Source organism: Henckelia pumila, chromosome 2, assembly GCF_033568475.1.
Source record: "Henckelia pumila isolate YLH828 chromosome 2, ASM3356847v2, whole genome shotgun sequence".
NCBI lineage: Eukaryota > Viridiplantae > Streptophyta > Magnoliopsida > Lamiales > Gesneriaceae > Henckelia > Henckelia pumila.
Genome location: NC_133121.1, coordinates 8,531,449 through 8,585,121, shown reverse-complemented (window position 1 = coordinate 8,585,121; position 53,673 = coordinate 8,531,449). Strand labels below are relative to the sequence as shown.

Here is a 53,673-nt window from a genome sequence, read left to right as displayed (position 1 = left end):
ATGTCATCAAGAAGTCCTGAAGTGAGTATCATCTTATTAATGTATCTGTGATCCTGATTTGAGCTCACATCCACCAATGCAGTTTGCTTTGCAGTAGCTTCGTCGGGTTTGGTTTTCAACAATCTAAGCTCGTGGATCAAGTGCTTTATGTTCTCTAGCTTCTTTTGATTGTGCTCGTGACAAGGATCGGGTGGCAAATGATGAAGTTTCTCTAGATTCCATAGAGCTTCATCAGGATATGAACTTTCATCTTCTGTACAGATGGGAGGGCAAAACAAACCATACATCACATATACATATGAGAGTGTATTATTAAAGTGAAACTTGTTAAATCATATGTTTATAGCATATGAAGATTACTGTCCACTTCAGTTTCTGTTTATGCTAATCTGAAGAGAGAACAATACCTTGAAAAGCTGTTGATATCTTCTTAATTGGAGATGGTGAATCTTCTTCATACATTGTGGTATCAAGAACTGAAACTGGACTTGGTTGTTCCATCATGGTTGCTGCAACTTTGACTGTTGGCATGTGTTCAATCAACGTTGCCACTGAATTCTGGGATGCCTGAAATGAAAGCTAGTAAACTAGGGGGAAAAATAACAAATCAGTAATTATATTAAGTTTCTGTGTCTCTATCTTTAATTACCTCATGTGTTTTGGTATTTGTGTTAATAGCACGAACGATGCCTGTGACCTCTGTTGCCATCTGTGAGGATAAGCTAATGTTGTCTTCTGACTTTGTAGAAGCTGTATCACCCTGGTTACTTGAATACCTCGTCTCGGTGCTTCGCTCACTAAATTGATCATCACTTAATTGCAGATTTGTTGATTTTATGTTGAGTTCCCTTGCGCTTGAACCTTTTCCTATGACTTTCTTAATTGAGTGCCTTGTGACCCTGCCTGAATCTGGTGATGGGGTTGTGGGACGGGAGTGCCTTTCTATCCTGCCTCGATTCTCTGTTAATCTTGGGCTCACACTTTCAGAACTCCTTTCAAAAGTATTGCAACTTTTTACCTTCATCCGTGGAGATGCTTTCAAGGTTTGCTCTACTTTTGAGGTTCTCCTAGTGATCTTTTCGATGGAAGGATTGCGTGGACTGGAGACACTGCAATCAATTCCCCTTGCTTTCAGATCTTCTGCTGCTTGTTTGTGAACTGGGTTATCCCTGTACCATTTAGAGTCTTGACTTTGAAATCTCTGCAAATGCTGTATTGGTATTCTGGAAACCTGAGCTGATCTTGAAAATTTCTCTCTGCCCATTGCTGTTGCTGGTTTCATGATCACGATTGAAGAATCTGTTTTCTTTGTGAGGCTATCCTCATGAACGGTACAAGCTTCTTGATGATTCTTTTTATCACGCCACATTGACAAGCAATAATTCCGATCAGAGCAGCTTTCATCTAAACTATATGTCCTTGTATGTGATGTGAATTGAACAGACTCTCCTCTTTGATTTTCCAATCTGTCCCTTGTTTGTTGCATTGCTTCAAGTATCCGTTTAAGAGCTCTTAGATCCTTACCAGACTTTTTGAATTCAAGTTCTGTTATTCTCTTCTCAATTTCACCATAAACTGAAGAAGATCGATGCTGGATATTTGTTGAAGCTGTCCTACTGTGGGAAGCCACCTTGGGAGAATCTTGACTGGAATCTTGGTTCCTCCATGGAGCAGGTTCCATTGGAAACCTTGCACGGGTGCTTGGTTTCCAATCGGAATTGCAAGTAGGCAACCGTGGTGAGGATGGATCATTCCGTGTAATTCGTGGGGAGTTAGAAACATGATTTTGGTTGCTGTTCTCTGATCTTGAAACAAAATCTTCTTTGGGACATCTATTGATGTTTGTGATCCCTCTATCACTGGAGGCAACATTATCTGGGAAAGATTCCAAACCCATTAACTTTGCTACTAAACTGGATGATCGATTGTGGCTTCCCGGTTCTTGGTTTGCTTGGGGTTCTTTGCTCCATTTCTCATTTTTCACGTGCAAGTCACAGCCCAAAAAGTCCAATCTTGCCTCGAGTGCTGAACACTTCATGGTACTTGCTCTACTGTCTAATGATAACCTTGGGAGTTCTTTGAGCTTCATCGTTGACTTCGATATTTCTCGTGATTCTCTTCCATCGTAAGAGAGTCGAGGAAGTGCCAGCCGCTCATCCTTGGAGCTGTTTGTGCGATCCCGGAGCTTGGCAAGAACTCGAGTTGATCCCTCAGCACTCATGGCTTTCGGTTTCCCATATTTGGGCGGCTCCAAAGGCCTGGGAGAGTCGACGTGTTTCAAAACACGGCTTCTTATTCCATCCTTGGCTTGGCATTTTACCGACAATCCATTTGCTTGCTTGTACAATGAGTCCTTCACTACATCATGAAGATCATGGGATTTCTGCTCTTTCATGGCCGTTATCTGTGGTCGGGCCTCAGGCATACCGGTTTGTCTCAGAGAAATTGATTCCGGTTTAACTGTTCGGTTACACTCGAGTGATGAGAACATAGATGAACACGAAGAAGATGATGAACAAGAGTGTCGGGACGATTCCATGGAGCTCCTCGGTTTTTCCTTCTGCACCTCCAAATCTTCTGCCTGCCGATGCAAGTTATTTAATTAGGCTTCTCCTAAGTAAACAATGGCGGTGACAACTAATTTTAACGAATTTTGACCAATTTATTCTTTTCTCTTTCCAAGAATACAAAAGAGTACCCTGCAGAATCTTACCATGACAGCTTTTGGTGCATATTTAGAATCCACATGGTGTTGAGCACCTGAAAAACACAAAATTAACATCTATGTTTTAGTTTTATGAGAAATTTAATGAGTAGAACCGATTTCTAAACCGGTTCTCTATCTCTGTAAACATATCTATATATTACACCTTCTGTAATTTCCCAGATGGCTCACCATAACATTTGATTCAAGATGGCCGAAGAATCGAAATTTATCCAAAAAAATAACACCATGAATCCCAAGAAAGTTGAGCTTGTAACTTTCTGTAACTGTAAACAAATCAGAGTATGGCTGTGAGATTACTACCTTGGAGTAGTCTTTTATGGTTGCGGCCATTTACACGCCTGCCTGCAAGAAAATGATTCGGGTCCAAGAGCTGAAATATGCCATTCATACACCCGACCTGCTTCCGCAGATCTCGATCAAGCATCCTTTCAGACATGTCTGTTTTCTTACAACAGTAAAAAAGCTTGGATTTTTCTTACTATGTTGCTTCTTCAGTGGCTTCTGTTGCCTACAAACATGAATGTAACCTGATTCAGGTAATATTTTCGATCACTTGACTTTTGATTTCAGCATGTTTTGTTTCTTGTTTTCTGCCACAGGGAGGAATATACCGAGTTTTTCCCAGTAGTTTTAAGGTTTTGATTCAACCAGACTTTGAGGAAAAAACATATAAACTTTCATGGAAAGCGTAAAATTTATAACTTTGAGCATGATAAAGAGAAGAGCATAAAACAGAGCACTTACAGAGATGGGATTCTGTCTAATATGATAAATTTTCTGGATTCCAATGATCAAGAATTGCCACCATTAATGCAGAATCTCAAAGATCCGTCCTTTCAAGAAAACAAAAATGCTGTTGTATTATTTGGGTTTTCGCACAGAATCAAGAAAAAAAAAAAAGGTCATATAGATTAGAGTTTTTAGAGGGAATGTAGAGTGTGCAGATGGATATATATACAATATTTTATTTATTCATAATTTATAATATAATGGTAAGTGTTTTTATTATATTATAAAATTTATTTAAATATTTATAGGAGAGAATCTGAGTCAGATGTGGTGTGAATGTGTGGGACACAGTTTCACTGGTCATATTCTTTGATTTCCATGTGGATCATGTAATGTGGGTGGGGTCAAGATTCTGGAGCCTGGACCTCTCTACTTTGGCATGTGGAGTCTGTCAGATTGTGCAAGAAAGTGGATTCATTCATTTAGCCCAAAAATACACTTCTATCACATATTCACGTCACTTTAATCACTCCCTTGTTTTTTATTTTATTATTATTTTGCATTTTGGTCCATTTTAAGATATTTATATTCGAATTACATCAATTATATATCTTCTACATCACCATCACATTAGCCGAAAAAATTAAAAAAACGACAAATATAAATAGATAACATATCAAAATTGAAATTTGACAATATAGATTATGTAAATCCTAAAACAATTTTTTCCCTTTTTTTAATTTCTCAGTTTGAAGAATAAATAGAAAATGTTGATTGGTCATGAGGGGATGTTTCAAGGTTATAACTCAGAAGATGCAAAATGCTGGAAAATCGAATCAAAATATAGATTTTTCGGGATATCGTATCAAAAATTTTTTGATATATGTACATTTTTTTGGTATATCGAATTTTTTTTCGGTATCTATACGATATTAGTATGGATTTTTTTCATACAAAAATTTCGGTATTTCGATATCGATATCGTTAAGAATTTTTTTCATACCAATATTTTTTATACGGTATACCGAAAACTCATCCCTAAATACGAGTTATAATCCAAAAAAACTTGTCTATGTAAACTCATGCATAGAAATTTTTTAATTATATCGGAAATTTCTATATCGATTTCGAACAACACCTAAAAATTTTTGTAGACGGTCTCGAATGTCTTTTCGATTGTTAATTATATTGTATCTTAGTAATTTTTTTGTGCACTGCCAATGTTTGGTTGATGTTCTTCTCTTTAATTAGTAGCCTATTGGTCTTGTTTTGAAGTTAAGTTGCATAATTAATCACAGAACTTAGGGAGTGTTTACAAAAGATTATGATTTTGTAGAATTGATTAATCTATAGATTAGAAAAAAAAAGTTAAGAAAAATCAAAAGTTGGCAGTGTTTGGAAACAAATGTGAAAATATAAAAATCAAATTTGGCCAGTTGGATAGTGTTTGATGAATAAGTGATTATAATGATTTTAATATTAGTTTTTTTTATTAGAATCATTTTTGGAAAATCATAATCACCATACGACTAGCTTTTGGATTTCAATTAAAGTAAGCATAAGCTAACATATAATTTGAGTTTAAAAACGATTAGAATCCCCTACTGTGAGGGATCCCATAGTAGGGGGTGTTGTAGAGAAAACGACACTGTTTTCTCACAGCACACGTTGTCTTTTCCTCTTTTTTTTCGTTTGTTTTCTCTTTCTTTTTTTTTTTCCAAGTTTTGTAATTTTTTTTAATTCTTTAACTCAACAAGTTTGTTTTTTTTCTTAATTTTTTTTTAAAAAAAACGAAAAACAAAATTGGATTTATTTTTTATATTCTAATTTATTCGATTTTTCTTTTCAATTTTTTTAATCCAATTTTTTTTTTAAAAAAAACAATTTTTTGCCTCCAATTTCTACATGTTCAACTCATCTATTTTTGTATTTTCAATTCAAGTTTTTTTAAATTTACAATAAATAAGAGAAAATTCCGAAATTTTGGGACCTGAATATTCGGGAATGCGAACATGACATATTTCGAGACTTGAATATTATATTCCGGACCACAAATATTCGGAATCTCTCGGGTATGGAGAATAAATTCTAATTTTTTTTAGTTTTCAAGATTTCGTTCAAAAAACACAAAAAAAATGATTATTTATTTAAAAAATGCTATTTAAAAATTTATATTTCTAAATATAAAATAAATATTCGAATTAAAGCATATAATATTAAAATAAATATCATTTTGTGATTCTACTATATGATCGTTCCAACATTAAAAAATTACGTGAATTAAGTCGATAATTAATTGTTATATGTGTTGAAACACAATAATATTTAGCTCATATTATTAAAATTATTAATAAAATATATTATAATATTATTTCAGGAGGGGCCAAAAATCACCTCGGGATAAAGTTTTATTCCCAATCCATCTTCCGATATTAATCTAGACGAACAAAATTGCAAAAACTCGGTTCGAGAAAATGTTGGGTTATGGTTTTTTCGGAACGAGAATGAGATGCAATTCAGGAAGAATCGAGATTTCGAGAATTTTTGAAACCTCTATATATATTTTTTAAAAAAAATATAAAATAATAAAAACCAATTTTGTTTTGAAAAAAAAAAAAAAGAAACCTGTCGAGTAACTTGAGTTAAACATACAAAAAATTGAAAGGAAAAGGAAAAAGAAAACAAAAAGAAAGAAAAAAAAAAATTAAGTGTGCTGTGGATCCTCCATAGCACCCCTTATTTTGGGATTCCCCACAGTAGGGGATTCTGATCCGTTTAAGAAACATACAAAGTGATTTTTTTAAGCCAAAATCTAACAATAATTTTTTTTAGTGATTGCAAATACTCCCTTAATGTCAGGTACTTACCATTTTAATTGATTATTTCAACTGCCACAAAGCAGCTTAGCAGTTGATTTATGTGTACAACGTAAGTTCATACAGTAGATATAGTCTGGAAATATATATATATATATATATATATATATTAAAAAAATGTGGTCCGGTATTAGGTGCTGGAATTGAATGTAAAAATAAGGTAGGAGACACAAAAGTTAATGCCTTTTTTAATGAATTATAATTGAGCTAAGAAATATGGATAGAGGGTGCAACTGTAATCCATCATAATATACTCAATATAATTTTTAGAGAGTAAGGATGCTTCACCGAGTAACTTATATATTTTTTACATTTTCTTAAGTTTGACGTCTACGTGTTTTTAATACGGAGAATATTGGTATTTTTCTCAAATAAATTCCTCTAAGGAACACATATTTTGTAATTGTTGTAATTTCTCCTGTCCATTTATTCATCACTGGTGTTTTATATATATGTAATTGGCTCCCTTATGTCCATTCAGATCGTTAATTTACTCGTGAGATGAGACGATGAGTGATTAGAAAATACATTGAAATATAAGCATAACATAGCTATTTTTTTTATGTTAGTTATTGTAAAATTTGAACCAAATGCAAGATGATGAAAAAATATGCGGAATTTCATCGTATAATATCGATCGTACTGATCAAATTAATTTCCACATTTGTTTAAATCTTGCTCAATTAATCTCACATATTTTCCCAATTAAATGTGTGTACATTGATTGAAGCACTTTGATGTGCTGACATCCCAACCAATTATAATGTTTCTGTGTAATAATGCAAATATCATTTAATAACGCATTTAAGGGACACTTTTATCTAGCTAATAATGTTTGTTTATCCTCTCACATGTTCCATTCAACCACATCGATAAGGGATAGATCCAATAAATTCAGTGACCTAACTATTTAACGTGAATTAAATTGGATTCTATACTTCATTTTGATCCTTTGCTTTAAGCATCCAATTTTTGGGAAGAATTTGATAGATGATTGATTCCACAAAAATTTGATTGAAAATGACAACCTTAATTGGTTTTGCTAACATTTAGATAATTGCGTGCGCGTCAAAATATAGCTACCCAATTTGAAATCATAAAAAAGTGTTATTATAAATCTGTTTCATTAGATAATTTTATGAGATAAATCTATAATTCATTATTTTTTATTGCAGACATGAATCAACCGACACGTCTCACAGATTTATATATCTTCGATGGTCTCACATAAAACTATTTATTCGATATGGAATAAAAATAGCCTAGTATTATTATGTGAATGTGAGACAAATTTTTTAACGTATTAATAAATTTATAATTTTTTTTTTTAAAAAAAAACAATAATCAAGGAACTCTCTCTCTCTCTTATCCCAATAGGCAACATCGAATTTTCCGAAGCTCTATCCATATGTTTTTTTTTTTTCTAAGAGAAGTGAATGTCCTTCCAAAATGTTACAAGAACATGGGGTGTTGTACCCAAGACTATCATTTGCTTGCTTGAAAAATTGTATATATTTTAATAATACTTGATGAGTACAAATGTAGACCTATCATATGCTCTGAATTTTCAAGTTATTTGACTTTAATATCCAAATAATAAGAGAGGAAAAGATTGGATGATTTGATAGTTGAAACTTGAAATTGAGGGCTACAAAGAAGGATACACATCACGTGTATAAAGTAAAGATATCCCATGAGGTATGCTTCAATTTCATATGGCAAAAACCAACTAATTACCCATTCTAATCAATCCCAGCTAGCTCATACTATGTTGCAAGAAATTGACCAGCACCATCAATTCGAGAGCGATCCAACAGACACGAATATGATCATTCGTCGACATTTTCTTAAAAAAACTCGAACTCATTATCGCTATAATTAATTCTTGATACAATGTTATTAATTTTTCGAATTACGTTACTTTTAAAATTATAAAACACGCTTCTAAAATGTGATTAAGTTGTGATTTCATCGATTTTTTTTTTTGGATTAACCTTTGATATCGTTGACACGTCGCCTCCGCCGCAACAAATCAACCATGTGCAATGACAGATAAATTATTGTGTAAATTAGGCTGTCAAATGGGATAATTTCCTAATTCTTGATCTGATATAAGGTGTTATCAATTCGAGCTTTGTGATCATTTAATAGAGGAGGGTGTGTGTCAAATCTGATTACAAGTGACCAATAAAATAATGTGACACTTCTAATTTGAGTAACGGTACATGTTGCTTCCTAATAAATATTCTCCCTAGCTAGCCATATCATGTGACACAATGTTTGAAAATATATATTTGGAATTGAAAAAAATATATACTCCTTGTATCATGTGACATGAGATGTCAATATGTATATAAATTAATATCGGGTGAGGGTACGTATGAGGGATTTATCAAGAAAAGACTATGCCTTACTCTATAAACCGATAAAAATTAATGAGCTAAATATTAGTAAAAATTCAAGGCTCGATTCAATAATATTTGAGTCCGACTCGTTTCGAAGAATGAAACTTTTTTGTTCGAATTCGATCGAAAATAAAAGTTCGGAAGATCGAAATGTCCGAAAGACTCAAAATATATGCATATTTTAATTTAATATATAACTATTAACAAAATATCAAAACTCGCAAGCAACTCCTGCACTATCAAATAAAATAATTTTGATTCAAGTTCGAATCGAAAAAAAATTCCGAACGTGTTTGAATTTAATTCATTCGATAACTTCAGATACAAATCAAATACTTATCAAATCAACTCGAAAAACTCGTGAACGTACTGACGATCGATTCTTTTACAAACCCTAGTCTACTCCTTCCACATCCGGTTGATGATAACAGTCGGATGACTTGACTCCATAAGAAATCATGTGGAGCTCGTACAAACTTCCTATGTAACATTGATTATGGTGTTTTAAGCAAAATATAGTAATTGAATATGAATTGTTAGGCGGAAAAAAAAAAAAAAAGAATTTGTTAAAAGTCAATATATAACAATTCGTAGAAATTAAGGTGCATTGTCAGGACAGATCATTGGAATTAAATTGTGTAAAATCTGAAGTCATATGTATGCACATGCCCACTTGCCTTCCTGCAACTGCGACGCATGGAATCCATAGGGATCTGGAAATTTCATTATTATGTTATAAAAAATAATATTAAAAAATCTGCCAAGATTTAATTTCTTCAAAGTAATGGACCATAATATTGGACCATTAATTCATTGTAAAGAAGTAAAGATTTTGATGCTCCGATCCAGAAATTAAATAAAATCCCTTCTTGCATACATTAATTAATGAAATGATATTCTGGGGTTGAACATATGAACAAATTAAAATACGATGATTACAAATCATGTTCAATGATTTTAGGCAGTGTTTGGGAGAGTTTTTGAGAAACATTTCTCAACTTTTTGTTAACAAAATTTTAACACTACCTTAGTGATAGATTTGCGTTGTAGATGTAAACGGATTAAACTCGAATTATTTCGATAGATTGCAAGCTGCTTGTATGATATGATTATAATAGTTTCGAGATTAAATTAGCTATAAAATTCGAGATTTTGTTTGACAAAGCTTGATGATTAATTTCTATTCAAAAGTGTGAAAACACAGATAGTGTATCAAAAAACAAAAATTTATTAACTGAATAGGAAATAATTTGCAGAATAACACTATAACTATATCCTACAATTATAAATTGATTTGGGCAACCACTCTAATATTATAAAAGGTTTGAATTGAAATACAAGCTAGCTAGTGACAACTGTTTTCTATTAATAAATAAATATATATATATATATATATATATTTTGTAGAACCGAACATATGTAGGTTTATAAAAAATTATAGCTGGTATTGGTAACGATACAAATTAAATCTTTTAAATCCCACAGTAGTTCAAACGACATGGTTTGATCGCTCTATCAGCAAAAACAATTATTGCACCCAACAAATATAATCACATAATTAATATATATATGACGTTTTGTGATTAAAGTCATCCATGTTAAGTTTCAGCACTAATCAAGTGTCACGCTACAATCTTAATGAAAAATAACTAAAATTGTAAAAGTGAAAAGATATGATTAATACTTAATTTTGATAATATAGAAGCCTAATGCATCGAGACAGATTAGACACAAGAAATTTTGTACTTTTCCTAAATTAGATTGCGTAAAAAACTATAGAATGGATAGATTTATTTGTACGTAGAATCAGGGGCGAACCCAAAATTTTTTTTCAAGGGGCGCAATTATGAGCTGAGCCACGTGTTGCTCCGTCAAGTGGTAGTTTAGGTGACTATGCACTTTGTTTTTTCTATTTTGTATACATTTAGTTCATTTTGTCAATATATGTGTTTGTTATAAATCATAAAAGAATAAGAGAGATGAATAGAGAGAATTCATGAGAGAAGAGAGAATCATATGGGTCAATACTCAATACTCAGGTGCAATTTTCATTGAATTCAACCACCCCTATTTATAGGGAAAGATTACAAGATACAAATCTTTACAAATATTATCTTTACATATTTATCTTGATCACATATCTTTAATAAGATAATCATCTATAATAATAATATATTTATAATACTCCCCCTTAGATGATTATTTGCACAAGCAACCAATTCTTCAAAATCTTCATTTGGAAAGATGGATGCTCGGGAACTTCATCGGAACTCAAGTGTTGTCTCGTTAAAACCTTGACAGTAAAACCCCGTGGAAAAAATCTGAACGAAGAAAAAAGAGTACAACAACATATATTTTCTTTGGATGTCTTCCCGACTATAGATGCGCCTCTTTAAAACCTTATCAGAAAAAATCCAGCGGGACAAAATCCTAATGAAGGAAAAAGAGTACGACATCTTGCGATACTTGTTAATTGCCTCATTAAAAATCTTGTTATGAAAAACCACGCGGGAAAAATCATAGGCAAGGAAAAAGAGTACAACTTTAATTGCTCCCCCTCTTGCAAACATCACTTGAAATTATTAACTCTTAATATTTCAATCTTATGCACTTATTTGTCAAAAATTGATTTAGATGTTGATTTTGCCATAGCTATAGTACTTCAAGACCAAATATCTTTTCTTCTTCAATTTTGGCAAAAATAATATTTTGAACATCAAATCATTAGAGGATGTTTCTAAATATATCACCGTCAAATCAGTGCATTCATGACAAGTGCAAATATTTTCTCATAATCTGATTGAAATATTTTGAGAAACTTTGCTAATATTTGCTCATATTCAACATGTCACTTGTCAATCATTTGTTATTGAAAATCTCTACAAATTGTTGTTCAAAATAATCATCATTTTGCATAATAGCAAAACACACGAATGATTATATCATTTCGATCCCAAATAATTTATGAATTCTCGTCTTTTATATACTTGTTATTCTATCCAAATTTGATTCATTGAAATAATTGACTGTTCACGCTTCTAGCGTTCTTTTTCATTTACTTGCAAGTAATATAAGATATGGTCCTACAGGACATTAATTTATTTCATAACGACAAACCTCCATTATTCCTTTCACATTGATATATTAACACATTTTCTTTAAAGGGGTTCTTCGTCACTGAAGACGATTTAAATTGTTCAACTCGAACATAAATGAAGCTAAGCGATCTTATACACAAGATCAAATAATGTATTTGAGATTTAAACTTCGAACATCATGTTCACTTTATATTTCATTGGGATCGATCTCAAATATTCTTGTAGCTTCTATTTCCTCCCCCTTAATGTTGGAAACATTGTTTTACAAGAATAATAAATGAGACTTTCGCGTCATAAAATCTCATTTCTCAAAATAATTGATCATAATATTCAATTTATTTCCAACATATTGACAATCTCTTCAAGAGATTTATTGTAATGCATTTCTTGCACAAATATTAACTTTCAATACATGAGCATTTGGCATAATGTTTATAATATATCTTTCAGATATCCCCAAATATGACGTATTTATTCTCATGGTTTAATAGTTGATTGGAGGCAAAATAAATCAACTAAACCAATGTATTTATAATCATGAAATTGATATGCATATCCTCTTTTGATCAAGCTTGTCTTGATTACATATTCTGGAAATTTTTTCAATACGTATTTTCGCAAACATCATATTACGTTTTATGGGCCCACATTATTTTTTTATTCCAGATAATATGGGGATTCTCTACCAATTTGATCTAATGATAGTGATATCGAATTTGATAAGCCAATAAAAATTCATAAAATCTTCTGGATCTTTGATTCAAAAGCATTCATATTTATCGATCCAGAAACTTTTGGCTTATTCATTAACAACTTTGTGCACTATCAATAGTTTTTCAACTATTTATATAATTTGAATGTTCAATTCAATCCATTATGCCAAACTCTGAAAGTATTTGTATTAATGATACTTTTGGAGCTCTTTAGCTCTTCTAGAAATATTGATTTGTAATATACTATTTAAACCAAATCAATATCTACTATATTAAAAAATACATATACGTCATTATTGTGTATCACTATTTTATAATATCAAGCACATCATATTTTTTCATCGTCAATCAAGCGATATTATAAATCTTTCAAACATTCAATCAACATACGATGAAACATATGATTTGGATAGACATCAATAGTCTCCACAAACTTTTATATTTTGATTTATAGATATCAATAAATATTTTTACGTACTTCAGGTACGATAGTGATACGAGATGTCGATGTACGTTTAGTACAATACTTGATTATGACGTATATCTCAATAGTTTGTGCCAAATTCATATCTCGCTTCATACGAGATGACATATTTTTCCTTGAAGAATTAAACTACAGTGTATCAACTGTGTTCATTGGCACTGTCACATTCACTTAAAAGAATGGATCACATTAATCAGATAATTTTCATAATTTTCTTTCCTTGAACAAAATACTATAAATAATATATTATAATTAAAGAATAAAAAATCGAACGTACCTTTTCAAATACATGTATGCATCAAGTAGATCGTTTACCTTCAACAGTAACATTCGATCTATCACGAATATCGTTTTACACTAAATGTATGTTCCTACATGTAAGATAATAACATGTGATAAAAATACTATATCATTAATTTAAAAATGATAGCTTAATCAAATGATTGAAAAAATTCAAAATTTATATCCACAATCAAAATTGAGGAATTTAAAATTCATAATCAAAATTTTACGGAATAAAGATGTAACAACCCAATATATCCTTAAAATATAAAATTTCTCAAATCAGAAAATTTATCATCAAATTGCATAATCAATATCTCATGCAATATATTGACTAATAGATTCACAAAATTTGTAGTTCTTATTTTATATCATCAAAATAATTTATGTGAATCAAAACACATGCTAGAGTTTTTCAAAATTTAGTTTAAACATAAATAAAAACTCAATTTGTCAAAAATAAATTAGTATAAATAAATAAAATGGCTTGAAGTTAGTCATATATTAACCCATTTATATCATCATGCATAGGCTACCATCAATCCATCATCGTCATTGCCCAATATAGATGATGGTCCAATTCATTGGGTTTAACATTTATTTTTATTTTTTTCGGTTGATAATGTTGCGATTTTACTACCGCACATTCGTAATTGTCATTCAATAACCTATGCAGTTCATCATTGAACATCAAGTCGTTATTCATAAAAATAGTGACAAATAATAAATCATGTTTCTTCTAGAGCATTAAGAACAAATATATGATTTGAATCGATATCAAGTCAATATCTTTTGATATATATCACATATATCTTTAATAATCTTTTCTTATGGATATTGACAATTTTAGATAATATATCGATATTCTTTGAGAAATTGTACTAAATTTCTCAATTAATAAGATCTCAACAACCAAAAGGGAATTACATTATATTTTTCGAGAATATTTCCAAATTTTGGATCTTATATTAATATTCTTCAATAATATTATCAAATCTTGTATCTTTTTATCAATATTTCAATATTGATATATTTTGACATGAGATCCATTTCTTCAATGATATTTGTAGATATTTGATATCATATCAGATATCAATCATGATTTCTTCACTTTCTCAATATATGAAATCATATATCACATCTTTATCACAAATCTATTCAAATTCTATATATATTATATTAACTAGGAATCTCTTTAGATTCTCAATATATTTGATCTTATTTAAGATCTTAATCTTGAATATCTCAATATTCAATATATTTTATCATGAATTAATAAATATTTTTCGATATATCAAAATTGTAATCATGAATCTCTCAAAATTCTCATTATATTATATCATGATCATGAATTTTTTCAAATTCTCAATATAAAATCATGTTGAACTACTTTATAGTTATCAACATATTCATGATATTTCATGGGCACCAATATCAATTATTTTCATTGTGCTACTTCTAGAGCACCAATGAATATCTCTTTGTGCTACTTTTAGAGCATCAATGAATATCTCTCATAAATTTGAGTATTGACAACACGTTGTGCTATTCCAATAGCATCAATAAAACGAGAATTATTTTCATTCTCAGTTGGTTACAGCATCGTGCTGATAACGTGTTATAAATCATAAAAGAATAAGAGATATGAATGTAGAGAATTCATGAGAGAAGAGAGAATCATATGACTCAATACGCAGGTGCAATTTTCATTGAATTCAACCACCCCTATTTATAGGAAAATATTACAAGATACAAATCTTTACAAATATTATCTTGACATATTTATCCTGATCACATATCTTTAATAAGATAATCATCTATAATAATAATATATTTATAACAGTGTTAACAATTTTAAAAATAAAAAGATACAAGCTAAACACATTAAAAAAATTGAGATATCTAAAAAATGCAATTCAGACAAAAATAAAAATCTAACTATGTTAAATGATACAATTCATAAAAAAAAAATCGCGAATGCATAATTTATATTATTAAATGACAAACAAAAAATTTAAAATAGTGTCATCAATACGTAATAATTTATTATATTATTTGATAAGTTCCTATATAATTTTATTTTTCAATATATAACAAAAATATGAATTAAAATTGATATGTATTATATTATATTTTATTAAATAAATAATACAAATATATAATAAAAAATTTTATGAAAATTTGAGGGGGGCCTGTGCCCCCTGGACGTTACATGGGTCCCCCTGCGTAGAATAATTAGTGATGAAATGAACTGTTCATTAAATTTATTAAAATAGTGTCATCAATATGTAATAATTTATTATATTATTTGATAAGTTATTTTTCAATGTATAACAAAAATATGAATTAAAATTGATATGTATTATATTATATTTTATTAAATAAATAATCCAAATATATAATAAAAAATTTTATGAAAAATTGAGGGGGCCTATGCCTCTAGACCCTACATGGGTCCCCCTGCATAGAATAATTAGTGATGAAATGAACGGTTCGTTAAATTCATTAAATTATAGTGTTACAGATTCATGAATTATACGGGATATGTTGTAATCAATCGTGGGGCACAATAAATTTTAAAAACATAAAAGGTACTTTGCATTCAAATATTAAATTATAGTATCCTACAGCAAAGCACATAGAAAAAAATGTGTTTCCCATTAAATAAATAATTTTATACTTTCAATTTTCAAACAATGAACTGTATTACAAGAAAATTTCACGCACATCATTTCTAAAAATCTCGAAATATGGTTGTCTGTAAAAATTTCAAAATTTAATTAAACACAATTTCGTATCCACGTTTGTTACCTATAAATATAAAGTAAACAAATTACTTTGTACGTCTCGTGTGTTTATCTAATTATCTCTATGTGATTTTGGTACAATATGTTTGAGTCTCAGCATTTCTTTTCTATTTCTTGGCAATTTTTGTTTGCAAGTTTCTTTACAATGATAGTTCTCACATGACACTAGATTGTGAGGAAAAACGAAGTTAGCAGAAAAGACAATCAAAAGAGCAAATAAAAATAACAAAAATTTGTAATCTTTTCCAGAAATAATTTAAGAAATCCAAATAAAACGTTCAGATTTTTCTATTCTAGTTAACATATCCTAGCTAGTTCCTAGCTAGATCAGAAAATCTTAATCAGCTTCTCATGTGGAACCATTCTTCTAGTATATAGCACCATATCCATGTATAAAAGCCGATTGCATGGACCTAGAAAGACTTTTTTTTCTATTATTTTTTTTTCTTTCTCCGAATTATATTGCATTTGTCTAAAAGGTGGACTGACCTACCCACAACCCATCTCAACCTATCATTGGATTGGACGGGATGGGCTAGCCCACCTTTTAAGCCGGTTGGGAAAACATCAACCCAACCCAACTCATTTATTTTAGGTGGTAGGACGGACCAACCCGACGAGCTTACGTGCAGTGGCGGAGCCACGTTCAATAGCACCCGGGTTTTAGTCCGGATGGCCCGAATTTTTTTTTGAATTTTGTATATAAAAAAATTTTGAATATTTTTTGTTTAATTTGGTGTTAGTTCGGGTAGTTCAATTCAAATATTAAAAGATATGAGAGCTTATAATTTTAGCCCGAGTAAACTAAAATTTCTGACTCCGCCATTGCTTACGTGTTTTAGGCAAATTGAGAAATTGTCAAACTCAGTCCATCTATTTTGTATTGCGAGACGAACCAAATCCAATTTGACATCTCTATATTTGAGTGATTTAATATTGCATATTGGTTGTATTCTACACGGACATGTATAATGTATTTGTACTTTCATGTGTTTTGAGTGACACGATTTTGATGTATAGATAAACGTGTAATAATAACAAAACAACAAGGAGTAGAATGAATCTTTGTAAAATATACGAGACTCACATGATTCAATGATTTTCAAATACGTTCGATGATTTTAAAAAATCCAAATATAATATACTATGGTTCGTGTATTATGATGGTACTTGGGAGATGCCAATAATAGAACGTTGAAGAATTCTTGTACATTACAAACATGATAGTACTCTAATAATTCAAATAATAAGTGAAGGTTGTGGGCGAGAGGGGGTACATTACTTTACCACAATTATTTTTTAGGCATGCTTTTAGCATTATCCTTGTTTCCAGTTTCCACTACGTTCAATGCACTCAATTTTCCCATTTATCACAAAAAAAAAAAAAAAAAAAAAAGCAACAATGCAATAAAACAAACGTCAAATACAAGCATACAAAGTTTTCATATTTATATTTTTTAAAAAAAAATCCCAAAGTATCTTATTTTATTAAAATTTTTTATTTTTCAAAAAATGCTCGCCCCATAAAAAATATTTTTACGATATCTTCGAAACACATGTTGTTCTCAGAGCAGAATGGAATTAGAAATAATTGTTAGCAAAATAAATTTTACCATTGTACATGGGGAAAATTCAACTTGGGCATTTACCTTTGCCAATTATATCTTATGCTTTTGGACAATTTAAATTTTAACATTTGGGCAGCCCAATGTTCTTAAATTAGTTGGGCTCATATATGTGTTCTCTTATCGGCCCATTTCCAAATTTTACTTGGAGATATAAAATCACATGAGCATTATGTTAAAATCGAACTAACATATTTCAAAAAAAAAAAAATCGAACTAATAGAATTATTTTCCACCAATTGAACCGATAGATTTTACTACTAAAACCGAACAAACCGGCCCATAAAGTTCAGTTCCCTATACTAATTGATTTGATGAATTCTTATTTCAAATTATAATTATACCCAAATTATATAACTTTGTTGATTAAAACCTTCTCTAATTTCTTGAAATAAATTTTTTTAAAATATTTAATTATATCTTTATTTATCTTTTAAATTTTAATCATATATTTTTTAATCTATATTTATATTTTAAAATTCACAGATACTGCGTCACTCCTAATAAAAAAAATATTAAAATCATTAATTTGAAATAACAAAAAATATCACATTTAAGTTAATATTTCAACTGTATATTAAGTAAGCCATGCTACAAAAAGAGTTCAACCCCTAAACAATCGAAAACCAATTTCGAATTAACTCAATTTGATTGAGTTTTTTTGGTAGAACCGAAATTTACATATACCCTTGAACATACAAATAATCTGCCCCGAAAAGATTTTATCACGATGAAAAGCATAAGTTAAATCTAGGACCGTAAACGAATCGAGTCAGTTCGCGAGCCTTTCGAACCGGCTCGATAAATATTTGATTCATATTCGAATTTATCGAACTCGAGCCGAATCCGAACATGTTCGAATTTTTTTTCGAGCCGAGCTCGAGCCAAAATTATTTTGTTCGATAGTTCGCAAATAGTTCACAAGCCTTAATATTTTATTAATACAATAAATTATATAATAAAAATATATACACTTCGAACTTTTTCAAACATTTGGAGCTTTTCGGACCATAATATCCAAGCAATAGTTCGAATAGTTCACGAATATGTTCGAATATTTCGAGCCAAACTCGAACTTCATTTCGAACCGACCTCGAATCAAAATATTTGAATTTTTGAGCTTGGAATCGAGCTCGAATATACTTAATTCGAGCCAAATTCAAGCTTTAAATTTTTATCATTATTCGACTCGATTCATTTGCAGTCCTAGTTAAATCATTAATTTGATCCCATAACTTAAAATATCGAATCTTTTACCAGGTTGCGAGGAATTCATCACGAGACTACAGTTGATGTCTTATGGTTTTATTGTTTTATTTTGGGAGACCAAGATAAATTATTTTACAGAAGAAAATAACATTAAAATGTATTTGCTTTGATGTTTGCACAAAATAAAAGATTATTAAATGTAAGAAACTTTAAATATCTTGAAATAACATATTGAAGCTGAACATAATACAATGACGATCCAATTTTATTTGTAAAATGACAAATTAAAAAGAAACATTTATACTGATAGACAACGAGGCCCTGAATATACTTTCAGACATGAAAAATTAAAATGATACAACAACGATTGATTAACTCCAAAAAATGAAAAAAAAAAAAAAAAAAAAAAAAAAAAAAAAAGGTACCATATCAACAAAAAAAAATAGAGTGCAAATTTCCTGTCCCATCTATACGTGTTCTACTCGAAATTTTTATGGAACACCTACGATATATGCTATACAGGGTTTATTTGATGCTTGATGATGGACAGTGCCAGTGTGCGAGCATCGACAGCCCAAAAGCCCAAATTAATAGCACATGAGATGCAAATGAACATGGACCATTCGTTCTACCGTTTGGGTAGCATCGAATTTTCGACTATGCATAAGGTACTTGACCAGATATAATTTACATTTAGATAGGCTTATAGACGCAAGTTCTCATAGCTGAAGCCTAGTATAAACACTAAACAAGAAAACACAAACTCATTCCTACGAGAAGTATTCACAAGGCAACTGCAAGCTCAATACCACCAAAACCCTTGTGCAGATTCACCAAGTTCAAAAAAACTATTGTTTAAGGAATCAAACCTCAATCTGTTGTGCCAAGTCTCTAGATTCAATCTCACACACACACACTAAAACACGTGCTCTGACCATGTTGCACAATTTCCTAGCATGAAAGGCAAAAGTTAAGAAGCCACCATGCTCATGCTTCTTTGGAGAGTTAAACCGAACACTTAGTCATTATAGTCTAGTAACCTTAATCCCACCCAGTTATTTCAATTAAACAAGCTAAATCCATACAAGCGAATAAAAGAGTACAAAAATGGGGAATACCGCGGCCATTTCTACAGGAGACAAATAGAAAAGCTTATACATTCTAAAAGCCCAAGTTATCACCCTAAAATTACACTACATTCACTCAGAAACCTTCAACCAACCACGAACAGATACCCAAAAAAACATTTTAAAATATACAGGAAGATAAATTGAAGCTAGATTCAAAGAATCACAAACACAGTTTCAGAATGCAATTGTTAATAATCCATAACATTAATCAAAACCGGCCAAGAAGTCTTGCTATTTCATTTAAATTATAACATGAAACCCAGGGAAGACAAAAAACATAATCTTAAGCAGGGGAAGGTGGGATAGAAACGTCGACGCTCAGAATCCGAGCTTGGTACGGCGCCAATGGCGGCGCTTGGCGTTGTAGCGGATGGTGTTGTCGGTTCGCATACGGATCCAGTACGGGATGGGCCTGTTCTGCCTCTGCTTCTTCGCCAATTTCTTCTTTATCATGAACGTTTTGTGCGACGGCTGAGCATACAAGCACGGGCACAATATATTCATTCATGAAAATAACAAAGAAATTCATTTTTTGATAATCGAGAAAGGGAGAAAGATATCCATACCATCTTGATCTACGGCGGAGAGAACTGCTCTAGGGTTTCGGCCGGCTGCGCGAAATTTTAATTCTGGAGTGGGGTTGAGTGTGTGCGGCTATATAAACCCTAACCCTAAATATTTCACAGGCCCAATTTCACGTTTACGAAAGTTATGAAATTGCAGTTTAACCCGATTGATATTAAGAAGACTACAATGTTACCCTCCACCTTCGGAATAAGATTGAATGTGATAAAAAAAAATTTAAAAATTGTGTGATCGTTTGAATATTCGAGTTGGATTTGAAATAGTAATTGAATCGATTTTTATTGTAAATATGAGTAGAGTTGACTCATATGAAACCTACTCACTAACAAATTGAGGTCATAGTATAATTTTTGTTTCACAATAGCCCTCGTTATCTTATCAATCTAAAAATAGTAATTCAATCAATAATAATCTATGCCTCCGTTTGGTTTAAGTGATAGATAAATAATACATAGATAAGTAATATAATATAATAAAAAATTATAGTTAATATAATATTTTATTTGATTGATAGATTATAGTTTATTTGATTTGATTGATTAAATTTTATATAAAAATGATAAATTACTGTTTTGTCATTTTAATAATAAATAAAATATGAATAATGTTATTTATAAGGGTAATATAGTAATTTAAATTCAATAATTTGATTGATGTAAGATAAATAATTAATGATTTGATTGATGTAAAATAGATAATTAATAGATGGATAAATAATATGACGAGAAGAACGCGAGATTGGATAAGATAATTTATATATACATAGATTAATAATATACGCTACCAAACGGAGCTTATCGGGTTTGCACGTGATTAGGGAAGACAATGAGTTAGGTCTAGACTCGGTCCCGTATTAAACCTGCATAGGCTAAGCGGGTCCGGGACGTGTCTCAGGTTTAGCCAAACTCGCCCCGTCAAAAAAATATATATAAATATAAAATATATATGTAATATTAATTATATATAATTATATTTTTATACTAAAAAATAATACTTTACCTGTAATTTGAATTTATAATATTTTTGGATTGAATAAATTTATTTTATTATGATATGTTTGATATGAAAATATTTTGTTTTAATTTTTTAATTTGTTAATAATTATTAATTAAATATAAGTTGATAAGTTTTAAATTGTGAGAATATTTTGTTGTTTTGAATATTATTAATAAATTTTAAAATTAAATTTAATAATTTTTGTTGTTTTTTATACTTTTAAACAATTTATTTAATAAATTTAAATTTATATAAATTATAGCGAGTCCAACGAGTCTAACTCGGATTGAACTTGCCGAGTTTGCGATACGGGACGGTTCAAAAGGAGGTGGATGAGTCTTGGGTTTGGCCAAACCCACCCGAAACCCGCTTTGTTTCCATCCCTACATGTGATGTGTGTGCATCTATATATGTGTGTATTTTAAATTAATTATCCTGTTGATTTCAGCGTTATGTGATGAATCTAAAGATTCGGGTTAATATATAAAAAAAAATTGTAGTTAATTCCGTATTAATTTTAGGATAATATGATAAATGTATAATAATTAAAAGTTTAGATAAATATAAAATAATATTTATTAATTTAAAAATTTTAAAAGGTAAATAAGATACTGTAAATAAAAATAATTTAATTACTTCTTTAACGGTAAATGAACGAAAATTCCCAACTCTTGTCTGAAATTTAAGATCAGTCTCTAGCTCAGAATATATTTGTTTTCAATTCCTGACAACATGATTTTATATGTTTTAACTCCCTGGTTCATACCTAAATACTCAATTGCCCTTATATTTAATTTAAATCCATTAATACCCTCGTGTATATTAAATTTTAATATAATATAACTTTATTCCTTCTCCCCCATTCCCTGGGTAATATCACTACTGAAGGTATGAAGTTCCAAGCCGAAAATGAGAAGAATGAAATTGAAGGACAAATCGGCAATGAAGGAAGAATCGATAGAAGCTACAACGGAGAAAAAAATGTCCTAGAACTACAAATATGAATAAATCTAAGAAAGGTACGAATGAGAATCATATTTTTCCTAATTTGTAGGGTTCGTTTTTTCTAATTTTTTTTGGTGTTTTGAAAGTGTTATTGTTTGTTTTAGGTTATAATTGGCAACTCATTTCCCCCAATTTTTAGGATTCATTCTTGATATTTCTATGCAGAAGTTTTTAGTTGTTTTGAGATGAATTTTTGAAATATTGTTGGAATTCAAAAATTAGGTTTAGTGGTTTTTTTTAGGCAATTATTCGACATTTCTCATATTGTTGGAATTCAGAAATTCAGAAAGAAGCATTTTTTCTTGGTTTAAATAGTGTGAAAGGAGATCGTTGTGTTTGACGATGAATAGTGTGAAATGTGGTGGAAGAAAAATTTGATATGACAATTGACAAAAGAGAAACAATCTTCATATTAGAGAGATTTGACTGTTTTTTTTGCTTTTTCTCAATCTACGCCCAGTGTCATGAACTAATGGATGAAAAAATAGTCGGTTACATTTGATGATTTCAAACCTATGAAATTTTTGGGACAAAGATCCACTAAGTGTTGTGGTTTATTTTTAGGCAATTATTCGATATTTTTCGTGCACTATAAATTGTTGTTCCACTAAACCTATATTTTTAATTATATTTGAAATTTCACTGGAATGATATTTGGGAAGTTACTAAATCCATTTTTTAAAATTTGGATGCGATAAGCTTTGTGAATGTCGTGTCTAATTTCTCTCCACTACCAAATAATGTTAATTTGTCATTTTTGTTGCATATATATACTGTTATGTTAATTTTCGTGGTTGTGTTTATACTAATTGTTTGTATGATTTTATTTTTTGGTTTTTAATATAGAAATGGCTGGAGAAGACAAACCAGTTAATGATTATCATAAGAAGAATAGTGGGAAGGAATATTTTTCACGATTTTCTCCTCCTTATTTTAAAACTATGATGGGAGAATTGAAGCAAGTCCTGGGCGAGGAGCAGAGGAATAGGATAAATTATACTTCTTTCGCTAAATGGATTGATATGCCCGTCCTTGCGATTAGTAGTGATCGGATTGATTATTTTCTAAACAGATTTCAGGCTGATTCATGTTCTTTTTTGGTTGGTAATGACATTACCATCCCTTTCAAATCAATAGATTTCTTTATTGTTCTCGGTTTGCATCATAGTGGCCAACCCGTTGACTTTGACGTGAAACTAGACTTCATATTTTTAGGCGTCATTTTAACGGAAAATTCACCAATGCCCACCAAAAATCTATTTATAAAAAACTACTTTTAGTTGCAAGAAGTGATGATGAGAGTGGCATTGATGATTTTGTTATAATTTTTATTTTGTTCCTTTTTAACTGCATAATATTCCCCGCCAGTAATTTTATCACTCCTTGCTTTATATTTCCTTATCTGGATGATCTTACAATTTTTTTATATAGGCTTGGGGAGATGTTGCCTTTCGATTTTTATACCGAGAAATATGCCAAATCAGAAGAAAGCTTTATGCCGATGGATGCACGGTTGGATTGATGGTTAGTATGCAACTTTAATAATTATGATCTTATCATATTTTTAATAAAGTTTATTTTATTATTTGTTTTAGGCTTGGTTATATGATACTGTCCCAATTTTAGGGGTACAACGTGCTTTAAATGTTTACCCTCGGTTGTTTGGGTGGGAAAGAAGCAATATACCATTTAATGCTATTGAAACTGAATCATTGTTGAAATGCATAGATTCAGCTCATATGATATTAATTTTATTTATTTTTTTTAATTGTGAGTAGGTTCTGTCGATATATCCATTTTGTGAGAAAGAAAATTTATTGTTGGATATCAAGCATGTTTTAAAGCAAGACGAAGATAGATCAGAAGAAAAACGATTTAAGAAAATTGTCATGAAACAAATGGATGAGATAAAGATATTGAAAAAGAGGTGTGTTGAATTAGAGGATGGAAATGTGATATGTAGAATGAATCACAAAGATTTTGTGGTTGATAAATGTGACAAAATTGACGAATCTGAGGAGAAAGTTGATAAATCCAAGGAAGAAGTTGCTTTTGAGTTATCACGAGATGGAGTCGCTCACTTTGATGATTAAGTTGATGTAATGGTGCAAGAAGTTGTTGCAAATTTGGCGAAAGAAAACAAAGCATTAGAGGGATCTCATTCTTTGAATGTATCGATTGATGAGATGGAAATTGATGTCGAACGTAATGCATTGGTGTGTAATAGTGTTGATGGTTTGAAAGAAAAAGAGAATTACGTGTTAAGAGGTGACTCCAGAAATAGATCCGCTGATGAAAGCAGTGGTGGTAGTGCAGTTGCTACTTCCAAAGAAGAGAAGAAATCTGTTTTTCAATCTTCAGTTGTGGATAATGTGAGGAACAGGGCTGATCGTGTGAAGAAAAAAAAAGGTTCCATGCTTGTGACTCCACCTAGCTCAGCGCCAAGACGTAAGAAGAAGGTGACAAATCTGGTAAATAGAGCATACTTTAATCCCATTTTGATTATTTTAAGTTTAAGTTTTATTTTTTGATTTTTTTAGTTATATTGTCGTTATAGATATTTGGATTTCTGCTATGTTACTAAATATATCGCCACTTTGGGACAGGAATTGAAAGACGTTGAGAAGGAAGGCAATACTCTTTGAAAGGTTTCCATGGATAAATTCAAAGGTAGATCCGGGTTTTGTGGATATGAAGAAGCAGATGATGAAGAGAGGAAATTGGTGACATGTTTTCTTGGTAGAAATGAATTGGAGTATGTTGATCTTCCATACATTTATTTTCTTATTTTAGTAATAGATTTTCCTAATTTTTTTATGGAATTGAATTTTCTTTTGTTGTAGTGTTGTCATTTGGCAAGATGAGGTTATGAGGTTAAGTGGACCGATATTATGTCCTTTTATATTTGGTGAACCCGTTGAGTCTGAGGTAATTCATGTTTACATGAAAATTATGCAAAAGCAAATTTAGAGCATGGATTTGAAATCTATTGCATGGACACAATGGTGCAGGTTCATAGCAATTTGAAAATTTTTGTAATTGTTATTCTTTTTCGTTTTACTAGATTATGTAAGATTCATTTGTATATGTTGTCTTGAATGTGTAGAAAGAAATTGAAACGACCCTAACTCTATAATTATTAAATAAATAAATATGCGGAAATTTTTTTTTTTATATATATATATACTTACTAAATAAAAATATGCACATATATGCCCATACATACATGCACAGAAATAAAAGATTTAAAATAAATAAATAAATAAATAACCTAAATAAAAATTGCATTCTTTAAATAAAATAAATATCTGAGTCAGACATTTAATTAAAAATACTGCATAAGAAAAATGATGTAAAATTTGCATGCCCAGAAAATATTCAAAACCACAACCACTGAAAAATAATTAAAAAGTGTAACATCCTGACATAATTAAAACATGCAGTGTGACTCAGACATCTATCACGGTCACGGGGTCACTGCATGTCCGCTCATATGTCCTCGCCGCCGGTGGGAGCTACATCCTCCTCTACGAACTCACCTGCACCATACCAGTGTAGTGAGCCTAGAGGCCCAATATGCTAACATAACAAGGGTTTAAAATAATTTAAATCACTTGGATACTAATACATAACATATACATGAATGAGCATGCTTAAAAATATCATGGCATAAACATAACTTAAATTAACTTAAATAACATAATACATAAACATTGTTGAGCAGTTAAATTTCTAACATCGCATGGTTGTATCCGTAGTGTAACCTTAAATCATACATTAAATACTGATCAGCGTGGAAACCAACGTACGTGGCGGTGACGAATCACCTCTTAAATTGGCAGTAAACTGCCCTTCAATAGTTCACATATGGGGACGAATCCCCCTTAAATTGTCACACTACTTCAACTTCCAACATAAAATATTTTATTATGGCTCAACCTTAAACATTTAATTATGCATAAAATTATTTCATGAATGCATGTACTTAAATAAAATGTGTGTCCTTCATATATATTTAATTTAATTTCTTACTAACATATAAATATTAAAATAACTTCAATGCATAAAAATAATTAAATATATAATCAGGACACATGCAAATTTTTCATGGATTGTACTGGACTGCTGGCCCTAACACTCAAGCCCAATTACTTAAATCTGGCCCAATAACATACTTAAACCCAATAAAATTGTTCTAAGCCCAATTAAAATAATTTAAAGCCCATAAAACATTCTAGGCCCAAAAACAATTTAAACTGGCCCAATGGGCCCAAAAGCCCAAAGACTGGCCCAATAACTTTCATGGGCTCAAAAGGCCATAAAATTAATGAACTAACTTAATTAAAATTTTAAAAGCCCAAATAAAATTATTTGGGAGTCCAAATAATTTTATTTCAAATTAATTGGCCCAAAAACCAATTAATTCATAAAATACTTTAAAAATAAAAAGACTCGAGCCCGGCCCACCAACCCGAACCCGGACCACCTTAACCCGACCCACTACCCTACTGACCCGACCCGGACCCAACAGAAAACCCTAGAACCCGATGCCCTATCCTCTTCTCGGCTGCGGCCGTGAGCAGCAGCCACTCCTTGGCTGCTGCCGGCCTGCTCCGGCCGCCCCTGGCCGGAGCGCCGCCGCCCAGACGTAGCCCACGTCTGGGCGGACCTGACCTGACCCAGCCCCAGCCCCCATGCAGCCTGGACCAACTCGCCGAGCCCCCCCTTCTCAAAACCCTAACCTGCGCACCAAGGGAGCCCAATCCGCACCAGCCGACTTCCTGGGGCCGTTTGGCTCGAGCCCCTCGAGCCATTCGGTCCAGACCCTCCTCACACTACCTAGGACCCTGACCAGCAGCCATCCCAGCCATGGTGGACCTAAAAACGTGAACATGAACAAGAAAAACAAGAAACCTTGGGCATAAACCGAACAACCGAACCATTTTCTAAAAAAAACTTGAAAGTTTGATGCATACACAATCCACAAAATATAATATCTGATAGGTACAAAAAAATGGAAGAAAATCATGCCTTTCACCGAAATTGAAGAGAAAAACGTGCGTGGGACGATTCCGGGACGACGGGACGAACACACCTTCGAAGCTTTAAGAAAATCGAGCTATGGAACCTCCTAGGGCTTGCTGATCGAGGAAGAAGATGAATAATGGGGGAGAGGGAGGCGGCTGAATGGGTAATCGGTTAAGGGTTTGGGTAGATTAGGTTTTGGGGTTTTATTTTAATTAATATAGGTTTTAGGATAATTAAAAGTTTTAAATATAAAACATAAAATTTTAAAAATCTAAATAAAAGTTAAAATCTGATAATTTAAGTTAAAAATATAAAAATCCCGAAATTACAAATTTAGGAAATTTTAAAAATAATTAAAAGTCATTAAAATGGCTAAATTTGGATAAAAATGGACTCCTAAAATTATATAAAATTAAATACTAAAAATTTTGAGATAATAAAACTCAAAATAATATTTTAGGGCTCTAAAAAGGCTCATGAAATTAATTGGCTAGAAAGTTGTCATCTCGTCCGTCCACGGTCCCGTCTACGCAATAAAATAATTAAAATACTAAAAATCATAAAAATCACTAATTATGGGTTAAATGCATAAAAATAAATTAAATCATGCACAAATAATTCACATAATTATTTAACCCATAAATCACAAATTTAAATAATTAAATACCCTAATTATGCATGCGAATTTACGTATTTAAAATACCGGGTGTTACAATTCTCCCCCCCTTAAATTGAATTTCGTCCTCGAAATTTAAAGTACTTACCCGAACAACTCCGGGTAGCGAGTCCTCATGTCTGCCTCGGTCTCCCAAGTAGCTTCCTCCTCTGAGTGATTCAGCCACTGGACTCTGACCATCGATATGACCCGCGTCCTAAGCCTCCGCTCCTCCCTTGCCAAGATCTGCACTGGCCTCTCCTCATACACTAGATCTGGTGGCAACTGCAAGGGCTCGAAATCCAACACATGCGACGGGTTAGAGACATATCTCTGAAGCATGGATACATGGAAAACGTTGTGCACTGCCGCTAGCCCCGGTGGTAGAGCTAAACGGTAGGCCAACGTGCCAACTCTCTCCAAGATCTCGAATGGCCCTATATACCTCGGATTAAGCTTGCCTTTCCGGCCAAAACGCACTACTCCCTTCATAAGTGACACCTTCAGGAATACGTGATCACCTACAGCGAACTCCAAATCTCGTCGTCTGGCATCTGCATAACTCTTCTGCCGACTCTGAGCAGTCCTCATCCGATCTCGAATCTGAGTCACAATGTCAGCTGTCTGCTGCACAATCTCAGGACCCAGTAAAATCCGCTCACCAACCTCATCCCAATGCACAGGAGATCTGCATCTCCTCCCATACAATGCTGCATAAGGAGCCATACCTATAGACGACTAAAAACTGTTGTTATAGGTAAACTCCACTAATGGCAGTCTAGTCTCCCAAGATCCCCGAAAATCAATGACACAAGCTCTCAGAAGATCCTCGAGAACCTGGATCACTCTCTCAAACTGACCATCTGTCTGGGGATGAAATGCTGTGCTGAACAAAAGCCTAGTCCCCAATGCTGTGTGCAGACTCTTCCAAAACGCAGATGTGAATCTCGGATCTCTGTCTTACACAATAGACACTGGTATGCCATGCAGTCTAACAATCTCTCTGATGTAAAGCTCTGCATACTGTGTCAAAGAATAAGTAGTCCTCACCGGCAAAAAATGAGCTGACTTGGTGAGTCTATCCACGATCACCCAAATCGTTGTGCAACCTCTGGCACTCCTCGGCAAGCCAACCACAAAGTCCATCGTAATATTCTCCCATTTCCATTCCGGAATAGGAAGAGGTCTAAGAAGTCCCGCTGGACGCTGATGCTCTGCCTTGACTTGCTGACAAGTCAAGCACTCTGACACCACTCTCCCGATGTCACTCTTCATCCCGGGCCACCAATACAATAGCTGCAAATCTTTGTACATCTTCGTACTTCCAGGGTGAATGGAGTACGGAGATGTGTGAGCCTCTACTAAAATCTCAGCTCTCAACTGATCGACGTTCGGTACCCACATCCTACCACGGTACTGAACGATACCATCCACCACTGTATACAAGAGGTTACCCCTAGCCTCATCTCTCTGTCTCCATCGCTGCAACTCCTCATCAGTAGACTGTCCATCCCTAATCCGATCTCGTAGAACTGGCTGCACCGTCAACACTGACAAGCTCGGTGCATGACCACTCGGATAACACTCCAAGTCAAATCTCTGAATCTCGCTCTGTAGTGGTAACTGTACGGTCAAACATGATACCACTGACGACTTCCGACTCAAAGCATCAGCCACTACATTAGCTTTACCCGGATGGTAGCTAATGTCACAGTCATAGTCCTTCACCAACTCCAACCATCTGCGCTATCTCATGTTCAACTCCTTCTGTGTGAAGAAGTACTTGAGACTCTTGTGGTCTGTGAAAATCTTGCACTTCTCTCCATACAGATAGTGCCTCCAGATTTTCAAAGCGAAAACCACTGCTGCTAACTCCAAGTCATGCGTCGGGTAATTTTGCTCATGAACCTTCAGCTGCCTCGACGCATACGCAATAACCTTACCACATTGCATAAGTACTGCGCCTAAACCCAGTTTAGACGCATCGGTGTACACCACTAACTCCTCGTGTGGTACTGTCACTGCTAACACTGGTGCAGTAGTGAGTGCTTCCTTCAGCTGATCGAAGCTCCTCTGACAGTCTGAACTCCAGATAAACTTCGCATTCTTCTTGGTCAAGGAAGTCAAGGGTACTGCAATAGAGGAAAAACCCTTGATGAACTTCCTATAATATCCTGCCAAACCCAAGAAACTGCGAATCTCCGAAGCATTCTTTGGAATACCCCAATTCTGCACTGCCTCAACCTTCGACTGATCAACTGCAATCCCATCTCTCGAAATAATGTGGCCCAGAAATGCCACCTGCTCAAGCCAAAACTCGCACTTGCTGAACTTGGCATACAACCGATGTTCCCTCAAAGTCTGCAAGGTTGTCTGAAGATGCTGTCTATGCTCCTCGATGCTCCTAGAATAGATCAAAATATCATCAATGAAGACTATGATGAACTGATCTAGATACGGCTGAAAGACTCGGTTCATGAGATCCATGAAAACCGCTGGAGCATTGGTCATCCCAAATGGCATCACTAAGAACTCGTAATGCCCATATCGTGTCCTGAAAGCAGTCTTAGACACATCTGCATCTCTTACACGCAACTGATGATAACCAGATCGCAGATATATCTTGGAGAACACTGAAGCTCCCTGAAACTGGTCAAATAAATCCTCTATCCTCGGCAGTGGATACTTGTTCTTCACTGTAACCCTGTTGAGCTCTCGGTAATCGATGCACAGTCTCATACTGCCATCCTTCTTCTTCACAAACAACACCGGAGCTCCCCACGGAGAAAAGCTAGGACGAACAAAGCCTTTCTCTAACAACTCCTGAATCTGCTCCTTCAACTCTTTCATCTCGATAGGAGCAAGTCTGTACGGTGTCTTAGAGATAGGCACGGTGTCTGGCACTAAGTCGATGCTGAACTCCACATCTCTCACTGGTGGAATTCCTACAACATCCTCCGGAAAGACATCCGGAAAGTCACGAATCACCTCTATCTCTGATAATGATCTGCTAGATGGTTCTGAGGCCGTGACAATACTTGCTAGAAACCCCTGGCAACCCCGTCTCAACAACTTCCTCGCCTGAATAAGAGATATCACCTGAGGAAAATCACTGCTCTGAGATGCATGGAAAGTAAACGGGTCGCCTTCTGATGGTTTCACTGACACTGATCTCCGACGAAAGTCAATCGAAGCTCCATTGACTGTCAACCAGTCCATACCCAAAATCAAATCAAAACCACTCAATGGCAAAACCACCACATCTGCTCGAATGGAGTGTCCCTGAAGCTCCAATTCCAGTTCTCGAATGACCTTTGAGGTAGAAATAATCTGTCCTGACGGCATAGTAACATCATACCCACTGTCAATAATCTCAGGTGTGATGCCTATCCGCCTGATAAACTCCAGGGAGATAAACGAATGCGTAGCCCAAAAATCTAGCAATGCAAACGTGGAGTTGCCTCCAACTAGAATTCTCCCGGTGATCAAGGAGGTGTCTGGGTCTGCCTCCTCTGCCTGCATGACGAACACTCTACCAGCCGTGTTCTTCTTCCTCGGGCAGTTAGCTATCTGATGCCCTGGCTCCCTGCAGTGGTAACAAACTCCTGCTCCCAACAGACAAGGTCCCGAATGCATCTTCTGACACTTCGGGCAAGTAGGAAAACCTATAGCATTAGGGCCCCCGCCCCTCTGCTGCTGCGGCCTCTGCTGCGGATTCGGGCCCTTAGCCGGCCCAGTAAACTGCTTCTTCGCAGGAGGCTGCGAAGATGGTCGCTGATACCCCGACTGAATCTGTCTCTTACCCTGCTGCTCTCGCTGCATCTCTCTCCTACCCTCCTCTGACCTCAGTGCTCTACTAACTGCCGCCTCATATGTAGCGACGTCCATCATACGTACGTCGTGCTTTATATCCGCTCTCAGTCCCTCCACAAACTGCCTCATCTTCTCCGGTGGACTGTCTGCAATCAGAGGCACAAAATGACAGCCCCTCTCGAACTGGCTCACATACTCAACCACTGACCTGTCCCCCTGCCGGAGACTCATAAAATCCCGGATCATGCGACTCCTCACATCCTCCGTGAAATACTTGGCGTAGAAGACACGCCTGAACTCCGCCCAAGACAGTGTAGGGAGGTGTACTCCCCTGGCAGCACCCTCCCACCAAAGAGCTGCGTCTCCCCTCAACATATACGTCGCACAGTTCACCCTGTCCGCATCTGTGATCCCCATATATGCAAAGATGGACTCCAAAGAACGAATCCACCCCTCAGCCACCAAAGGATCGGTGGTACCAATGAAATCCTTCGGCCCCTTCTTCTGAAACCGCTCAGCTACGTCCTCCTCATGGGACATTCTAGGACGTGGAGCCTGCTGCTCTAACAGAGCAGTAACCCCTGCCATCAAAGTAGCATTGGCCTGCTCCAATGCTGCAAGTGGGTTCTGCGGAGGTGGAGGTGGAGGTGGAGGTGTAGGTGTAGATTCCCCACGTATGTTCATCGGTCTGGGAGGCATTCTGCACCACCACATATTTCTTTTCGTAAATCGTCATGCATAACTAAGTGTTTTAACATTAATACTAACTTAAATTCTTAAAAGTAAATCATGCTATAAACACTTAAAACTTACAGACCGGTAGCGTGGATTTCTGAGCTCGCATAGCAGTAATGACCCCTCTAAGGACCGTGCTCTGATACCAACTGAAACGACCCTAACTCTCTAATTATAAATAAATATGCGAAATTTTTTTTTATTTACTTACTAAATAAAAATATGTACATACATGCCCATACATATATGCACAAAATAAATAGATTTAAAAATAAATAAATTAAATAAAAATGCAACCTTTAATAAATTAAATATCTGAGTCAAACATTTAATAAAATACTGTCATAAGCAAAATAAATAAAGTTTGCATGCACTGAAAATTGTTAAATAAAATGAGTAATACTTTCAACCACTGAAAATAAATAAAAGTATAACATGCTGAAATATTCAAAAACATGCGTAATGACTCAGACAACTATCACGGTCACGGGGTCACTGCATGTCCGCTCATATGTCCTCGCCGCCGGTGGGAGCTACATCCTCCTCTACGAACTCACCTGCACCATACCAGTGTAGTGAGCCAAGAGGCCCAACATGCTAACATAACAAGAGTTTAAAATAATTTAAATCATTTGGATACTAATACATAACATATACATGAATGAGCATGCTTAAAAATATCATGGCATAAACATAACTTAAATTAACTTAAATAACATAATACACAAACATTTTTGAGCAGTTAAATTTCTAACATCGCATGGTTGTATCCGTAGTGTAACCTTAAATCATACATTAAATACTGATCAGCGTGGAAACCAACGTACGTGGCGGTGACGAATCACCTCTTAAATTGGCAGTAAAATGTCCTTCAATAGTTCACATATGGGGACAAATCCCCCTTAAATTGTCACACTACTTCAACTTCCAACATAAAATATTTTATTATGGCTCAACCTTAAACATTTAATTATGCATAAAATTATTTCATGAATGCATGTACTTAAATAAAATGTGTGTCTTTCATATATATTTAATTTAATTTCTTACTAACATATAAATATTAAAATAACTTCAATGCATAAAAATAATTAAATATATAATCAGGACACATGCAAATTTCTCATGGATTGTACTGGAATGCTGGCCCTAACACTCAAGCCCAATTACTTAAATCTGGCCCAATAACATACTTAAGCCCAATAAAATTGTTCTAAGCCCAATTAAAATAATTTAAAGCCCATAAAACATTCTAGGCCCAAAAACAACTTAAACTGACCCAATGGGCCCAAAAGCCCAAAGACTGGCCCAATAACTTTCATGGGCTCAAAAGCCCATAAAATTAATTGACTAACTTAATTAAAATTTTAAAAGCCCAAATAAAATTATTTGGGAGTCCAAATAATTTTATTTCAAATTAATTGGCCCAAAAACCAATTAATTCATAAAATACTTTAAAAATAAAAAGACTCGAGCCCGGCCCACCAACCCGGACTCGGACCAACTTAACCCGACCCACTACCCTACTGACCCGACCCGGACCACAGACCCGACCCGGACCCAACAAAAAACCCTAGAACCCGATGCCCTATCCTCTTCTCGGCTGCGGCCGTGAGCAGCAGCCACTCCTTGGCTGCTGCCGGCCTGCTCCGACCGCCCCTGGCCGGAGCGCCGCCGCCCAGACGTAGCCCACGTCTGGGCGGACCTGACCTGACCCAGCCCCAGCCCCCATGCAGCCTGGACCAACTCGCCGAGCCCCCCTTTCTCAAAACCCTAACCTGCGCACCAAGGGAGCCCAATCCGCACCAGCCGACTTCCTGGGGCCGTTTGGCTCGAGCCCCTCAAGCCATTCGGTCCAGACCCTCCTCACACTACCTAGGACCCTGACCAGCAGCCATCCCAGCCATGGTGGACCTGAAAACGTGAACATGAACAAGGAAAACAAGAAACCTTGGGCATAAACCGAACAACCGAACCATTTTCTAAAAAAAACTTGAAAGTTTTGATGCATACACAATCCACACAATATAATATCTGATAGGTACAAAAAAAATGGAAGAAAATCATGCCTTTCACCGAAATTGAAGAGAAAAACGTGCGTGGGACGATTCCGGGACGACGGGACGAACACACCTTCGAAGCTTTAAGAAAATCGAGCTATGGAACCTCCTAGGGCTTGCTGATCGAGGAAGAAGATGAATAATGGGGGAGAGGGAGGCGGCTGAATGGTTAGTCGGTTAAGGGTTTGGGTAGATTAGGTTTTGGGGTTTTATTTTAATTAATATAGGTTTTAGGATAATTAAAAGTTTTAAATATAAAACATAAAATTTTAAAACTCTAAATAAAAGTTAAAATCTGATAATTTAAGTTAAAAATATAAAAATCCCGAAATTACAAATTTAGGAAATTTTAAAAATAATTAAAAGTCATTAAAATGGCTAAATTTGGATAAAAATGGACTCCTAAAATTATATAAAATTAAATACTAAAAATTTTGAGATAATAAAACTCAAAATAATATTTTAGGGCTCTAAAAAGGCTCATGAAATTAATTGGCTAGAAAGTTGTCATCTCGTCCGTCCACGGTCCTGTCTACGCGATAAAATAATTAAAATACTAAAAATCATAAAAATCACTAATTATGGATTAAATGCTTAAAAATAAATTAAATCATGCACAAATAATTCACATAATTATTTAACCCATAAATCACAAATTTAAATAATTAAATACCCTAATTATGCATGCGGATTTACGTATTTAAAATACCGGGTGTTACAGAAATTCTTATGAAGTTGACACTAAATGTGAAAATGAGGATGATACACCGAAATGATTATGGAATTTTCCTTACACAGATGACATCTTTCACGATGGGTAGATTGCAGGAACTAAGTGAAGATTAGGGGTGTTCATTCGGTCCGAACCGAACCAAAATTTCGGTTAATCGAACCGAAATTCACCGAAAATCCGAACCAAAAACCGAACCGAATTTAACGGTTCGGTTCGGTTAAAAACCGAAATTTTTTCGGTTTTTCGGTTCGGTTTTCGGTTTAACCGAATTTATATATTTTTAAATTATTTTATTTATTTTATATTTATTTATTAATAAAAACAAATAAAAATATTAATTAAAATATTAAAAAATAATTAAAAATTCAAAAAAATAAAAAAAATTGGTTTTCGGTTCGGTTCGGTGAACCGACCGAAAAAAACCGAACCGAACCGAAAACCAAAAATCCAAAAATCGAAAACCAAACCGAATTTTCGGTTCAGTTTTCGGTTCAAACCGAATTTTTGGTTTCGGCTCGGTTCGGGCGGTTAATCAAACCATGAACACCCCTAGTGAAGATGTATTTAGAAGATGCATATATATCATTTTTCTCATGAATGACGAGTGACACTTGTCGCAAAAATCATAAAGTGACATTGACTTCAACTCAATAGCGGCACAAGCATGCTTGCATGAAATCTTATTGATTTGTCAATATCTACATGAACAAGTCATGCCTATTAAATCAATAGCAAATGATTTTTCACCGTAAACAAACCTCCAATTACAAGACCGGTTCACTCTCAACTTTCGAGATTCCACATATACGCTAGCAATAGCCTTCTCTTTTTTCGGATTTAATTCTTTAACCATCATCGATGTTGATTCACGTCGGCGGTGCATCATGTTCATGATTTGCACACGTATATAGTCCACCATACCCACAATAGGGAGATATCGAGCTACTTTAACCCAATTATTCCAACACTCTGCTATGTTATTATTTATAACACCCCATCTATCACCAAGAAACAATGAATTTGCCCAACTTTGTGGCTCAGAATTTACAATAAAAATCCCTATCAAGTGGCATGAACTATAGGATAGTGTTTATATGTTGTTCATATTCTTGCAAAGATGAAGCATACGCAGATTTCTTGAAAACTGAAAACCAATGTTTTTTATTATGTTTTGGATAGCTTCGCAACACCTAAAATCATAAAAAAATCATATTAAAAACATATATTTATATACAAATTAAAAAATAATCATCTATATAAGAGTAAGTAACTGACTATTTATCTGCTTCACAAAATTATCAACTAAATGTCTAAAAAAATATGCATGATGACTTCCCGTAAATAGTAGCTTAACTGCCTTGATAATACCAGGATGTCTGTCAGAGAAAAAAATGTACCCATTGAATGAAATGCTTTGATATGAAAGCAGAACACTTCTCAAGTGATAACAAAATCATTCCCAATTTATATCATTCTCCGCATCAACTACAGAATAAGCAATTGTGAAAAGATCATCATTCGCATCCTTCGACACATCAAGTAACATACAACCTTTATACTTATTCTTTATATGAGTTCCATCCAAAAATATCAACGGTCTACAACCAGTAAAAAAAACCAACTGCACATGCCTGAAAACAAATGAATAGCCATTTAAATTAATTAGTTACGGGATCAATCTCATACTCAGCAACACTTCCAGGATTTGTTTCTCGAACAACATGACAATACCATCTCAGTCTATCATAGCATCTTTCATCTGTGCCATGAATATCATGTATCGCTAACTCCTTGCCCTTACACACATTGTGATAGTTTAACTCTACCTCATAATCTCTTTGCAAGTCTTTTTGAATTGTGCAAGGACGGTAATAGGGTTCTCCTATCAATTTTTCTTTCACCACATTAGCTATCCATGCTGCATCTGCTCTAGGATGTCCTCTACTCCGTAGATTATTCTCACCACATGTATGCTGTAAATTGCATTTTCGGATCACAAATAAATTTTCAGCTTTATATCTAAAAGCATAAATTCTCCATCCACAACTCTTTTCAGTACAAGTAGCAATGAATTTTTCGCTATCATTTTTTTTGTATAAAAATGATCGTCTTGTAGCAATATCATAATTTTTAACACATCTTCTAAATTCAGCAACATCCTTGAATGTTTGACCTATACTACAGATACAATTAATCCAATCATCTAGTGTATTTCACAACGCGGCTTGATTGGCTTCATTACCATTATTTGATTGTCCGTCTTCTTCATCAACTACCCTTACCAATTGATATAAACTTGTTAGGTGCAAGATATACAAATAAGTACTTACCATACACAATGTCAAATATTGGATGTAAATAATATTACTATTTCCAAATAATTCATATCATGTGCACTTCTGCTAAATATGCGTTCACTATAAATCAATCTTTACGAAGCAATAATCTTCAAGAAAAATGTATTTATATTATAATACTAGAACACAAATTATATAACCATAATATTTTCAAATTTTGCACGATGTCAAGCTTAGTAGATGTAAAATAAAAAAATCAAAATAAAATATGGAGACCAATCTAAAATATTTTACCTCCCAAAATTTAGGCTACTGAAATGTTCGCTTTTACTCTCTGCCCTCAATTCAATCATGGTAAGCTTCATACACATATGAAGATGAATCATATTTAGAACATCCTCGTCGTCGTTCAAAGTCACGTACATCTTGTGTTGCGGAGCTAAGTATTGCAAAATTATAGATTCTGGAATAATCTCAGCACATTTCTTTCCAAGCCTCACAAATATATCCATCAAACTACAACCACTGAATATTGAAATCACGAAATAACTGCTTCTTGCACTTACAGCAACCCAAAAAATGAAAGGTTGCAAGACCCACTTCCAGATTCTATGTTGAATCTAATACACAATAATAACTTAATTGACATGCACGTTTCAATACTCTAAAGAATTTTCAAACAATTAAAAAAAGATAACAATTTTTTCATTAAAGAAACTAAAACATAAATTTAAGGATTAAATTGTATTCTTGTAAAGAGGAATACATCCGTTTTCAAGCATGCAAACAATTCTCTCTCTCTCACTTTCCCACAAAAAAAATTTGATGTAAAAAATGATTTTTGACAAAAGTTAAGTAGCATTGACACTACATAATATGATTTTGTGACAAAACATTAATAAAGAGATGGGTATTAATAGATGAATAGCAAGAATAAATCAATTTAGATATCCACATACGATGCATAGGATAAGATATTTACAAAAAATGGTAACTCAACTTAGGCATCCATATAAGTGCACATGCACTCTTAAAGTGTGTATGCATGCCTTCAAATCCTATTTCCTCACATATCATGTAACACAAATCAAACTACAATTGTTGATTATTTGCCACAAAATTCTTCAAAGAAGGATGAAAAAACTGGGTCTTGAATAATGAGTTGCGATATGTGCTATTCAACACGCTTAATAGAAATTAACTGAACTAATGATACTATAAAAATACAAATATTAGGTAATTATTAAATTGAAACAACAAATAAAACACAAACTCACCCATAAACCTGCAATTTCAAAAAATAGTTAATAAAAAAATTGAGGAAAGAAACAGACTGACCGCTTAATTCGGTATCAACTAGCAAGTGCACTAGGTCAAGTAATAGTAAAGTGGACAGAGAGTCCAAATATCGATCCCACAGGGACTGTTGTCAATTCTCAAGAATTAATTATTTAGCTTAATCTAGACAGAATAATAAAACGAGAACTAAGAATTAAAAAAATTAATTACTAAAATAAAATAATAATTAAATACAAGAATAATAAATTCAATTAAAACGAGACAACCAAGACACACGCAGGTACCAAACAAATCATGCAAACAAGTGGCAAATCCAGAATCCAGATTTAATCTTAAATCACGGCGAATTCTCCTAATTTATTTAACAGTCTATTTCTAGAACAGTTAAACCTATTCAAATATTGACGGATCAATCTTTCATAATTCAAATCAAATTCAAATGCATTTGGAATTGTGAGAATTCAGTTTTCACCTAAAGCCGCATACTGAAACCGAATACTATTTCTAGTCGGTTTAACCATATGTCAATTATTGGAGTGATCAAAATCAATTCCTAACCTTTCGACTCGGAATTAATTAACAAGCAAGTAAATAATTGATCAGGTTATTCACAAGACATAATTTAAATCCAATAATCAATGAATTGAAGAAAGATCTAAAAATCTCAAATCAAAATCCACATATTCAACATAAAATTGTTCGGCCCAATCTCGCCGTCTTGGTTGAAGAAAAAATAATCAATAAACGAAAAGTATAGTTCAAACAAAAGTTTAATAATCAAAAGAAAAAGGGAAGAAAAACTCGAATGGAGCGTTCTTCAATCTCCAAGCCTCCTAGCCGCCGCCTCTCTGATGCGATTCCAACCCCTTTTCACCTCTGACAATATCCTATTTATATGTCTTTGAAAGCCCAAGAAATAAAGTTCGGAAAGTTGAAAGTTTTAATTCCCGAAAATTCTATTTTTTCTGATTCTGCGACATGCACGGACCCTGGATAAGGGTCCGTGTCTAGGTCCGTGCATTAAACTGAAAACGCCGAATTTTTTACGAGGATGCACGGACCCTTATCCGGAACCATGCACGGGGTCCGTGCATACATCCTTGCTTGCGCGCAGTTTTCTTGAAAAATTTATATCTTCAGTTCTAGCCATCAGATCAAGCTGAAATTTGGACAGCAGCTTCAAAACATCTGGAACTTCATTTTGAACGGTAAAGATTGGATTTAGAGCTCTATAAAATTAAAAATTAATTTTTGACAAAGGCTGCTCTGTAATTTATTCTTCAAAAATCCATTTTCCTACAAAATTAACCGAGAGAGTGAAATACACACACATGTACTAAAACACAAAAAAATAATATGAATGCACACAAAATAGATTTAAAAATATCACAAACTAATGCATAGAAAATGCACTCATCACAGACCTTCAACTCTCTTCCAATACTTTTTTTTTGTTCAATTTTTAGAGTTCAGCAACTCTACACTTCAGGATCTTGTCTCCTCCCCGATCACTGGCTTCAAGGTTGACAGATTATGTGCACGCCGTCTTCAATTTTTAGGGTTCTTAAAGTAGGTGATGTTCCAACAAAAAAAAGAGAAATACACTGTCCGATGGAATTGGGCTTCTATTCTTATTAAATTTTTATTTTTTTATTGTTCCAACAAATAAAAAGGGTAAATGTGGGTTTCAATTAAGAATGAGGTCAATTGGGTAATATCATGTCCATGAGGGAGTTCAAACATATAAAGAAATTTTGTCAGGAAGTCAAAACAAATTTTGTCTGACTTAGAGACTGACGGAATAGATGAAAGTATTGGTGGGGATTTTATTACAATTGCTCCTTACTTTAAACTTTTAAACTTTATTATTAATTAGCACATCACGACAAATAAGATGAACACGAGCTGTAAAAAAAATAATGTTGTTTAAATCATTTTAAATTACATTTATCAATTTTGGAATTGAAATGATAGGAGTTAGGACGAAAAAAAAAAAGTAAGATATATAATTTAGTGATTAAAAGGACATTTTCGAAATTATGAAAATGTTTCACCAACATACCAACAAATTGACTAGTGTGGTGAGTTACTTGATTTGTACAATGAGTTACTTTTTAATTAAATTTACTATTTTGCTATTTTTAAAGAAAATATGCAATATAACTTTCAATTAATTTGGTGAAACCATGAAACAATGAAACAACCAACAGATTTACAGTAGGGGAGTAGTGAGAAACCATGAGGGTCAACCAGTCTTGGCTTTTGGGAAGCAAATTAGCAAGCCTCCTTCAGTTGTCTTTGTGGAATTCATTGCTATTGATGAGGAGATTAGGCTTACGAGGGAACATGGTATGCAAATCGACCAAATAACAACAGGCTCCATGTTGGCAGTACAAACAGTGAAGACCTCAATTATGTTGGCACTATTGCTTCAGATATTCGTCGGCGCTTGAACAATCTTACAGAATGCTCGTTAAGCCACATTTTACGCTCGGCAAATACAGTTGTACATTCACTAGTTTTTTTTGCTATTTATCTCGTTCATCGTTTGTGTGGAAACCATGATATTTTCTTATTTGATTAGTGAAATTTGTAATTCAGGATCTTATGTCTCTTTAATAATACTACAAGTTTTACTCAAAAAACAAAAAAAAAAAAAAACAAAAAACAAAAAAAATTGGTGAAGCTTAAAATGAGTTTACATCAATGGACATTTTTTTGCTTTCTACAAAAAAAATTTCGATACTTATCTTATCTGCAATTTCTTATTTTATCGATAATTTAAAATTTATTCTTTTATTTTCCTAAAATATCATTTTTTAATGTTAAATAATATCTCTATATTTTTATGTTGTTGTTATTCTTATTATCATTATTTGTTTGTTTGTTTATTTATTTAGGGTGTTCAATTTTAGTGGAAATTTATGAAAAAACCATATCTGTTCTCTAAAATTGTTTCTAATACGAGTTTATATATATATATATATAAAAGTATATAAGTATATAATTAATAATATATAATATACTAAAAATCCTGAAATTTTTTTATTTTATTTTATCTATAAATGCACGTATTTAACGTAAATAAAATTCAAATAATATCATTCTTGAATTATTATTTTTAGAATATATTATGGATATTCATGAAATATATGTAGACAATATTTAATATTTAAGTACGGAAAAATTAATCTTAAAAAAGTTTATTATTATAGAAATTTTTTTTTATCTTACATATTAACATTAATAAAAAAAGGTTTCTTCTTATTATTTTTTAAATTTCGGAATAAAAATTTAAGAATTTTAATTCTATTTTTGTACAAAAATATTTCAATTTAAATTAAAAAGTGAAATATAAATCGAAAAAATATTATTTTCTTTTCTTCTTTTTTTCGCGACACAATCCCTAAATTAGGGTTTAGGTTCTTCTGTCTTTCTTATCTCGTCGCTTTATTCTTCACCACCGGAGCTCTCTAGGGTTCCAAATCTACCATTTCAGAGAATGTCTACCGTTGTCCCCACATCGGAAGAAGATCCTGCCCTCTCGGTTGTCCGTTTCACTGCCGAGTTGTCATGGGGAGATGCAGGTCCGGAGGTAATAGTACACTAGATTTATCTGCGCATTAAATAATGCAGGTTTTTGTGGTGGTGTGCGTATGATTGTAGTTGCTCTGTGGTTAAGGTCTGTAACGGATTTTTTTTTTATTTTTTTTTTTTGTAATTTTGATGTCTGTCGAAAGGTGGCGGAGAGTCAGGTCAGTAGATTGTTGGCGGAAGCTGAAGAATGTATGATTCAAAACCGGTGGTTGGATTTAGCTTCGTTGATGCTCACCTCTGCTGATGTGATCTTCTCGAAAGCTTCAGAAAAAGGTAATATAATTTGCATTGGATGAGGCTCTACAGTCTATAGGTGTCGCTTGAATGGTTTCTAATGTTTTAATGCCTATGTGCTGTGTGGTCCAGTTTCCATTCTTTCTCAGGGTAATACTTTGCAATTGAGATTTGTTAAATAAAAAAAAATCTTGTGTAAAAAAATGAATTTTAACAGTTGGATGTTGATGGGATGTGTTTATTTGGTCATTATAATTGAATTGTGTGAATCTCTCCGTGAGGATTATGTGTTTTTGTTATTCTTCCAGGTTAGTTTTTGAATTTGGTTTTGCTCTGATAATTGATTTTTGCAATCATAGTGTCAATGTGGTTTTATTCTAAAATCATATGTTTAGTTTTTAGATGTTTCTTGCTGGCTGCTAATTAATTTCGTTCTAGATCTCGAATGCATATATATTGTTATATGCAACCTTGTTAAGAAGCCTGAGAGTCTTGATCAAGTGCACGAGATGGCTGAGCTTATAGCATCCAAGTTTACTCAACAGCCTAACAATAAGCCCGCACTGCGCCTGAAGATGTAATAAATGTTTTCAATTAATCATCAAGATCCTAGGTTCTTATAACTGCTGTCTAACATTTTCCTTTATACAGTCTATTCAACCTCTACAACCTATTGGAGAACCCATATAGCCGATTCTTTGTGTATATGAAGGCACTTAATTTGGCAGTTAGTGGTAATGCTACAGAACATGTTGTTCCATCTTTCAAGAAGATGGATAACTTTCTCAGGGAGTGGAATCTTGGAGTGACGGACCAGAGAGCTCTCTTTCTCACTGTTTCTAATATATTGAAGGAGACAAAGAGGTTAGAAATATAAGTGATTCGCTTTGTACACATTTGCAATATATTTTTTTGTAGTAAGAAAGTAGTCATCTCCTGATGATAAAAAAAAATAATTCCTGTCTCTCCAGTACTGCAAAAGACTCTTTTAAATTTCTTGTCAAGTATCTGGCTACTTTTTCTGGCGAAGATGCCTCAACTGTTAATGAGGCTAAAGAAGAAGCTGTTCGAGCTGTTATTGAGTTTGTTAAGACACCTGATATGTTTCAGGTAAAATTCTGCTTGATTTCAGTTGTGAATGTTACAAACCTTCATCCATCTTTTTTGTGCTTTTGATCTTGATTATGTCCCTAATTATGTTGGTATAATATTTTGTGGATGTCGTTACCTGGTTGTCGCGACTTCTGGTTGCTCATGTATCACGTCTTTTATGCAAGAATTTTTTGTCTTGACCCTGTGCCATCATCGATGTAAAAGTGCCTATTGACATTATTTAGTACGAGACAAAAAAAGTTCTTCTCTTTGTGCAAATAATGGAACAAGTTGATCCTTTCAAATTTTAATCATAATAAACATTGCCTGGATGTGCTGTTATTGATACAAAAAGCAGTGAACTTCATGTTATGAACTTTGACTTTGAGCCCTACCTTGAGCATATAATGACAATTTCTGAGCAGATATTAATTCTGTATTTCCAGAAATAGAAGTATGCGTTTTTCAAACTTCAATATCTTTACAGTTATGCAAATGTTTTTTGCCTGCATTTCTAAGGAGTTATCTATTTCATTTCTCATTGTTAACCATCCTGTATCACATTCTCTTACTGTAATCAATGAAAGACAATCTGAAGTAAAGAAGTCTTGATTAATTATGGTCTAGAAGGTTCACTTATGACCCAAAAGCTTTTGTGAAAAGTTATCTAGCATCCCTTACATATTATGGTCAGAAAGACCTAATTCTTGTTAAGACTCTAGTCACTCTATGCTGCAACATTTATGATTGATTAAATTTTGAAATACATAGTACTCCGTTATATCAGTTCTCAAGCAATTATGTTTGGGACTATTTGGTTCTCTCTCCTGTTCCTCGCTGCGAGCACGACAGTGCTTTTTTTGCCCTCTCCATCTTTGGAGCTCAGCTGAAGAATAAATATTCAATACGAGTCCATAAATATTAGAAGCAGATCCGAGTTCAGTCTTATTAGTCTTGGGTGAAAGCAGTTTTATGAACTTTTGCATCTAAGGTGGTTGCCAAACGTTATTCTCCTGAACCATTTTTTCCAATGTTTACTAAATTTAAGCACGTGTCTGCACTATATCCTCACTTCATCAGTTCATTGTCGTGCCTTAGGTATGATATGATTCTATTTTTGGTTTATTGTTTTGGCATTCTCTGTTTGACACAATCTCCATTTAGCTTGTTTACTAGCAAGCATTTACATCGGCCTTCTCAATTTCCTTCTCTGTTTTGTGCACCAGAGTGATTTACAAGATATGCCAGCTGTGGCACAGCTGGAGAAGGATGCTAAATATTCCCTGGTGTATCAACTTTTAAAAATCTTTGTGACTCAGAGGCTGGATGCATATTTGAATTTCCATGCGACTAATGCCACTTTACTCACAAGCTATGGTGAGTTATTTCTTGTCTTTCTTGCATTTGAACTATTACATGCTTTAAGCCTCATTCAACTTAGTGAGCAAGCCAACTCGTCTACGATCTTCAGGTGCTTAATGTTTCTATGGTATGGTTTAGGTCTGGTGCATGAGGATTGTGTTGCTAAGATGAGGTTGCTATCCTTGGTTGATCTTAGCACGATTGAATCTGGTCGTGTTCCTTACACATTGATTAAGGACACACTGGAGGTAATGCATTTCTTTCCAATTGTGGGCATAACTTCTAGTTTACATCTCTATTCATTTCTGTGCTTCATGGTCTTCTTAGATTGAAGGCAATGAGGTCGAGTTATGGGTTGTGAAGGCTATAACAGCAAAATTGATGGACTGCAGGATTGATCAAATGAACCAAGTAGTCATCGTGAGGTATGTAATATACTTGTTAGATGTGTATATTAAATTGCTATGAAAATCGTCTACAAGTCGTATTATTGTATTGCAGCCGCTGTATTGAACGCGATTTTGGACATCAGCAATGGCAAGCACTTAGATCAAAGCTCGGAGCATGGCGGGTAGGATTGCGGTCTGGCATGTCTAGTTTGATTTGATTATATAAATAGCTGAATCGGAGAGCATGCACATTCTTTAGGATCAAACCGGTTTTATTTGTTGTATATTTCATCGTGTTTTGTGACTGGTTTGTCAAATTTTTTTTTCCAGGGAAACATTTCGAATGTGATTACTACCATCCAAGCGAACAAGATTACTGAAGATGGCACTCAAGCAGTGCAGGGCTTGGCGATTCGCTGAGACTTTTATTCTTGTCCTATTTTATTTTATTGTGAGTCGAATTGTATTGTCACACACAGGTATGATCCCCCAGAGTCTCGACCTCAGGCAAGTCACATTGCTCTAATTTTAGTTGAGTTTTTATCAAAGGTATTTTGTAGCCGAATATGAACAATGTTTTATTTTATGAAATTTTGTCGAAGAGCCACATGGATTTCTATATTTGTTGACGCGGCACTCATTCTTCACGCTCTTTCACCATATTATCTTGGTTTTCATTTTTTCCACTGATTCGAAAACGTTGAGAAAATCACTTGTACCGGTGCAAGTGATTATATTGATATTTCATGTTTATATGAACCAGACATCTTCTTACGTGCAAATAATGCCGTTTCTGTGTTTTTCTTGTGACGAGTATATTTTGAATAACACGATTTCCAGTGAATCACTAGTACACGATTTCCAGTGAATCACTAGTACATTTTGTGAGACGGTTCCTTAATTGGGTCGTTCATGATAAAATACTACTTTTGATGCTGAAAATATTATTATTTATTATACAAATATGTCATGATTGACCGTCCTACGGATAAGAATTCGTGAAACTGTCTCACTAGAGATCTACTGTTCGAATAAATGACACTGATTATCGGATAGAATCAGGGTGAACCCAAGAATTTAACGGGATGAGCGGGTTTTAAATAAGGTGGTTTAATGTATCAGATTCATCCGTAATTTACATGATTGAATTTCGAATTTTTCAGAGGGATGGTTACATCTAACTAGAGTTGAGAAAGGTGAGTGACGATTTGAGTCCAAATACTATCTCATTTTTATTTAGAAATGTAACTTACAAGAAAAGAGTCCCTGTTACAGTCTCAATTACCAAATGAAGCACAAAAGAAACTATTCCTATGTTTCTAAAAATAGCTTCTTTAGGCCATTTTGACCCCACGAACTTATCTCTCACATTCCACATTGTGTATCACTTAAACTTCACTTTTGGCTGTTTGCAATTGCCTCCTCACAAGTGCAGTATAGATCCCATTCATACTCAGAAGCTCATCGTGACTACCACTTTCGGCTATTTGTCCGTCAGCTATGACAGCAACCGTGTCCGCACTCTTCACAGTCGAAAGCCTGTGGGCTATAACAAGGACAGTCCTTCCGCTCATCAACGAGTCCATTGCATCCTATAGATACATGTGCAAGAGATCAGCAGGAGATAATTTATACAAACGAGCTGTGACTGGAAACGGGTAATGATTCTATACTTTAGTGTATATCAGATCCAAACCCATGTCAAGTGTATGTGTGTCATGAGCCTCCATTGCACCAATATGGATAAGTTAAAAGCCCAAAGGATTATTCTGTTATAATCTTTTGTAGGATTCTTTGTTATCTTGTCTTTTTTAAGTTTTAAACAATAGAATCATTCCATAGTTAGAGTGATATTTTATTTATGTTAGGATATTATTTTCTTTAATTGTACTTTATTATAAATAGAGCGTGTTTTATTAATAAAAGTCATCAGGAAAATTAATCACAACTGTTCATATATTATGATATGCACCAATTCGCTACTGACACTTGAAAAAGCAGCTTTCAAGGTCTCGTTTGTGATTAATTTTCCTGATGAATTTTATTAATAAAACACGCTCTATTTATAATAGAGTACAATTAGAGAAAATAATATCCTAACATAAATAAAATATCACTCTAACTATGGAATGATTCTATTGTTTAAAACTTAAAAAAGACAAGATAACAAAGAATCCTACAAAAGATTATAACAGAATAATCCTTTGGGCTTTTAACTTATCCATATTGGTGCAATGGAGGCTCATGACAGTGTGATTGAGTGAGATATATGATATAAACACAAAAAGATACAAGAACGACTAGTTTCAAACTAGAACTATCCTGAGACGCACAATGAAATTAAGAGGGCACTTGAAATATGAACTTACTTGTACAAGGTATTCGCTCTCGGCATCAAGAGCACTTGTGGCTTCATCCAACAACAAGATTTTTGGGTTCATCAGGAGTGCTCTTGCAATTGCGATTCTTTGCTTCTGGCCTCCTGATAATCTCAATCCACGTTCTCCAACAACAGTTTGATATTTTTCAGGGAATGTTAGTATGAATTCATGAGCATTAGCCATTTTCTGCAGAATTGACAATCACTCGTGAGGTTAAAAATTTGAACAGTATGGTTTCTGAACAAAACATGAAGTCGAAAAGAAGAAAAGACGGTGTTGAACTTACAGCTACATTTTCTATGTCAGAATCACTTGCTTTTCCATCAAAACCATATGCAATGTTTTCCTCAATCGTACAGTTGAAAAGAACTGGCTCCTGGCTTACTATACTGATCTAAAAGTTTACAAGAAAAATGAAACCAGTCCATGCATGACAGACAATGAGTAGTTATCAACTTATCATGAAATGGATTGCATCGTTCGAGTGATGTTACCTTTTGGTGGAGATATTCATGCGATATTTCCACTAGGGAAACCCCATTCAGCAAAATTTTCCCTTTCAGAGGGTCGTAGAATCTCTCGATCAAGTTAGCTATTGTTGTCTGCAAATCATGATGCACATTTACCATAACATTGTTAATCAAGGGGTACATTTACTTGAACAAAATAGAAAGAGAACGAATGTGACGAGTTTGATACTTTTCCTCCGCCGCTCGGACCAACAAGAGCTACTTTGGAGCCGGGACTGAGTTTTAAAGTTATTCCCTGTGTCAATGAAAAGTGATTTTACTTGATTAGAATTGCGAAGCACGCAAATCATTGTAAATTGCAAATGTGCAAAAAGATGGTAAGAACTATCTAAAGTCTTGGTTTTGAGATATTCAGATCTGCTGTTAACTCGGACAGAAGAAAATCTTAGGGCAGCCTAAAATATGTAATCTGCAGTTTTTAGGTGTAAGAATTATCATTTGCTAAATGACATTTTTTTGACATTTCAACCGATATTTAAGCGATCAGGACTCAGGACAATACCTTGAGCACCATATGACTTGGACGAGAAGGATAAGCAAACCAAACGTCACTTAACTCAACGTCTCCATCTGGATCACTGTGTAGAAAACCGGAAATAGGACATGGCTACACTTCCAATATACATATAAATATATAAGGAAAAATTTGTAAATAGAACTAACCCGATTGGGCATTTATCTCCAGATTTAGGCATGGTGGAGACCCGATCCAGAAGCTGAAAAACTCTACGACTCGCTCCTGCAGCTTTCATTGCAGTGGTGTACAATCCTGATAACGAGGATACCGAGGATCCAACTGCATATGGAAGATTTCATTGATAAGAAAAAGTTGCTGATTTATCACATCTTAATAAGAAACAAAAGAGTTAAAATGATGAACTTGAACCTAACTCAACCCCAAAGATGATGGACTTGATCCTAACTCAATCCCAAAAGCTAGCTCAAAGGGTGATGATCATCCTTGTTTATATATGCAACTCCCAACAATTTTATCCAACCGATGTGGGACAACTACACACCAATACACCTCCCTCACGCCCAGGAATGAACATCTGGAGCGTGTAAATATTAACAGTTGGCCCAACTATGGGAATAATTGGTGGCCTAACTATGAGCAGTCCAACTATGGACGGTCCAACATATAACAGCGAAACCTGACTCTGATAACATGTTAAAGATGACAGACTTGGACCTAACTCAACCCCAAAAGCTAGCTGAAGAGGAGGATTGTCCTTGTTTATATATGCAACTCACATGAATTTTATCCAACCGATATGGATATCTACAGTCCAACAAAAAGAATGATTCTTGCAGAGATAAATACGAAACGTCTTTGTCCTCTATATTGTATTATATTTTGGTTTTCTCACACCGATATCCATTTAGGTGATTATTGCTGATTTAGTAAATACAAATACCTGTAAGGCTGTACAAAATGAAGGATGTGAGAGCTCCAGCAGTCAAGTGGCCCATTATAGTCAAGTAAGCTCCATAGATTACAACTACGATAACAGATAAAGTGGATGCTGCATTCAATCCTCCAAAGAATAAACCAACCATTCTCTGCAGTTTTCAAGAAGAAAAATATGTGAAATTTCAACGCCCAGTAATTATTTAACATACTGCTTGATAGGATTTGTTGGAACTCAAGCTCATAGATGATAGATGCAAGAGGCTGCATCAGGGGTGGATTAAGGAATTTGAGAGTAGGGAACTGGATGCGGCAGTACGAGATTAGGAAACTGAAAAAGATTATGGGGTAGCTTGAAATTTTAGTGAAATATAGATATGTTTTTCCTTTTTCAAAAAATACTATATGCAATCAGCAGTCAGCACCCATTTTTTCATGCACAGAGAAGATCATAAATTGGGAACTCACAGCTTGCCGGATTCCAAGTTTCAGTGTCTCATCAACTTTCTCCGAGTAACCTGAGATTGCACGTTGCTCTCGTGCAAAAGATCTTACAGTTCGAATTGCTCCAAAAGATTCCTAAAGATCAAAACATGACTGTTTCCATAAGTTTTCTTTACACTGAATAACACAGATAGCTAAAGTATATAGCATTCATTATGCATGGTGAATAGTACCTCCGCAATTGAAGCAGCTACGGCAGCAGCAGCTTGAGTTGCGTGTGACAGTTCTCTGAGATATCGTCCAAACATACGGACTCCAACTGAGATGAGTGGAACAACAGCTAATGCCAGTACTGAGAAAGAATACACGTCAATTTTTTAGGAAGTTCTCATGTAACCAAAAGAATTCGAAAATCCTCACATGTTAATTGCCAGGATGATGATATCATGAAACCAATGCCAATGAGGGCAGTGGTCACGTTGCGTAGCGATTCTGAAAGATTTGTTGTTGCAGCACTTTTGATAATTTGGGTATCTTCTGATAGACGGCTTAGAAGTTCACCCGTTCGAGTTACATCAAAGAATGCAATTTCCTGTTGTCATCAGTCCAAATAAAATTTAACGATCCAACTTCATTTCCTCTAGAAAATTGACCAATTTCCAAAAATCAAGACTTACTTGCTGGATTAGATGACCAAACAAAGTCTTCCTTAGCCGAGCAACAACCCTTTCACTGGCTGAAGAAAATAACCATGTTCGAAGTGCTGTGGATACAGAACTGGAAGGAAGTTCCAAAATCAAGATGCTTGCAAGGGTAGTAATCATGAAAAGAAGAGCTCAAAGTACGAACCAGAAAGAGGAAGTAAAAGCCAGAGATATGAATTCATACCCAACAACAACAATTAAAAAGATAGCTAATATTGTCTTCTTGACATCATCCCATGCCTCATCTCGCTCATCAGGAGTTTTCAGATTCCTAGATACAATATCAATTATTCGGCCACCGAATTTGGGCTGCAACAAAATAAAAACAATACTTTTTAAATACCCTTTATGCCATCCTTCTCACAGATAAAGCAACCAAAAACTTCTTATAAGAAAACTTATAATGGCAAAAACTCGACAGCTTATCGATGGACAAATAGATCGACTGCTTGATGTTCCTGCTTTTGCCGAACAGGCTGATTGAATCTTGATCTATAGCATAAACATGGACAATGCCTTACCACAAGAAGGCTAGATGTGGATGCAATCAACAGTGCAACAGTCGCAAGAATTAGCTTTCCAGCATCCGGCTTTGCCTGTTTATTTGAAGAAACCATTAACTAAACATCCTAATGAACAATACCTACTTCATCAATACGAAGTGCCACGGTTTTCCTCACCAGACGGAATACTCTACCAAATCCAACATTGGCTGCCTGAAATAACCTCAAAGTCAGTATTTTTGCAAGAGTCCCATGCACATATTTAGAGTTCAAATAGAAACCAATTTAACAAAATCAATTGCTGATTACCCACCTCTGAGGCATCTCCTAGCTCAAGATCTGTTGCTCGATCATCAGGTGTTCTATCCTCGTTTGCCTTGCGCCGCGCCTAGATGAAGAATAGATTATGAAGTTAATAACCGCAGGACCAAAAATATAGCAATTAAACTCAATCCAAATCAATATCTCGGAATTGTCACAAACACATCGTTTCAAGTATTAGTTTAACAACTCTTTCTTTGGAAAAGCCTTGATATAGTGATCAAAGATCATAAAAGACAAAATATCAAGCCCATTAAAGGCATTCACATGAAACAAGGATAGACAACAATGAACAGATAAAATAACAAGTTTTAACTCATAACAATGGTTCAAGCCTCCAACTTTTCAGCCTAAAATGGTGTTTTGTGAACGTTCACCAGAAACTATTTCTAGCAACCATGTCGTCTTCTCGAAAGTAAAAGTGTGCGAATCCGCATCACCGCGATACCAAACAACTTCTTATGTTCAACTGAATCAAAATCCTAGACAAATATTTGATACACAACACAGAAATTTCTTGGCCAACTGCATTCACCCTGACATCACCATCATAGCCACACACCACCACAACAGTATCGATAATTGTTAATCATTTAAAATCTTTTCCACTCACCACCCATACCCAAATCAACCCGAGTGTTTCGACTTGCAAAATCAACCAAAAAGCAACAAAAAAAATAAACAAGAAAATAAAAATAACACGAGATGACAACAATAAACAAAGAATTCCTCACCTCTTTATTCAACAGAGACACCCTTTCACTCCCCGTGGACATAATGGATTTCGAAGTCCAATCAATGTGCTGTTTCTTGCCCATTAGAAACAAAGAAACATACAAAATGATTCTTTGAAACTGTGAACTCAAAGGCTATACGAATCCGCAAAATTCACCGGGGAAAAAAATAAAAGATTAAAACTTTGTAATTCGTGAATTTGTTCACGGGGAGTTGTTGATCAACCAGGTTCCCGATTTCAGTCTTGAGATTACGAGTTTCTTCTATGTGAACTCACTTTCTGCGACTTCCTCGTATATGTTCATTCCGTTACCCACGTCAACTTTATTTATTATTATTTTTTACAATGATTTAATATTGTTTTTTTATAATTATTTAATAATAAAAAAAGACGGTACATGAACTTGTACGCCAAACGAATTGTACAAACATATAATATACGCAACACGTGCAATTCAGTCCTAGTATATATAATAGAAAGTAATTTTTTGTGCATAATGACGTGAAGTTTACAGTCGCTATTTTTCGATGCGCACTGAGTATGAGTACCACATTTCGATCAACTTCAGGTTATATTGGATAGAATAAATAGATTATACAACTGATTTAGATAGATTACATCAACACATACAATACCTAAATAATTGTAGATAAATAAATTGACAACATAGAAAATTT

At 34.0% G+C, this 53,673-nt stretch overlaps 4 protein-coding genes across 4 annotated transcripts in view; 1 reads left to right on the top strand and 3 right to left on the bottom strand.

The window, feature by feature from the left end:
* The window catches only part of LOC140879798 (protein LONGIFOLIA 1-like), a 4,335-nt gene extending 675 nt beyond the window's left edge, over positions 1–3,660 (bottom strand). The window contains exons 1-6 of the mRNA XM_073283709.1: positions 3,473–3,660; positions 3,029–3,236; positions 2,714–2,760; positions 650–2,581; positions 408–567; positions 1–253 (exon numbers count right to left, since the gene is read on the bottom strand). The exon at positions 1–253 is cut by the window's left edge and continues 675 nt beyond it. Coding sequence (XP_073139810.1) covers positions 1–253; positions 408–567; positions 650–2,581; positions 2,714–2,760; positions 3,029–3,164 — 2,528 coding nt within the window. The 5' untranslated portion in view covers positions 3,165–3,236; positions 3,473–3,660. The remainder of the gene's footprint in view (positions 254–407; positions 568–649; positions 2,582–2,713; positions 2,761–3,028; positions 3,237–3,472) is intronic.
* A 16,577-nt stretch (positions 3,661–20,237) lies between these two features.
* Positions 20,238–20,784, bottom strand: LOC140879804 (large ribosomal subunit protein eL39x). Its single transcript, XM_073283714.1, has 2 exons — positions 20,653–20,784; positions 20,238–20,557 (listed from the first exon to the last, which is right to left on the bottom strand). The coding sequence occupies exons 1-2, from the start codon at positions 20,653–20,655 to the stop codon at positions 20,405–20,407; spliced, it is 156 nt and encodes a 51-aa protein (XP_073139815.1). The 5' UTR covers positions 20,656–20,784; the 3' UTR covers positions 20,238–20,404.
* A 21,904-nt stretch (positions 20,785–42,688) lies between these two features.
* Positions 42,689–46,587, top strand: LOC140879800 (uncharacterized). The gene is made up of 10 exons (XM_073283711.1): positions 42,689–42,887; positions 43,033–43,162; positions 43,562–43,700; positions 43,775–43,987; positions 44,095–44,233; positions 45,442–45,592; positions 45,716–45,825; positions 45,905–46,002; positions 46,079–46,148; positions 46,297–46,587. The coding sequence occupies exons 1-10, from the start codon at positions 42,795–42,797 to the stop codon at positions 46,384–46,386; spliced, it is 1,233 nt and encodes a 410-aa protein (XP_073139812.1). The 5' UTR covers positions 42,689–42,794; the 3' UTR covers positions 46,387–46,587.
* A 571-nt stretch (positions 46,588–47,158) lies between these two features.
* Positions 47,159–53,291, bottom strand: LOC140879799 (ABC transporter B family member 27). The gene is made up of 17 exons (XM_073283710.1): positions 52,995–53,291; positions 52,253–52,327; positions 52,117–52,152; positions 51,958–52,032; positions 51,621–51,745; positions 51,410–51,509; positions 51,153–51,324; positions 50,966–51,084; positions 50,757–50,867; positions 50,296–50,440; positions 49,541–49,673; positions 49,380–49,455; positions 49,047–49,112; positions 48,842–48,949; positions 48,634–48,741; positions 48,336–48,533; positions 47,159–47,558 (listed from the first exon to the last, which is right to left on the bottom strand). Exons 1-17 carry the CDS (start codon positions 53,076–53,078, stop codon positions 47,355–47,357), a joined length of 1,935 nt encoding a protein of 644 aa, XP_073139811.1. The 5' UTR covers positions 53,079–53,291; the 3' UTR covers positions 47,159–47,354.
* Between the last annotated feature and the right edge of the window lie 382 nt (positions 53,292–53,673).

Coding starts and splice junctions, on each gene's coding strand:
- LOC140879800 (XM_073283711.1), top strand. CDS start 42,795: ATGTCTACCGTTGTCCCCACATCGGAAGAAGATCCTGCCCTCTCGGTT. Junction 44,234..45,441: donor AGACACCTGATATGTTTCAG/GTAAAATTCTGC, acceptor TTTGTGCACCAG/AGTGATTTACAAGATATGCC. Junction 46,003..46,078: donor AACCAAGTAGTCATCGTGAG/GTATGTAATATA, acceptor ATTGTATTGCAG/CCGCTGTATTGAACGCGATT.
- LOC140879799 (XM_073283710.1), bottom strand. CDS start 53,078: ATGGGCAAGAAACAGCACATTGATTGGACTTCGAAATCCATTATGTCC. Junction 51,325..51,409: donor TTGGTCATCTAATCCAGCAA/GTAAGTCTTGAT, acceptor TGATGACAACAG/GAAATTGCATTCTTTGATGT. Junction 49,456..49,540: donor GGAGATAAATGCCCAATCGG/GTTAGTTCTATT, acceptor TTTTCTACACAG/TGATCCAGATGGAGACGTTG.